General features: G+C 46.6%; 1 protein-coding gene across 1 annotated transcript; it reads right to left on the bottom strand.

Annotated features, from left to right (window-relative positions):
• Positions 1 to 22,920: 22,920 nt before the first annotated feature.
• On the bottom strand, positions 22,921 to 26,866 carry LOC119322012 (26S proteasome regulatory subunit 8 homolog A-like). Its single transcript, XM_037595523.1, has 9 exons — positions 26,504 to 26,866; positions 25,524 to 25,621; positions 24,917 to 25,141; positions 24,784 to 24,846; positions 24,540 to 24,703; positions 24,276 to 24,432; positions 24,088 to 24,186; positions 23,888 to 23,998; positions 22,921 to 23,269 (listed from the first exon to the last, which is right to left on the bottom strand). Exons 1-9 carry the CDS (start codon positions 26,700 to 26,702, stop codon positions 23,129 to 23,131), a joined length of 1,257 nt encoding a protein of 418 aa, XP_037451420.1. The 5' UTR covers positions 26,703 to 26,866; the 3' UTR covers positions 22,921 to 23,128.
• Positions 26,867 to 72,089: the final 45,223 nt, after the last annotated feature.

Here is a 72,089-nt window from a genome sequence, read left to right as displayed (position 1 = left end):
GCTCTCGATGAATAATACGATCAAGCTACTCACTTGAGAGCCCCCCCTTGATAGTACGGCTATCGATCCTATAACCCGGTCTCCCAACTACCACCATGAGACCGGTAAAATAGAATACCTATCAAGGGAAAACCTTTGCCTTGCACATGATCCACTTGAGCTAGATGATGACGATCTTGTCCTCCTTAAGATGAACCACCTTTCTTGATTGCGCTGGGTCGATGGAGACTAGATGATTGCTCCCCCATACTCCACTTTGGGTGAGCCACTCTTCGGCACATCTTCACAAGTCCATTGACACCACAATGGATGGCAAGCTTCAAGCACTTGATCTCTTCGTGATGCTCCACTTGAACTTGCACACAGCAATCTTGATGACAATCACCACTTGATGTCATCCTCTCCATGGGTTGAGTGATATCTTCCTCTTGACGCAAGCCCATGAACACGTACCTAACCCCAAATAGAACTCTCACATAGACTATGGGTTAGTACACAAAGCACAATGGAAAATGCTTACCATGCCATGGGATCACTTGATTCCTCTCGGTACATCTTCTACGCTTTGTGAGTTGATCAATTTGATTCACTCTTGACTTAGTCTTGATCAACCTTGAATCTTTCCAACTCTCTTAATTTGGATGATGTCTTGAAGGTAAACATGAATGATCACACAATCTTCTTCTTCAAGACATGCTTGCAATAAGCTCAACTCTCACATGACCAATCTTTGGATAATTCCTCAATAGCACCTTGGTCAACACAAACTATCCTTGAAACCAACACATGTACTCCAAGAAAATCCTATGGACAAAACCTTCAAATATAACTCAAGGCAACCATTAGTTCATAGATATTGTCATCAATTACCAAAACCAAACATGGGGGCACCGCATGTTCTTTCAATCTCCCCCATTTTGGTAATTGATGACAATCACTTTCATGAGAGTTTATATAAGGAATTATGCATCACCATGCAATGCAACAACCAATGATGCATGAGAATGAGATGCAAAAGCTTAGGAACCAAAACCAAAGCAAGGAGAAGACTCAGACGACTTCTCCACAAAACTCTCTGAAACTTCTCCCCCATTGGCATCTATTGCCAAAATGGGCGAAAAGCTTAGAAGGCCAATATAAATTGTGGTCCTCCAGAAATTGTGTATTTCTCAACAAGAGAGTGGAATGCAATACACATATCCAACTGTTAGTACTTGGAGGAAGACAAACTATATTGAGGCCCAAAGATTGCAACAGAAATATATGCCACAAAGACATAACAAAGAGAGACACAAGCAATCAAAAGATACCAATTGAAGCAACTAGACCAATAATCCTACGAGCCACAAGAAAAGATAAGAAAAGCGCAAAGGAGTGTTCTAAAGAAACTAGAGAAGCTCCCCATGATTTGTGCACACATAAGAATATTTGTATTTGAATACAAAGTGCACAAAATAGGATCATAGCTCCCCCAAAATCAATAGAAACTCACATCCAGTGCAAGTGAGCAAATAGGAAATAAAGCCTAGTGCTTGCAGCAAGCACATGGTTGAGCAACATGTAAGAGAGGCAACTTAAGAAAAGGCTCAACCAAAAATGATGTGTGTGAGTCATGGCCAAGCACTTGAGAAGACTAAAATTAGGATGAGCATTAATCGTCAACATAGTCTTGAAAGAATGAGGCGCACGGTGCAAGGCCTATCATTCCCACACACAATTGGCAAATGGGTTCATAAGCTTACTAATAAGCAAATAGAGAACCTATGCTTGTGACAACCCGTGGTGAAGATAGACGAAGAGAGGCTCATCAAGACGAGGGATACCAAGCCCCATAAAAATAAGCAAGAGGAAAATAATCTTCACCACACAAGAGTGCATCAAGATGCAACGATAGAGGACACGCACTCAAGGCAAAAGCTTTCACGGAGCCACCAAAGAAATAACATAAGAAAGACAAGGTGGACATGAAAGAAAGGATATCATCTAGATATGAAACTTCTCTCAAGTGTATAAGATTCTAGGTAGACGAAATCATGAAGATATATCTACAAAGAAGGATGTACACCCAGAATAGTTACAACACGAAGGAACAAGATATCCAAAAGTAAGTCATAGATATACCAATAAGATATTTGCTTGGAAGCATAGCACATGGCTAGATATGGTCTTATTGGATATAGATGAATTCCTACCACACAACCATCAAAGACATCACAACTAGCAACATGAGATCATCGTTGAGATGCTTTGAGAAAGGAAACAAGTATCACAAGAACTAGTGAAACACATGCCATGATGCAACCTACACAAGGTTGATGCAATAAATGTGTGCATGAAGTAGATAAAGGTACTTGTTACCGAGATATCATTGGAAGGATGTAGTAGATACCCATTGAAGGTAGATAGTAGTTCATTGATCATCCTAGCTTGACTCCAAAATGCACATGGTGACAACACCTTCCTTGTGAGTGAGCCGAGCATCCAATGAATCTCCAAATGTTCCTAGAAGAACAACACACACTAAACGGTACCCAAACTCATCGGGACCAAATAGTTAGAAACACCAATACATAGGACAAACTCCAAATAAATATGTGTATACAGATTTGAAAAAGAATTTCATGCACATCTCATACAAATTGAGACAAGGTGGAGTTTCCCCTATATATTGAGTCAAAGAAAGAAAGCATGCCGTAAAACATACATGAAGTAAATATGCATGCTCAAGACTTTCAAGAACTAAAACCAAACCAAAACAAAATGCCAAGAGAAAAGGATACCAAATAGATAAATCATCACTTGGAAGATATCATTAAAGATACAACAAGGAGTGATATATCCATTGATACACACAAAAATAAAAGATGTCAAACTCCCAAAGAGAGGATGGTTCCAAACAAACCAAGCTCTCAACAAAGTTTCATGATGGCACAAAGTACCAAAAAGAAATGTCTTGCCTTCCACCTACACACTTGATAAGGATCACAAGAAGAGTGTTCTAGAGAAAATAGGATAGCTCCCCCACGAGTTGTGCATTATATAGGGAATTTGTATTTGAATACAAAATGCACAAGGTGAGATCACCACTTTCACTATATCTAGAAAACCTTAGACAAGAACAAGAAATAAACAAGATCCACAAGTGGTATGGAAGACAATGGGAGTTGACACAAACCTTGGCAAGCAAAAAGGCAAATAAAAACAAAAGCCAATGTAAAGATGATCAATAAATTCTACCACACAAAAGTGACTACCAATTGTAAAAAGACAAGAAGTATTTGGAAATAATTCTCGGTGGTAGATAACAAGGATATCCGACATCATCTTCACACCAAACACAAGCAAATTGCAACTTGTAGAGCTAACATGCCACCTAGGAACAAGATAATCTACAATATCAATTCTAGGTGACAATATCTCAAATGTACACATTTTCTAGGCTTGTAATATGCACTTAGCATATTACTCCCCCATAAGGTGATACCAATAAGAACTTAACAAGAGGCAATAAGAGGATCCAACACGAGATAATCAATGGAATTTTTAGAATTTGAATTTCTCATGAGAGATATACCACCTAGCGACTAGATAATCTTGTAATATCAATACTAGATGGTATTCCTCATGTACACACATTTATAGGATTGTGAGGTGCACAAAGCACATCACTCCCCCAAAATGGGATGTTCCATTGATCTCTCACACGAGCCAACTAGGATACAAACAAGAAGCAAAAAGGCTCAACGCACAACGCACACGTACATGATGTGCAAACCAACACACACATACTTGATTGCTAAAGATAAGCAAGTTGGAAGCGCAACATATACAAACACATGCAAGGAACAAAACCAAAACATGCAAGGGGGCAAGTAACTTTCAAGGTAAACAATTTAAGTACAAGTTACCGCAAGTAGGCACATTGGATATAAAATAGAAACTTGATAATCCAATTGAGTTGGCTTGAGACAAAGAGAATGATGAAGTCCCCCTAATTCTTCATAATGTAGCCAAGTCTCCAATGCCCTCCAACAACACCTATTGATCAAGTTTGAGCTTGTTGGTCCCCAACCAAGTTGGGTCCTAAGAGGTTAGTCACAATAGGCTTGGCAACCCAAATGGTTCTTTTCTTGACACCACTTTGAGTACCAACAAACTTGGCAAACACATTGCCGACCTTATCCTTACCAAGAGAATAGATATCATCAATAGTAATTGGGTTGGATAAGTTACCACTAGTGCATGAAGAAGCGACATGGCCTTTCTCACGACATAAGTATCAATGTCTACTCTTCACTTTCTTCTCACTTGATTTCTCAACAAGAGAGGCATTAACTTGAGTCTTCTTGGGAAGAGGCCTTTCTTCAACTTGAGGTTGAGCATGAGATTGAACTTGTGCCCTCTTCCCTTGTTGCTTGACACTAATGGCCTTCTTCTTCAATGGGCAAGATTTAACATGATGCCCTTCTACTTTGCACTTGAAGCAAACAATCTTGGTCGAATTCTTGACTTGTTCTTGGCCCTTCCTTTTGTTCATCTTGGACTTCTTCTTCTTATTGGAGTTGAATCCAAGTCCACCTTTGTCATTGGGGGATTTTTGCACACACAAGATATTGTTGAGTGTGGTTTTCCCTTGATGACTCTTTTCCAAGTCTTTCTTCAAAGAACTGACTTGGGTCTTGAGCTCTTTGATTTCCTCTACATGGTTAGTCTCAACACAAGTACTAGAGGAAGTATAAGCTTCATCGTTAGAGCAACAAGGCAAGGAAAGCAATTCATCACAAGATGTACCAACATTGTGAGTAGATGAATTACAAGGACTAGCACATGGAAATATACTATTTTGACTAGAAGTAGTGCTAGTATCCACATGAGGCTCACTAGATGCTACCTTAGCAATCATGGCCTCATGAGCTATCTTTAGCACACTATGGGATACTAGAAGATCATCATGAGAGCTTGAGAGCTTTTCATGACTTTCTTCCAATTTCCCATAATTGCTAGATAGCAACTCAAATTGAGCCCGTAGCTCAACATTCTCCTTCAAAATGGATGCTTCACAAGTAATAGAGTTAGTAGCACAAGCATCATTATTTACAACAATAGGAGAGGACAACTTGGCAAGCTCTTTTAAATAAGAAGCTTCAAGTTGAGCATGAGACTCGGTGAGTTTGATGAGCTCACCCTTGATGACCCTTGAGCCATTTTCGAGGTGCTCAAAATCCTCAAGGAGTCTAGCATGAGAAACTTCAAGCTTAGCATTTTTAGTTTTGAAATCATTGGCTACCTCAAGATCTCTATCATGAGATTCCCTCACTCTAGATAGTTCTAGAGCAAAAGTCTCCTCAAGAGATTCAGAGGTGGTTTGTTCATGTTCAAGAGCTTGAGATAGCTCCACGATCTCATTTGCGTAATCACGCCCATGAGCTTCCATTTTCTCAATGGTGACCTCATGCTCCTCGAGATGAAATTCCAACTCCTCAATATATTTCTTGCCCTCAATGGCAATGGACATAATTTCCATGAAGTTAGAATGAGCAATTTTATTTTTATGAAGAGCTTTAAAAACCATTTCCCCCTAAATTTTTAAGGAGGCAACATTATCATTCTCTTCATCATTATCCTCATCATCATTAGCATCAACACCATCATCAAGAGACATATTGGGGTACAAAGTAGGAGATACCTTTGACGCCTTAGCCATAAGGCAAAAAGCAATAGATGATGATGTAGGATCCCTTGAAGCACCATTAAACACCACATCTTGTTCCATGGAGTGTTCAGTTTCCTATGCATTGTTAGCACAACAATTCAAGGAAATAGATGCATTTTTATCATGGCAACAAGACATAGCAAGCATATCATCATGAGATTTGAACAAGCAATTTCTACATAATATGCAAGGACTATCAACACAAGCATGTGAAACATTTGGAGTCCTCGAAGTGTTAAAGCCCAAAGAGGGAGCATTGCAATACGATAGTGATGAAGGATCATCCACAATAAGCATACTTCATCATTGCAATGACCAACACTACTCACCATATCATTACCTTGTGGCAAACCACATGTAGGTGAAGTAGAAGAAGTTGAGAAGACTATACGACCGGAGGTGGAGGGAGAACAATCATCCCCACAAATATTGGACACGCCATATTTATCTTGAAGCTTTGTCCATAACTCATGAGCATCCCGAAACGGCATGAGTTCAAATATAACTACATTGCTCAAAACATCATAAAGCACATTAGAAGCTTGAGCATTGAGATAAGAGTTTTTCTCATCCTCTAAAGATAACCTTTGGGGATCCTTTGGAGGAGAAAAACCCATATCTACAATTCGCTCTAAATTTGGGTCCATGACTCTAAAGAGATTAAGCATGCGAATTACCCAAACATCAAAATTTGTGCCATTGAAACTAAGAGTGTCAGAGAATCCTAATCCTCTAGTCGACATCTTTACTCTCTAGGCGGTTAAGCCCAACAAAGAGAGACGAGGCTCTGATACCAATTGAAAGATCGTGGATGTCGCCTAGAGGGGGGGTGAATAGGCGCTTTAAAATAATTACGTTTGAGGCTTGAACAAATGCGGAATAAACCTAGCGGTTAATTTGTCAAGCACAAAACCTACAACAACTAGGCTCACCTATGTGCACCAACAACTTATGCTAAGCAAGAAAAACTACTTAGGTGATAGCAAGATATATGACAAGAAACAATATGGCTATCACAAAGTAAAGTGCATAAGTAAAGGGCTCGGGTAAGAGATAACTGAGGCACGCGGAGACGATGATGTATCCCGAAGTTCACACCCTTGCGGATGCTAATCTCCGTTTGGAGCGGTGTGGAGGCACAATGCTCCCCAAGAAGCCACTAGGGCCACCGTAATCTCCTCACGCCCTCGCACAATGCAAGATGCCGTGATTCCACTAAGGGACCCTTGAGGGCGGTCACCGAACCCGTACAAATGGCAACCCTTGGGGGCGGTCACCGAACCCGTACACTTTGGCAACCCTTGGGGGCGGTCACCGGAACCCGTCAAATTGCTCGGGGCAATCTCCACAACCTAATTGGAGACCCCGACGCTTGCCCGGAGCTTTACACCATAATGATTGAGCTCCGAACACCACCAACCGTCTAGGGCGCCCATGCACCCAAGAGGAACAAGCTCAAGGGTACCAAGCACCCAAGAGTAATAAGCTTCTCAACTTGTAACTTCCATGTATCACGTGAAGAACTTAAACCGATGCACCAAATGCAATGGGAAGGGCACACAGAGTGCCCAAGTCCTTCTCTCTCAAATCCCACCGAAGCAACTAATGCTAGGGAGGAAAATGAGAGGAAGAACAAGAAGGAGAACACCAAGAACTTCAAGATCATGATCCAAGGGGTTCCCCTCACATAGAGGAGAAAGTGATTGGTGGAAATGTGGATCTAGATCTCCTCTCTCTTTTCCCTCAAAAACTAGCAAGAATCCATGGAGGGATTGAGAGTTAGCAAGCTCGAAGAAGGTCAACAATGGGGGAAGAACACGAGATCAAAGGATAAGGTTCATTGGGGAAGAAGACACCCTTTTATAGGACCTCCCGAATCCAACCGTTATGTGCTCACGTCGTGCACAAGCGGTACTACCGCTTGGAGGAGCGGTACTACCGCTTAGCACGGTCAAAACAGCCCAACGAGAGAGAAACCACGAGTTTTTGGTCCCGAGCGGAAGTAGCCACGGAAGTAGCCGCGGTAGTACTGCTCCAAGCGGTAGTACCGCTCCCAAGAGTGGTAGTAAAAACTTACTTCCGCTCCTGTCCGCGGTAGTACCGCTGCAGCCTTTTCGAAACATCAAAACTAACACAACTTCTGCAAACGGACTCCGAATTCAACGAAACCAAGTTTGTTGGAAAGCTAGCGACAAGGGATAACACAATCTTGATAGAAAAATCAATAAGAAGCAAATGAGAAAAGGCCCAAAATAAAATGGTGAGAACCCTTCCTCGGATAAGACCGGTAAATCCTCCAACACCGAAAACATCATAGAAGATGCATGCAAACTTTGTTTTCGATGAACTCAAGCTTGTCATCTAGATGACCATAAGCTCTAAGACTCACAAAGATAACCAAACAACAACCAAGAAACATGATGCAAGGATGCAATGGTTTGAGCTCTCGACGAACAATACGATCAAGCTACTCACTTGAGAGCCCCCCTTGATAGTACGACTATCGATCCTATAACCCAGTCTCCCAACTACCACCATGAGACCGGTAAAATAGAAAACCTATCAAGGGAAAACCTTTGCCTTGCACATGATCCACTTGAGCTAGATGATGACGATCTTGTCCTCCTTAAGATGAACCACCTTTCTTGATTGCGTTGGGTCGATGGAGACTAGATGATTGCTCCCCCATACTCCACTATGGGTGAGCCATTCTTCGGCACATCTTCACAAGTCCATTGACACCGCAATAGATGGCAAACTTCAAGCACTTGATCTCTTCGTGATGCTCCACTTGAACTTGCATACGGCAATCTTGATGACGATCACCACTTGATGTCATCCTCTCCATGGGTTGAGTGATATCTTCCTCTTGACGCAAGCCCATGAACATGTACCTAACCCCAAATAGAACTCTCACATAGACCATGGGTTAGTACACAAAGCACAATGGACAATGCTTACCATGCCATGGGATCACTTGATTCCTCTCGGTACATCTTCTACGCTTTGTGAGTTGATCAATTTGATTCACTCTTGACTTAGTCTTGATTAACCTTGAATCTTTCCAACTCTCTTCATTTGGATGATGTCTTGAAGGTAAACATGAATGATCACACAATCTTCTTCTTCAAGACATGCTTGCAATAAGCTCAACTCTCACATGACCAATCTTTGGATAATTCCTCAATAGCACCTTGGTCAATACAAACTCTCCTTGAAACCAACACATGTACTCCAAGAAAATCCTATGGACAAAACCTTCAAATATAACTCAAGGCAACCATTAGTCCATAGAGATTATCATCAATTAGCAAAACCAAACATGGGGGCACTGCATGTTCTTTCACAACCCTTGGGTGCGGTCACCGGTACCCGTCAAATTGCTCGGGGCGATCTCCACAACCTAATTGGAGACCCCGACGCTTTCACGGAGCTTTACACCACAATGATTGAGCTCCGAACAACACCAACCGTCTAGGGCGCCAAGGCATCCAAGAGGAGCAAGCTCTAGGGTGCCCAAACACCCAAGAGTAATAAGCTTCTCAAACTTCACTTCCACGTATCACCGTGGAGAACTCAAACCTATGCACCAAATGCAATGGCAAGGGCAAACAGAGTGCCCAAGTCCTTCTCTCTCAAATCCCACCAAAGCAACTAATGCTAGGGAGGAAAATGAGAGGAAAAACAAGAAGGAGAACATCAAGAAATCCAAGAACTAGATCCAAGGGGTTCCCCTCACATAGAGAAGAAAGTGATTGGTGGAAATGTGGATCTAGATCTCCTCTCTCTTTTCCCTCAAAAACTAGCAAGAATCCATGGAGGGATTGAGAGTTAGCAAGCTCGAAGAAGGTCAACAATGGGGTAAGAACACGAGTTCAAAGGATAAGTTTCAATGGGGAAGAAGACCCCCTTCTATAGGTGGGGAAAATCCAACCGTTATGCTCACAGCCCGCACAGAGCGGTACTACCGCTCCAAGGAGCGGTACTACCGCTAGGGCGGTAGCACCCCTTTGAAAAACAACAGCGAGGAGGCAAAAGGCCAGTAGAACCGCCGGAGCGGTACTACCGCTCGACCTCATGGTACTACCGCTAGGGATAGCGGTACTACCGCAAATGGTAGCTGTACTACTGCTTGCGAGCGGTACTAAAAAAAACTTTCGTGCCTACCTCCGCTGAGCAAAACACGAGATTTTGGTCCGGAGCGGTACTACCGCTCAGGAGCCGTGGTAGTACAGCTCTGGAGCGGTACTACCACTCAGGAGCCGCGGTAGTACCTCTCTGGAGCGGTAGTAAAAATTAACATCCGCTCTAGCCGCGGTAGTACCGCTGCAGCCTTTACCAAAACAGCCACAACTTCTGCAAATGGACTCCAAATTCAACGAAACCAAGTTTGTTGGAAAGCTAACAACATGGGCTAACACAATCTTGATAGAAATATCAATAAGAAGGAAATGAGAAAAGGTCCATTAAAAACGGTGAGAACCCTTCCTCGGATAAGACCAATAACACCTCCAACACTGAAAACATCATAGAAGACGCATGCGAACTTCATTTTCAATGAACTAAAGCTTGTCATCAAGATAACCATAAGCTATAAGACTCACAAAGAGAACCAAACAAGAACCAAGAAACATGATGCAAGGATGCAATGGTTTGAACTCTCTACTAACGATACAATCAAGCTCCCAACTTGAGAGTGTTGGGTTTCGTAGTAATTTCAAAAAATTTCCTACGCGCACACAGGATCATGTGATGCATAGCAACGAGGGGAGAGTGTTGTCTACGTACCCAACGCAGACCGACTGCGGAAGCGATGACACGACGTAGAGGAAGTAGTCGTACGTCTTCACGATCCAACCGATCAAGCACCGAAACTACGGCACCTCCGAGTTCGAGCACACGTTCAGCTCGATGACGATCCCCGGACTCCGATCCAGCAAAGTGTCGGGGAAGAGTTCCATCAGCACGACGGCGTGGTGACGATCTTGATGAACTACAGCAGCAGGGCTTTGCCTAAACTCCGCTACAGTATTATCGAGGAATATGGTGGCAGGGGGCACCGCACACGGCTAAGGAATCGATCACGTGGATCAACTTGTGTCAACTTGTGTGTTTAGAGGTGCCCCTGCCTCAGTATATAAAGGAGCCAAGGGGGGAGGGTGCGCCGGCCAGGAGGAGAGGCGCAGGAGGAGTCCTACTCCTACCGGGAGTAGGACTCCCCCCCCAATCCTATTCCAACTAGGATTCCCAAGGGGGAAAGAGGGAGAGGGGTGGCCGGCCACCTCTCCTAGTCCTAATAGGACTAGGGGAAGGGGGGAGGCGCGCAGCCCCCTTGGGCTGCCCCTTTCTCCTTTCCACTAAGGCCCATGATGGCCCATATGGCTCCCGGGGGGTTCCGGTAACCTCCCGGTAACCCGGTAAAATCCCGATTTCACCCGGAACACTTCCGATGTCCAAACATAGACTTCCAATATATCAATCTTTATGTCTCGACCATTTCGAGACTCCTCGTCATGTCCGTGATCACATCCGGGACTCCGAACAACCTTCGGTACATCAAAATGCATAAACTCATAATATAACTGTCATCGTAACCTTAAGCGTGCGGACCCTACGGGTTCGAGAACAATGTAGACATGACCGAGACACGTCTCTGGTCAATAACCAATAGCAGGACCTGGATGCCCATATTGGCTCCTACATATTCTACGAAGATCTTTATCGGTCAGACCGCATAACGACATACGTTGTTCCCTTTGTCATCGGTATGTTACTTGCCCGAGATTTGATCGTCGGTATCCAATACCTAGTTCAATCTCGTTACCGGCAAGTCTCTTTACTCGTTCCGTAATACATCATCTCACAACTAACATATTAGTTGCAGTGCTTGCAAGGCTTATGTGATGTGCATTACCGAGAGGGCCCAGAGATACCTCTCCGACAATCGGAGTGACAAATCCTAATCTCGAAATACGCCAACCCAACATCTACCTTTGGAGACACCTATAATGCTCCTTTATAATCACCCAGTTACGTTGTGACGTTTGGTAGCACCCAAAGTGTTCCTCCGGCAAACGGGAGTTGCATAATCTCATAGTCATAGGAACATGTATAAGTCATGAAGAAAGCAATAACAACATACTAAACGATCAGGTGCTAAGCTAATGGAATGGGTCATGTCAATCAGATCATTCAACTAATGATGTGACCTCGTTAATCAAATAACAACTCATTGTTCATGGTCAGGAAACATAACCATCTTTGATTAACGAGCTAGTCAAGTAGAGGCATACTAGTGACACTCTGTTTGTCTATGTATTCACACATGTATTATGTTTCCGGTTAATACAATTCTAGCATGAATAATAAACATTTTATCATGATATAAGGAAATAAATAATAACTTCATTATTGCCTCTAGGGCATATTTCCTTCAGTCTCCCACTTGCACTAGAGTCAATAATCTAGTTCACATCGCCATGTGATTTAACAGCAATAGTTCACATCACCATGTGATTAACACCCATAGTTCACATCGCTATGTGACCAACACCCAAAGGGTACTAAGGTGTGATCATGTTTTGCTTGTGAGAGAATCTTAGCCAACGGGTATGTCATATACAGATCCGTAAGTATTTTGCGAATTCTATGTCTACAATGCTCTGCACGGAGCTACTCTAGCTAATTGCTCCCACTTTCAATATGTATCTAGATCAAGACTTAGAGTCATCTAGATTAGTGTCAAACTTGCATCGGCGTAACCTTTTACGACGAACCTTTTTCCATAATCGAGAAACATATCCTTATTCCACTAAGGACAATTTTGACCGCTCTCCAGTGATCTACTCCTAGATCACTATTGTACTCCCTTGCCAAACTCAGTGGTATGGCATACAATAGATCTGGTATACAGCATGGCATACTTTATAGAACCTATGACTGAGGCATAGGGAATGACTTTCATTCTCTTTCTATTTTCTGCCGTGGTCGGGCTTTGAGTCTTACTCAACTTAACACCTTGCAACACAGGCAAGAACTCCTTCTTTGACTGTTCCATTTTGAACTATTTCAAAATCTTGCCAAGGTATGTACTCATTGAAAATCTTATCAAGCGTCTTGATCTATCTCAATAGATCTTGATGCTTAATATGTAAGTAGCTTTTACTGAGGTCTTTTCCTTTTAAAGAACTCCTTTAAAACACTCCTTTATGCTTTGCAGAAAAATTCTACATCATTTCTGATCAACAATATGTCACTCACATATACTAATCAGAAAGGCTGTAGTGCTCCCACTCACCCTTTTGTAAATACAGGCTTCTCAAAAAGTCTGTATAAAACCATATGCTTTGATCAACTCATCAAAGCATATATTCCAACTCCGAGAGGCTTGCACCAGTCCATAGATGGATCGCTGGAGCTTGCACATTTTGTTAGTACCTTTAGGATTGACAAAACCTTCTGGTTGCATCATATACAACTCTTCTTTAATAAATCCATTAAGGAATGCAGTTTTGTTTATCCATTTGCCAGATTTCATAAAATGCGGCAATTGCTAACATGATTCGGACAGACTTAAGCATAGATACGAGTGAGAAAATCTCATCGTAGCCAACACCTTGAACTTGTCGAAAACCTTTTTGCGACAATTCTAGCTTTGTAGATAGTAACACTACTATCAGCGTCCGTCTTCCTCTTGAAGATCCATTTATTCTCAATTGCTTGCTGATCATCGGGCAAGTCAACCAAAGTCCAAACTTTGTTCTCATACATGGATCATATCTCAGATTTCATGGCCTCAAACCATTTCGCGGAATCTGGGCTCATCATTGCTTCCTCATAGTTCGTAGGTTCATCATGGTCTAGTAACATGACTTCCAGAACATGATTACCGTACCACTCTGGTGCGGATCTTACTCTGGAAGACCTAAGAGGTTTGGTAGTAACTTGATCTGAAGTTTGATGATCATCATCATTAACTTCCTCACTTATTGGTGTAGGAATCACTGGAACTGATTTCTGTGATGAACTACTTTCCAATAAGGGAGAAGGTATAATTACCTCATCAAGTTCTACTCTCCTCCCACTCACTTCTTTCGAGAGAAACTCCTTCTCTGGAAAGGATCCATTTTAGCAACGAATGTCTTGCCTTCGGATCTGTGATAGAAGGTGTACCCAACAATTTCCTTTGGGTATGAAGACGCACTTCTCCGATTTGGGTTCGAGCTTATCAGGATGAAACCTTTTTCACATAAGCATCGCAGCCCCAAACTTTAAGAAACAAAGGTTAGGTTTACTGCTAAACCATAGTTCATACAGTGTCGTCTCAACGGATTTAGATGGTGCCCTATTTTAAAACGTGAATGCAGCTGTCTCTAATGCATAACCCCAAAACGATAGTGGTAAAGAGATATCATAGATCGCACCATATCAAATAAAGTGCGGTTACGACGTTCGGACACACTATAACGATGTGGTGTTCCAGGTGGCGTGAGCTGTGAAACTATTCCACATTGTTTTAATTGAAGACCAAACTCGTAACTCAAATATTTGTCTCCGCGATCAGATCGGAGAAACTTTATTTTCTTGTTACGATGATTTTTCCACTTCACTCTGAAATTCTTTGAACCTTTCAACTATTTCAGACTTATGTTTCATCAAGTAGATATACCCATATCTGCTCAAATCATCTTGTGAAGGTCAGAAAACAACGATGCTTGCCACGAGCAACAGCACTCATTGGATCGCATACATCGGTATGTATTATTTCCAACAAGTCAGTAACTCGTTCCATTGTTCCGAAGAACGGAGTTTTAGTCATCTTGCCCAAAAGGCACGGTTCGCAAGCATCAAATGATTCATAACCAAGTGATTCCGAAAATCCATCTTTATGGAGTTTCTTCATGCGCTTTACACCGATATGACCCAAACGGCAGTGCCACAAATAAGTTGCACTATCATTATTAACTTTGCATCTTTTGGCATCAATATTATGAATATGTGTATCACTACGATCGAGATCCAATGAACCATTTTCATTGGGTGTGTAACCATATAAGGTTTTATTCATGTAAATAGAACAACAGTTTATTCTCTTACTTAAATGAGTAACCGTATTGCAATATACATGATCAAATCATATTCATGCTCAACGCAAACACCAAATAACATTTATTTAGGTTCAACACTAATCCCGAAAGAATAGGGAGTGTGCGATGATGATCATATCAATCTTGAAACTACTTTCAACACACATCATCACTTCACCCTTAACTAGTTTCTGTTTATTCTGCAACTCCCGTTTCGAGTTACTACTCTTAGCAACTGAACCAGTACCAAATACCGAGGGGTTGCTATAAACACTAGTAAAGCACACATCAAACACCTGTATATCAAATATACCCTTTTTCACTTTGCCATCCTTCTTATCCACCAAATATTTAGGGTAGTTCCGCTTCCAGTGACCATTTCCTTTGCAGTGTAAGCACTCAGTTTCAGGCTTTGGTTCAGCTTTGGGCTTCTTCGTGGGAGTGACAACTTGCTTGTCAATCTACTTGAAGTTCCCCTTTCTTTCCCTTTGCCCTTTTTCTTGAAACTAGTGATCTTGTCAACCATCAACACTTGATGCTCTTTCTTGATTTCTACCTTCGTTGATTTCAACATCACGAAGAGCTCGGAATCATTTTCATCATCCCTTGCATACTATAGTTCATCACGAAGTTCTACTAACTTGGTGATGGTGACTAGAGAATTCTGTCAATCACTATCTTATCTGGAAGTTTAACTCCCACTTGATTCAAGCGATTGAAGTACCCAGACAATCTGAGCACATGCTCACTAGTTGAGCGATTCTCCTCCATTTTTTAGCTATAGAACTTGTTGGAGACTTCATATCTCTCAACTCGGGTATTTGCTTGAAATATTAACTTCAATTCCTGGAACATCTCATATGGTCCATGACGTTCAAAACGTCTTTGAAGTCCCGATTCTAAGCCTTAAGCATGGTGCACTAAACTATCAAGTAGTCATCATATTGAGCTAGCCAGACGTTCATAACTTCTGCATCTGCTCCTGCAATAGGTCTGTCACCTAGCGGTGCATTAAGGACATAATTCTTCTATGCAGCAATGAGGATTTAACCTCAGATCACGGATCAAATCCGCAACATTGCTACTAACATTTTTCAACACAATTTTCTCTAGGAACATATCAAAATAAACACAGGGAAGCAACAACGCGAGCTATTGATCTACAACATGATTTGCAAAATACTACTAGGACTAAGTTTATGATAAATTTAAGTTCAATTTAATCATATTACTTAAGAACTCCCACTTAGATAGACATCCCTCTAATCCTCTAAGTGATCACGTGATCCAAATCAACTAAACCATGTCCGATCATCACGTGAGATGGAGTAGTTTCATTGGTGAACATCATTATGTTGATCATATCTACTATATGATTCACGCTCGACCTTTCGGTCTCCGTGTTCCGAGGCCATATCTGCATATGCTAGGCTCGTCAAGTTTAACCTGAGTATTCTGCGTGCGCAACTGTTTTGCACCCGTTGTATTTGAACGTAGAGCCTATCACACCCGATCATCACGTGGTGTCTCAGCACGAAGAACTTTCGCAACGGTGCATACTCAGGGAGAACACTTCTTGATAATTTAGTGAGAGATCATCTTATAATGCTACCGTCAATTAAAGCAAGATAAGATGCATAAAAAGATAAACATCACATGCAATCAATATAAGTGATATGATATGGCCATCATCATCTTGTGCTTGTGATCTCCATCTCCGAAGCACCGTCATGATCACCATCGTCACCGGCGCGACACCTTGATCTCCATCGTAGCATCGTTGTCGTCTCGCCAATCTTATGCTTCCACGACTATCACTACCGTTTAGTAATAAAGTAAAGCATTACATCGCGATTGCATTGCATACAATAAAGCGACAACCATATGGCTCCTGCCAGTTGCCGATAACTTGGTTACAAAACATGATCATCTCATACAATAAAATTCAGCATCATGCCTTGACCATATCACATCACAACATGCCCTGCAAAAACAAGTTAGACGTCCTCTACTTTGTTGTTGCATGTTTTACGTGGCTGCTACGGGCTTAAGTAAGAACCAATCTCACCTACGCATCAAAACCACAACGATAGTTTGTCAAATAGACTCCGTTTTAACCTTCGCAAGGACCGGGCGTAGCCATACTTGGTTCAACTAAAGTTGGAGAGGCAGTCGCCCGCAAGCCATCTCTGTGCAAAGCACGTCGAGGGAACCGGTCTCGCGTAAGCGTACGCGCAAGGTTGGTCCGGGTCGTCTCGTCCAACAATACCGCTGAACCAAAATATGACATGCTGGTACGCAGTATGACTTGTATCGTCCACAACTCACTTGTGTTCTACTCGTGCATATAACATCAACAACATTAACCTAGGCTCGGATGCCACTGTTGGGTTTCGTAGTAATTTCAAAAAATTTCCTACGCGCACACAGGATCATGTGATGCATAGCAACGAGAGGAGAGTGTTGTCTACGTACCCAACGCAGACCGACTGCGGAAGCAATGACACGACGTAGAGGAAGTAGTCGTACGTCTTCACGATCCAACCGATCAAGCACCGAAACTACGGCACCTCCGAGTTCGAGCACACGTTCAGCTCGATGACGATCCCCGGACTCCGATCCAGCAAAGTGTCGGGGAAGAGTTTCGTCAGCACGACGGCGTGGTGACGATCTTGATGAACTACAGCAGCAGGGCTTCGCCTAAACTCCGCTACAGTATTATCGAGGAATATGGTGGCAGGGGGCACCGCACACGGCTAAGGAATCGATCACGTGGATCAACTTGTGTTAACTTGTGTGTTTAGAGGTGCCCCTGCCTCCGTATATAAAGGAGCCAAGGGGGGAGGAGGCGCCGGCCAGGAGGAGGTGGCGCAGGAGGAGTCCTACTCCTACCGGGAGTAGGACTCCCCCCCAATCCTATTCCAACTAGGATTCCCAAGGGGGAAAGAGGGAGAGGGGTGGCTGGCCACCTCTCCTAGTCCTACTAGGACTAGGGGAAGGGGGGAGGCGCGCAGCCCCCTTGGGCTGCCCCTTTCTCCTTTCCACTAAGGCCCATGATGGCCCATATGGCTCCCGGGGGGTTCCGGTAACCTCCCGGTAACCCGGTAAAATCCCGATTTCACCCGGAACACTTCCGATGTCCAAACATAGACTTCCAATATATCAATCTTTATGTCTCGACCATTTCGAGACTCCTCGTCATGTCCGTGATCACATCCGGGACTCCGAACAACCTTCGGTACATCAAAATGCATAAACTCATAATATAACTGTCATCGTAACCTTAAGCGTGCGGACCCTACGGGTTCGAGAACAATGTAGACATGACCGAGACACGTCTCTGGTCAATAACCAATAGCAGGACCTGGATGCCCATATTGGCTCCTACATATTCTACGAAGATCTTTATCGGTCAGACCGCATAACGACATACGTTGTTCCCTTTGTCATCGGTATGTTACTTGCCCGAGATTTGATCGTCGGTATCCAATACCTAGTTCAATCTCGTTACCGGCAAGTCTCTTTACTCGTTCCGTAATACATCATCTCACAACTAACATATTAGTTGCAGTGCTTGCAAGGCTTATGTGATGTGCATTACCGAGAGGGCCCAGAGATACCTCTCCGACAATCGGAGTGACAAATCCTAATCTCGAAATACGCCAACCCAACATCTACCTTTGGAGACACCTATAATGCTCCTTTATAATCACCCAGTTACGTTGTGACGTTTGGTAGCACCCAAAGTGTTCCTCCGGCAAACGGGAGTTGCATAATCTCATAGTCATAGGAACATGTATAAGTCATGAAGAAAGCAATAACAACATACTAAACGATCAGGTGCTAAGCTAATGGAATGGGTCATGTCAATCAGATCATTCAACTAATGATGTGACCTCGTTAATCAAATAACAACTCATTGTTCATGGTCAGGAAACATAACCATCTTTGATTAACGAGCTAGTCAAGTAGAGGCATACTAGTGACACTCTGTTTGTCTATGTATTCACACATGTATTATGTTTCCGGTTAATACAATTCTAGCATGAATAATAAACATTTTATCATGATATAAGGAAATAAATAATAACTTCATTATTGCCTCTAGGGCATATTTCCTTCAGAGAGCGCCCCTTGATAGTACGGCAAACGATCCTATAACTCGGTCTCCCAACTACCATCATGAGACCGGTAAAACAGAAAAACTATCAAGGGCAAACCTTTGCCTTGCACATGGTCCACTTGAGCTAGATGATGACGATCTTGACTCCCTCAAGTTGGACCATCTTTCTTGATTGTGTTGGCTCGATGAAGACTAGATGATTGCTCCCCCATAGTTCACTATGGGTGGGCCAATCTTTGGCTCATCTTCGCAAGTCCATTGTCACCACAATGGACGGCAAGCTTCAAGCACTTGATCTCTTCGTGATGCATCACTTGAACTTGCACACCGCATCCTAACCCCACAAAGAACTCTCACGAAGACCATGGGTTAGTACACAAAGTGTAATTGACAATGCTTACCATACCATGGGATCACTTGACCCCTCTCGGTACATCTTCTATGCTTTGTGTGTTGATCAACTTGATTCACTCTTTGACTTAGTCTTGATCAACCTCTCACAAGACCAATCTTTTAGGCAATTCCTTGAATAGCACCTTGGTCGACACAAACTCTACTTGAAACCAACAAATGTACTCCAAGAAAAGTCTATGGAAAAAACCTTCAAATATAACTCAAGGCAACCATTAGTCCATAGAGATTGTCATCAATTACCAAAACCAAACATGGGGGCACCGCATGTTCTTTCAGATATGTAGTCCTTGTCTTAAACGTCAAGGCTTTCAAAGTCATCTTCTGGCACGTCATGGGCCGCCCATGTGGCCCAGGACGGAACCGACCTAAGGGTCCTAAGCCCGACCCACCAGGCTGGGAATCGACTTGGTGAGAGACCCCTTGGCCAGGACACCGTTAATAGCCCCTGAACCAATCTGCATGCTTGGCTGCACCTCGGCCATATCTCGGCTGCACTTGTCTTCGGTCGTCGAGGTTGAAACTGGTTCAACAAAACTTTCCCAACAGTATCCACTCGTAGACGACCTCCATGTCAGACTACTTTCGAAGTGGCGCGCACTACCTCGATCTTGAGTTCCCTATGTAGATAGCCGGCCTCCGCGGAAGGATTTTCCGTGAAGTCAGCTCTTGCAGGACGATTTTTTGCAGGATACTTGAAAAAATGTTGATGAAGTAAGTCGGGTTTAGTGGAAGACCTTCCTGCTAAGCCGGCCTCCGCGGTCCGATATTCCCGTGAAGCACTTGTAAAGTTTAAAACCAATGCAATTTATTCTCTACCGAGTTATATAGCCAGTAGCTTTCAAGGTGTAGATTGGCACTAGATCTGATTTCCGCCGTATGTCCTTAGCATCATTCCACACTTTCACGTATCATAGCTCCCGAGCTGCAGGTTAGTTTGGCACAGTCTAGGCACATGTCGTCTTAATTTGGACTTTGCAGAAAAATTGTTGGTGCAGTAGCGCTTGAGACTCAGGTAAGGTACAATGGCCGACCTGTGGATCGAAATCCTCCTCTAGACTTGAACTAGTTTGAACCGGTGTGCAGTAGCCCCCGGGACTCAGGTTGGGCAGAATGGCTGACCTGAGGATCGAATCTCCTCGGTTTGCTTACTACACTTAGACTATTTTACTGAAATGTCAATGCAGTAGCCCCTGAGACTTACGTTGGGCAACATGACCGACCTGAGGATCGAATCTCCTGGGGAACTACCTCAGCCGAGTAGCGGTATTTCGACACAAGTAGCCCCCAACTCGGTTTGGGGGGATCCGTGGATCAACCTTCTAGATGCCGGTCTAGAATATAATTTAGCTGACCAACGGCGTCGGGCGAAAATCGCCCATACTCGGTTCTACAGGACCATCGATCAACCTTCGTCAGCAATATCTGAGCTGGACAATTCAACATACTATCATATTCCCAAAGATGTACAAAACCTGTTTGCGCATGACGCAAACTAGCTCATAGGCAATCTCATAGGCAATCTGATTGTTCTCTTTTACTCCCTCCATTCTAGACTATAAGGTGCATCAGTTTTCGTGCAAGTCAATCTTATGTATGTTTGACAACCCACGATGTGACCTTGGTGGTTAGATCTGATGACGGTGACGACGATGCTTGAACGCAGTTTCCCTCCTTGGAAGCATCGTTTTTGAAGAACTTTTGTCTTAGTCCTTGTGTTGTCAAGCAATGTTTGGCGCCAATGGTCACTGTTGTATATCTTCGATCAATGTTTTCCATTCATTCGGGTTTTTCTTTTCTCTTTCCGCCTAGGCATAGTTTTGGTCTTGCATGACGTTGCTCATTATCGGCGTGGTCGCGTGCGCGCGTGTGTGTTGGTTGTGTGGTTATGAAGACACTGGATGTATACTTGATTTGTATCTCTCAGTGTTGGATGTATACTTGATTTGTATCTCCAGTGCTGGATGTATACTTGATTTGTATCTCTCAATGCTACATTATGTTACGAGTCAATAAAAGCATCCTTTATCAGAAAATGTATAAAAGTACTTTTTACGATGAATCTAATGTATTGTAGATATTGATACTTTTTTCTAGAACTTGGTCATTATTTTGGAACTGGGAAGTAGCTTCTCTAGCTTCTATGGATTGCAAGGCTTTGGAATTCATGTTGTATCTGCATCTAACCTCAGCCTGAAATACAATTTGACGCCCGGAGCGCACCTCCACCTCGTTAATAAATACGGGTTTCTTTTACTCCGCCTAAAAGAAACCATGGCTAGCCAACGCTCGCCCCTCAACGGTGCTACCTCCCCTCGCCCCTGCAGATTCAATGGCGACGACGCCATGGCTCGCAGCCAACAGCGGTAGTAGCAAATTTTTGTGCTAGTTCCAGCAAAACCAAAAACAGTGGAAGCAAAAATCGCAAATTGGGCGATGTTCTAGCAAAAATCGAAACACCGGCGAAAGCAAAAAATTAAAGCTGGTTCCAGCAAACCAAAACGCCATTTGAAGCAAAAATGCAAAATTGGGCGTTCTTTCCAGCAAAGCAAAAGCGGCAGTTGTAGCAAAAATTGGGGCTGGCTCCAGCAAACCAAAACACCGGTTGTAGCAAATTGCAAAATTTGGCGTCGGTACCAGCAAAACCAAAACGCCTCATGGTAGCAAAAATTGGTGTTGTCTCCAGCAAACCAAAACACTGGTTGTAGCAAAATACAAAATTTGGCGTCGGTACCAGCAAAACCAAAACGTCGATGGTAGCAAAAATTTGTGCTGGTTCCAGCAAACCAAAAAACGGTGGTAGCAAAAATGTAAAATTTGGGCAAAACCAAAAACATTGCTGGTAGCAAAAACTAGGCGCTCGTCCCAGCATCTGGTTGCCGCACCTGAGACACTCACCGGTCGTGGTCACCCACCGTCACAGGTCGCAGCAAACACCGGTTCACAGCACTGTGTGGTTGCACATCAACACATGTGTGGGCTCAATCTTGTGTGGTTCGTGGAGGATTACAGCAGGAAGGAGAGAAAGCAACACGAAGAAGCTCGAGCTCGAGGTATCCATGGTGGTTTGCTGAAGGGAGTGGAGAACCAACTCGTTGGAATTATGGGGACGAAGAAGTGGTTTGCTGAGGGCAGTGGAGAAGCAATTGTTGGACTTGTGGGGGCGAAGAATGAAGGGGCGACGGCCGTGGAGCACGGCGAGCGAGCAGAAGGCAGGTGTCCATGGCTCTCCAGAAAAAATCAGGAAGGTGTGGCCAGGAGTTGTCCACGGGTGTGTTTGGATGAGGAGAAAAGGTCTGCATAGAGGAAAAAGGAGGGCGGTGCGTGGGACCGGCTGTAAGCATCGCGCGGTATGAAGCAAGCGCTGCATTAGAGAGGCAAGGGCGGTGCTGTTTTCAAACATTTCCCTAAAAGATTTGTCTGAAGTCCAAACTTTGCAAATGTTGATGTTTATTGTGAATGTTAATATATGTTTTGTATAAACTTTTTAGTGTTTGACTCAAGACAAACCTAATATGGAGGGAGTAAATAAATAAATAAACAGGTTCACAACACAGCCACGGCAGAAACTCGTACGCAGGTACTGCTACGTGGTAAGAAAAAAAGACCATAGGCAGGCAGATTGCGTAGCTAATTCAACGAGTTCGAGTATCAAACATTACACGTAGTTAATTATGCTACCACATGCGTATCTTAAAAACTTTGTTAACCATGGAACGACATAAGTTCAGAATACAAGTCCAGCAACGTGCAGTTACACGCTTCCACAGACTCAAGCGGAGAAAGCTCGGGTCCTCACTTCCACAGCTTCCGCAAGGACATGTTCTTCTCATTGTCCTTCTTCATCACCTTGGCCACCGCCATCTCGAAGTCCTCCTGTGTTACGTGCACCCTTCTCTCGCGGAGAGCAAACATTCCGGCTTCGGTGCAGACCGCCTGAATAACAAAGGACAGAAACCAGAGTGAACAACTTCATATGAAAGGAGCAGGGATGTTGTGCACATGATGGTGTTGTCAGCCGTGAACAAGGAAATGCAAAACATGTAAAGTGTTTTCAAGCAGAAGAGCGCGGAAAGTCTTACCATACTACTTCTGCATATATATACAAAAATGTTGCTAACCAGATAATGCGGCGAGATATTTAAACAGACCATTCTGCTTGTTTTTTCAGAAACCAAATTTGAACTCAACAAACAGCTAACAACATACAGTTAACCAACTATTCAGGCCCTCGGAACCATAATTAAAACTAATCTGGTGTTAGGTTAATAAGAGCAGAGCTACATAGAAGAACTAGGAACGGTCCTCGGAAGGGATCATTCATGAACAGGTTCCAAAAATGGATCAGCAGGAGGAGACTATAAAGTGAGCATGCTTCTCAGCAATCAAAGCTCAAGTGCATGGTGCAATATTCATTTTTTGGAAGAGATTAAAAATTGTTAGATTATATTTTTTTGGTTATATAAGCAACGGCACTAAACAGACCCAAATTGAGAAAACTGAAACATGACGTAGCATATAATGACCAGAGATTTATGTAGAGACTAAACCAACCTTTAGCTCAGCTCCTGAAGCGCCATTCATCTTTCCCGCAATCTTTTTCAGATCAATACCACGCATCAAGTTCATCCTTCTTGAATGAATCTTCAAGATATCACCTCGTGACTGAAGGGCAAAAGATTAAGCACATTGTCAGCCCAAATAAAATCATGCAGAATCATCAAGCATTATGTGTTAAAGTATGAGGCACATACATCCTCATTAGGATTTGGAAATTCAATCTTCCTGTCTATGCGGCCAGGCCTCAAAAGGGCTTGATCCAAGATGTCTATCCGGTTTGTTGCCATCAGAACCTGCACAGAACACATACAGGGCATCATGATAGTGTTGCTCCATATATATAATTAAGACACAGAAACAACAATTATTAAGTACAGCATACCTTAATTTTGTTTGATGCTTCAAAACCATCAAGTTGGTTTAGAAGCTCAAGCATGGTCCGTTGCACTTCACTATCACCATTGCCAGTTCCAGACTCCATTCTAGCAGATCCAATGGAGTCTATTTCATCCATGAATATAATAGACGGTGCATGCTCCCTGCAATAATTTAACCAAACAATTAGCCCATCAACAGAGGATGCACGTGGAACATATTTCATATCAAAGGCAAATAATTCTAGCTGTTAACCTTTTACTTAGCTTACCTAGCCATAACAAAGAGTTCACGAACCATCCGGGAGCCCTCACCAATATACTTCTGAACCAACTCAGAACCAGATACCCTGATGAAGGTACAGTCGGTGTGATGAGCAACTGCACGTGCCAGTAATGTTTTGCCTGTCCCTGGTGGTCCATAAAGGAGAACACCCTGCAAAAGAAGAGTGTAAAATATTCTGCTAGGTATATCAATGAATGAACTAATTAAGACATTATTCTAAATAATCAAACCTTTGGCTGGGCAATTCCAAGGCTCTCAAATAACTCAGGATGTTTGATAGGAAGCTCGATGACCTGAAAATGGAGTTCATGAGTCGGATGTCAAACATGATACAATGACAACGCATCGAAATTCTAAACATACCTCTTTGATCTCCTTGATTTGCTGATCAAGACCTCCAATCATATCATATGTAGAATCTGGGACCTTCTCAACTTTCATAAGATTGACCAGTGGATCAACTTTGCTTGGAAGGACCAAATGAAGCATATAGCTATCATTCCGAAGAGCAACTCTTGTTGAAGGTGTGATTTTTGTGATATCGATGCTCTTATCAATATCTACTACATATTTGCCTTCTGGATGCACCTGAACAATTACATCTGAAAAGTTAGCGACAACTTCGATGGCGAAAATATTATAACTCAGAGCAGACGGCCAGACCAATAAACCCAATAGAGCGGCAAAAAACATGAATAGAGCACAATCACCAAGACAATAAAAAAAATCTCCAGCAGACTAACAGCCAAAAGCTAATAAAGGAAGCAGCCTATCACTGTTCCTCACGGTGTATGTGTGATGTTTGAGTTCATTTGAAAAAATTTAATAAGTCATAAGCCCAACTAATAAAGAGCACTGATGAGATCTTACACCTTGTACCTTTGTCATACAGATAAAGTACAATAGTACTAGGCAATGTGTAAAGGAAGAAATATTATTTTTTTTGCGAGTAAAGGAAGAAATAATTTACCTTAACAAGAACCTTTGATTTTCCCATGACCTTCACCACCTCACCAACATAAGAGCCAGGCTCCTGGAGTAACTGTAGCTCTTCCCTAAGCATTCTAACTGCAGCATAAAAAAAATTGAGCCAATTTAGAGGAAGCACTTGATGAATAGCTCATGCAAAGAAGCGTCAGTCCTTGAACCAAGATAGGAAGAGTAACTTGAATCCTTAATAGTATTCCTATGCTGCTATACATCGTCATGGAAATAAAAAATAGGACAACAGAAAGATAGTTTAATCAATTGCACAGTCCAGTTGTTCAAGAAAAGTCATGTTTTGGATCATTGATACCAAGAGTATGTATGCTTGAGAGTAACAAAAAACACAAATTTCTCACAGAAAAAACAATATTGAACAAATTGATAAAATTGGTAGAATCTAGCTATTGAAAAATAGTCATGTTTTGGATTGTTGGTACCAAGAGTATGAATTAGAGTAACAAAAACACAAATTTCTCACCCCAAAAAAAAAGCAATATTGAATAAATGGATAGAATTGGGAGAATCTAGCTATTGAAGAGAAAGATTTAAGGCAAGAGATAAACAGTGTTCTGTTCCTCGCAATCTTTGTGGTTCATGCAAACCGAATATCATTGCAGAAATACGGGAAACCACTAGTAATCGACACGCAGTCAGCCCAGAGGGAGTACGCCAAGAATATGAGCAATTCGCTGCATGTTTTTGTATCAAAACAAAATCACAGAAACTAGAAAATAACAGGGCATAGATTATTATTAACGAAAGGTGAATTTTTTTTGAGAAGTTCTACATATCGGCACAGCCAATCACCGGTTGCCCAGTGACTAGACTAAATATTGCACATTTTGCTAAGATTATGCGTACGGAGCAAGCTAGGGTTCGACTAGCGCGATTCAATGGTTCACGAAAAAGTCTCTGTCGCTAGGGTTTGGGGGCGGCGCTAGGTGAAGAATAGAGTAAGGTCACCTCGGGAGTTGAGGTCGTTGCGCTGGGCCTCGAGGCGATTGAGGTTGTGCGTCTTCTGGCGGATCTGGAGCTGCAGGTCGTGGATGTGCTGCAGGTAGTACTGGCGCAGCCCCTCGCCTCCGCCACGCGCGCCCTTGGCCGACTCGTCGCCGGACGCGGCCGGCGGGGGCTTCGAGATGTCCATCGCCACCGTCGCCATGGAGCTGGGCTGGGGTTTGGTTTGGTTTCTTCTGCTTGCGGTCGACGAAAGCTTTATTCCTCGGCCTCTTTCTTCTTGCGGCGGAAGAAGAAAGCTTTTTTTTTCTCGGCCCGGAAGCGGAGTGGGTTGTTTGGGACTTTGGGCTGGGTCTGGTGCCGCTGGCTCGCTATGTTTCCTTTCTTTATAGTCGGTTCCTGCGAGGATGTGAGGCCGAGTCGGTGAAGTGTGTGGACTATAGACAACGGAGCCGAGTCCGTGACGGACAGTCACTGATTCAGTACACGCGGTAAAATCAAAATGAGTCAAATACGTGATAAGTCCTGAAACTATGAAACTATTGAAGGTGTGCCAATCTACCTATAGACCTATCTATCTATATCTATATCTATAGGGAAACGTTTGGAGACGGCGCACCGGCCGAACGCTTCGGCCGGTCTCGTCCACACACGCAGCGCTAGGCCCACCACGTTATCCTTCCCCCCATCCCCACGTCCTTCTCCTTCCCTTTCCTAGTACTTTTTCCCCATGTCCCCGGCTATCATGGAAGTCCAAACCTGCGATCTCCTCCAGCGAGCCCTCCTTTCTTCTCCGGCGAGCACCCCCGAAGCCGACCCCCACCCCCCCTCCTCCGCCCCCGAGCTAGTGTCCTCCTCTCTCTCAACTGCATCTCGTAAGCCATGGCCGCGCTCGTCGGGGGCCAAGCACCGGCGCTACTACGACAGGGGAGGCATCACCTGCGAGCTCACAGGCAGGGCAGCCATGGCACACGAGCTCGAGGTGGACGTCGAGCTGAGAGCACAACGGGGACACCCTTGATGTTGTGACCGGCATTCTGGAAAGCTACAACCGATGCGGCGAAAAGCTTCAGCCAGTGGCGACAGATGCTGGAACCAACCATTGCCACAACAAAAGGCTACATCCGGTATCGCATAAAGCTTCAACCGGCGTTGGAAAAAGCTTCAAACATTGAACGCCGATGCTAGGGGCTGGCTACTGCCAACAGGGAAAAGCTTCAAGGTGCCGCAAAAAGCTTCAACCGTAGATAATAAAGATTCAACCGTAGTTGATTTTTGCTACCACCAGCAAAGTTTTTTGCTACATCCATCAAGGCGGGAGCTGCGACCTCGTGACGGCGATGACGATTTTGCTGCAACCATAGTAGGATTTTGCTACTACCGCCGAAGGTTTTGCTACGTCCATCTAGGTGGAGCTGCAACCTCGCGACGACGGCGAGAAGATTTTTGCTGCAACCGTAGGTTAATTTTGCTACTACCAGTGAAGTTTTTGCTACATCCATTCAAACGGCGTTGATTGACTGGCAGCTGTCGTCGACGCAATTCCTTGCAGCGAGCATCAACGGCGAGCGGCGGTGACGGAGCTACAACCGGGAGCAACAACCGGCGCCGTCGAGAGCTGCAACCGCAGGTGTGGCTGTTGCATGGGTCTAGGGGACGACGAGGACGACCGGCGAGGATGGGGACCGGCGACGAGGGGTTGGAAAAGGGATGGGGACCGGTGATGAGGAAGACCGACGGAGGCCGGCGACGAGGACGGCCACCGGAGGGGACAAGAGGCGCGGCGCCGCGCTCCTTGAGCGAGGCATGTGGATCCAGCCCGAGTGCTCGAGGAAGAAGAAGCCGGGGCGATTCATTTTTTTTTACCTGGATCCAACGACCCGCGCGGCTCACATCCAACGGCCTGGGCTAGACCGGCCGAAACTTTCGGCCGGCGCACCGGCGCCTATCAGCGCCCATATCTATATCTATATCTATATATATACCTACTATTAAAGGAAGTAGGTATTCTTGGTTTAGTTTCGCTTTATTTCGTCCCGTTTAGGTGATTTTTTTCTTTTTGGTTTCGTCCCACCTCGAAGATTTTTATTATCCGAGGTGGTATTATTTTTTCGTCCACAGGCGCTTTTTGCAAACTAGCGCCTGCAGCGCACTTCCTCTGTCGCGAGATGGGCCGGCCCATGATAGCGTTTTGCTTTATATATCTTTATAAGTGCAAAAAGAACGGTGTGCAGGGAGGAAACGAACCGGAGACCTGTACGTTCCAAACTCAGCGCGCCCACCACTTGGCCAACAGCAAGATTATGCATGTTAAATATTTGCGTTCTTTTTATTCTTTCTCCAGTTCGCATTTACTTTTAATTTCTGTTTTCTTCTTTTATCTTTTACTTTCCTATTTTATTTCTTTTTCTTAAATGCAAGATTGTTAATCGATGAACTTTTTCTTCAAAATGAATGAATTTTTTTTCAAAAATCCATGAACTTTTTTTCAAATCGATGAACTTTTCTCAAAATTTGTGAACTTTTTTAAACATTCAATGAACTTTTTTCAAAACTCCATGAACTTATTTTTCAAATTTGACAATTTTTTTAAAATTCAATGAAATTTTTCTAAAATCGATGAACTATCGATGAACTTTTTTCAATACATGAACATTTTTCAAATTTGATGAACTGTTTTTCAAGTTGCTGAACTTTTCTTGAAAATTGACGAACTGGGTTGAACGATCGCTTGGCTGGTCCAGTGTATGCGATCGAAGGCCGTCCAAGCAAAACACAAATACGGGCATCCATCAATTTATGGGCTGCGAGTGGGCTCCTGAAAATCAAGTAAAAATGAGTGGGCTTCGTAATATCAAGTGAAATATAGTTTACATTTACAAAGTGGAGAATAGAATACAACACCTCTATTTCAAAAGAACCCGCGGTAACCAACTCAGCTGACTTCTATTTGTGATTAATCCCACTTCGAGGGTTTATATTGAATCGCCCCGATATACGTTCCCTAATTGCTTGCAAGAGACTATAAAATGAATTGACCCTGAGATTGTGTGGCTGCCATGCAAAAAAAGAGAAATATTCCGGGGCATGAATTGCCGGCGAGGAGTCCCCTTGATTAAAGGAAGGGATCATGATGAAGCTGGATTTATGTGTTCTTTAAAGGATGCGGGATTTGTGGGCTGCTAATGCATCCATAATTAACGGTTAACAGTTGCACAAATAAGGAAGGGTTGCTGCAAGCCGACCCCTGTTATTAGGAAGAAAAGGAAGGAATTAAAAAAAGAAATATGAAGTACGAATTATTTCGGGCAGTGTGAATGTCAAGTTAACAATTATTATTTGTAGCCAATGGGAACCTTCTGGGTATAGGCTTGCCACGTGGCGCCTCCTGATTGGACAACACTTGACGGCGGCATAGGCTTGCCACATGGCGCCTCCTGGTTGGGCAGCACTTGACGGCGGCGCTGACAGCCACCGTTAGGCTAGGAACATTGCCGACGGCCCGGGCCGTCGGCATAAATGTACGGACACCGTCGGGATATCATCTATGTCAACGGCCTTTCTATGCCAACGACCTTTCTATGCCAACGGCCTCCGGGGGTACGCCGATGCATATGTTGCCGACGGCCCTATGCCGACGGGGGCCGTCGGCATAGGCCTGTCCCGACGGGAATCAGGGCTATGCCGACGGCCTGGGCCGTCGGCATGGGGGTTGATTCCGGTAGTGCAACGCTTTGCATGTTTTTTAAGACTTCATAAAAAATCAAGAAAAAATTTGTGAAAGGATCGATATGGTTGACTAGAGGGGGGGTGAATAGGCAACTATCAATTTTTAAGCTTTTCTTTACCAAATTAAACTTTGCAACAAATTAGGTTGTCTAGATGTGCAACTAGGTGAGCAACCTATATGATGCAATAACAACTAGCACACAAGCAAGCAAGGATGTAGCAACAAGTAGGCTTGCAAAGGTAAAGGCACGAAATAACCAAGAGTGGAGCCGGTGGAGACGAGGATGTGTTACCGGAGTTCCTTCCTTTTAAAGGGAAGTACGTCTCTGTTAGAGCGGTGTGGAGGCACAATGCACCCCAAGAAGCCACTAGGGCCACCGTATTCTCCTCAAGCCCTCACACAATGCGAGATGCTGTGATTCCACTATTGGTGCCCTTGAAGGCGGCGACTGAACCTTTACACGCAAGGTTGGGGCAATCTGCACAACAATCGGAGGCTCCCAACAACAACAACAACAACAACACGAAGCTTCACCACAATGGAGTATGGCTTCGAGGTGACCTCAACCGTCTAGGGTGCTCAACACCCAAGAGTAATAAGATCCGCAAGGGATAAGTGGGGGGAATCAAATTTCTCTTGGTGGAAGTGTATATCTGGGCCCTCTCAACCAATCCCGAGCAAATCAACAAGTTTGATTGGCTAGGGAGAGAGATCGGGCGAAAATGGAGCTTTGAGCAACAATGGAGCTTTGGGGGAAAGAGGTGAGTCAACTAGGAGGAAGAAGACCCCTTTATATAGTGGGGGAACATATCCAACCGTTACCCCACTGAGCAGCCCCGCACAGGGCGGTACTACCGCTAGGGTAGGGCGGTACTACCGCTGAGAGCGGTACTACCGCTCCCTACCTAGCGGTACTACCGTGCTGAAGAGGAAGTCAGGCCACTGGCCCTAGAGCGGTACTACCGCGGGAGTAGAGCGGTACTACCGCTCGGAGCGGTACTACCGCTTCTAGTGCCGCAAAACCCGACACAAGAAAACACCGTCTCGAATCGAGGCGGCAGTAGGCGCAGTACTACGCGGTACTACGGCCGAAGCCCGCGAGCGGTACTACCGCTCTGCGGAGCGGTACGACCTCTTAGAGCGGTACTACCGCTTCATGGAGCGGTACTACCGCTGGGGGGGCTTCGGCGGTACTACCGTTGTAGACCGCGGTACTACCGCTGGCACAGGGCGAAGCAGGTACGGAAGAGAAGTGCAGCTCCAAAGATGCGAAAGGAAGACGACGGGTGTGATAAGGATGTGTATGTGTTGATTCCACCCTAGTCTTACCAAAGCGGATCCCCTCTTAATAGTACGGTGACTCCTACGAAACTAGTCCACCAACAACGAAACGCAGGAGCTACACCGTCTTGAATAAAAACACCGAGGGGAGGAAATCGTCTCGTGCCAATGGATGATTCTCTGAAAGAACTTAACGCACACGATTAGTCCGCAAAAGCATTGTCATCAATCACAAAAACCACTATGGGATAAATATGCCCTTACAATCTCCCCCTTTTTGGTGGATTGATGACAATACGGGATTTGCATAAACACGATATAGAGTAAGCATACAAACCCCACGGTCCTAACATGTAGATGGGCTCCCCCTAGATGTGTGCTATTTAGATAAGTGTTTTGGACTGCACAGCACACATACTAGGATCAGAGCTCCCCCTACATTTTAGAGACCAACAATCTAAGCATGGTGTATGAGAGCAGCATAGATGATATAACAGGAAAAACACGCAGCTCATAAGCTAGATAGACATAGATACTGATACTGGAAAGGTAAGGTAGCATATGTCTCACACCATATGACTCGTACTTAAGTCTCACTCGAACTTAGGTCTCACAGACAAACCAACCAAAGCAGATGCGAGGAAAAACACGAACAAGACAAGACACACAAATAAGAGATGAAAGACACAACTCGCAAATCCCTAAACTCTCTCCCCCTTTGGCATCGAGACACCAAAAAGGAGAGGGAGTGCTGCTACGGCCCCAGGTGAGAGCAAATGAGGGACACACGCATCAGAGCCCAGCGAAATCATCGTCACCACCGTCGTCAGTCTGGAAGTGCTCGGCCTCAGAATCGGTCCACGGGCAGTGCTGCTGAATCCACTCCTCCTCCTCAGTAAGCTGGTCCTCAGATCCACTCTTGACTGTAGCACCCAACTGACGCATGAGCTCCTTGTGACGACCTCGAGCCTTCTTCTCAGCCACATGAGTCATGTACTGACCGTGAGCCTCCATGCAGAACAACTTCTTCATCTTAGACTTGAGCTTCTTAGCCCAAGAAGGCTCTGCCTCAGAAGGCAAGTAGTCATCATCTTCATCCTCAGCCTCAGCCCCAAACTCCTCCTCAGTCTCCATGGCAGCAGCAGATGAAGGAACTCCAGTCCTAGGGGCCTGAGTGCCCCAGTTATCCTTCTTCCTCAGACGCTTGACATCGTGAGAAACCAAGTCTCCAATCTCCAGCACCACCTTGGGATAGACACGATCCCAGGCCTTCTCAATGAGCAGCATAATGAATGGACCATAAATCGGGCACTTGCGCTCGGAGATAGCAGAAACCAGCTCAGACCACATAACATGAGAGATATCCAAGGACTCTCCGGTGCTCTGCCCCTTCTCCCGCTGACAGAAGAGAAGCATGTCCACGAGATAAGAGTGAACCTGGTCCAGATTCCCGATGCGAGGGAAAAGAGTTTCTCTGAAGATACGGTGAAGTATGTCCAGATAGGCAGGCAGCTCATAGGTCTCCTTCTTCGTCTCATGGTTGATCCTCAGAGTGCAGTAGGGCCACAGAGCTTGCTTGTGAGTGGCATTGGCTCGACGGTGGGGGCGAAAGCCGACAGCAGACTCAAGTCCAAGATCTTCCACCCCAATCAACTGCATGAAAGCTTTCCACTTGACTGACAGCAACTTGCCATTTGTCATCCAAGTCAGAGTCCTGTCCTCATCGGTCCCAAGGTGAACCGTGGCATAAAATTGGGCCACAATATCAGCATCATAGTCCTTGTTGAATTGCATGATCCGAGAATGTTCAGCTGAGTGCACATCTGAAGAGCTTCACCAAAGTAGTCAGGATCATTCTCCATATGCTCGGTGTCGATGGAGTGCATGTTGACATAGATATTCTTCTTGGCTTTGAGGACATCAAAATAGATGGCAAACTGGAACCTGTTCCAGAATGGACGGTTGACCAAAGTGGGATCTTGATCTACCTCATACGGGTTGCGGCGGCGCCTTGCCCAGAACTCCTTGGGCGGCATTTCTGGCACGGTTTTGGTTTGCTTTGGCTTGACCCCAGGCTTCTTCTGCAGTTGAGGAGGAGGTGGAGCACTAGAAGATCCTCCGGCAGGCTCAGTGGTGCGGTAGCGCTTGGACGAAGCACGACCGGGGTTGACACGACGAGCCTGATGCTCAGGAACCTCATCACCTGGAACCACACACACAAAACACGCAAACAACCAGAAAGAACAAGCATAAGCCACAAACACGAACAAAGAGGATCACTGAGAGGTAGGAGTAGGATGGAATCTGGTAGAGGGCGGTAGTACCGTGACCCTTGAGCGGTAGTACCGCTCCAAGCGGTAGTACCGCTCTAGAGAGCGGTAGTACCGCTCCAAGCGGTAGTACCGCTCTAGAGAGCGGTAGTACCGCTCACAGCGGTAGTACCGCTCGGGGAGAGCGGTAGTACCGCTCGAGGCGGGGAAACAACAGTTTCCTACTACCGTGGTCAGATCCGGTACTTCCGTCCTACCAAATTAAAAAATACTCCAACCAAACACTAATCCAAACTACCTAGAAGCATTCTCCATCCAACTCAAGCCTAGATTTGGCCAAAAATCTAAAGATGCAACCGCTACTGCCCCTAAGATGCTAGATTGGAAACCTAGACAAAAAGAACAAGAGAACGGGGGCAATACCGGCATCCATGGCAAGAGGACAAGGTGGGGATTGTCTCCACCGAAGGGAATGGAGAGGGACGGCCCGGAGAGGGAGATCCGCCGGAGCCCTCCCGCGGCGCCGGTTGCTGGAGAGAGAGAGAGGAACAGGCGAGGGGGCGTGCGAATGGGTATGGGGGAGAAGAAACTCCCCCTGCCCCGATATAACCCCCGCCCGCGCCTCTCAGCGGTAGTACCGTGCTGGAGGGCGGTAGTACCGCTGGGAGCGGTAGTACCGCTCGCCAGCGGCGGTAGTACCGCCAGCAACCAAAAAAATGCTTCTAGACAAACAGAAAAAACAGACACACCGAGAAGAACCGGAAGGAAAAGACAAGAGAAAGACCAACAAGACACCACACATGAAACAACGAACCGGAACCCACTCCTTCAAAGCAAACAACAAAAATAAGAGCGAGCTCAGGCCTCTCTCAAGAGAGGGCGGTGGCCGAAGCCACCTATGTTTGAGTCAATTGGTATGGCACCGCGAAGAATTATCCTTGGGCCCATGACCAAAACTCGTCTTTGAAGCACAACTACCATAAAAATGGCTAATGTGAAAGAGTTGATCGTTTTATGCATAATGGGGGGAGGGAGAGTTCATTGAGAGAACAACACTCCCCCTATGTCCATGCCTACACCTAAACTAGACAACAAATTGAGTGTGGTGGGGGGTGCACGGGTTCAAGTCACATTGCTCAAATCAATGATATTTAGCTCATGCCTTAACTCGCGAAATCTTGCTTCATCCAAGGGCTTCGTGAAAATATCTGCAAGGTTATCATGAGTGTTGACATACTTGAGCTCGATCTCCCCTCGCCTAATGTGATCCCGGATGAAGTGATACCGAATCTCAATGTGCTTCGTCTTGAAGTGTTGCACCGGGTTGAGAGAAATCTTGATGGCACTTTCATTATCACACCAAAGAGGCACTTTGTCACAAATGACACCATACTCCTTTAAAGTTTGCCTCATCCATAGGAGTTGAGCACAACAACTACCGGCCGCCACATACTCCGCTTCGGTGGACGAGAGAGACACACAACTTTGCTTCTTGGAAGACCAACTTACCAAAGAGCAACCAAGAAATTGGCATCCTCTGGAAGTGGACTTCCTATCCACTTTGTCTCCCACCCATTCAGAATCCGTGAAGCCTTCAAGCTTGAAGTTTGCTCCTCTTGGGTACCATAAGCCAAAGTTTGAGGTATGAGCCAAATATCGAAAGATTTGCTTGACCGCCACAAAGTGACTTTCCTTTGGTGCGGCTTGAAAGCGTGCACACATCCCCACACTCAACATGATATCCGGTCTAGATGCACAAAGGTAAAGCAAGGAGCCAATCATGGAACGATATACCTTTTGATCCACCGCTTTACCATTGGGATCGATGTCAAGTTGGCACTTGGTAGGCATTGGTGTAGTAGCCGGTTTGACGTCACTTAGCTTGAATCTTTTAAGCATGTCTTGAGTGTATTTGGCTTGGTTGATGAAGGTTCCTTCTCTTCTTTGTTTGATGTCAAAACCAAGGAAGAACTTCAACTCTCCCATCGAAGACATCTTGAACTTGGAGGTCATGAGAGCGGCAATTCCTCATTGAAAGCTTTGTTAGGAGAACCAAAGATAATGTCATCAACATATAGTTGGCATACAAACAACTCCCCTTTGACCTTCTTAGTAAAAAGAGTGGGATCGATTTGTCCTACTTCAAATCCACGATCTTGTAGCAACTCGGTAAGGTGGTCATACCACACACGTGGGGCTTGTTTAAGGCCATAGAGTGCCTTATCGAGTTGATACACATGATCCGAGAAGTAGGGGTCCTCGAACCCGGGGGGTTGCTTGACATAGACCAACTCATTAATGGGACCATTAAGAAAAGCACTTTTCACATCCATTTGTTGCAACTTAAAGTTGTGATGGGAAGCATATGCAATCAACAAACGAATGGATTCAAGACGAGCAATGGGAGCAAAGGTTTCACCGTAGTCGATACCCTCGACTTGGGAGTAGCCTTGTGCTACCAATCTTGCCTTGTTGCGAATGATGTTCCCATGAGCATCTTGCTTGTTCTTGAAGATCCACTTTGTTCCAATGACGTTGTGGTTCCCCGATGGCCTTGGCACCAATCTCCAAACTTTGTTGTACTCGAAGTTGTTGAGTTCTTCATGCATGGCATTGAGCCAATCCGAGTCCTCGAGCGCCTCATAGACCTTTTGGGGTTCAACACAAGAGACAAACGCGTGATGTTCACAATAGTTTGCTAATTGTCTACGAGTGCTTACCCCCTTTCTTAGGCTTCCAAATACATTTTCCATGAGATGGCCTTGAGTGGTGAGCTTGGAAGCAATCTTCGCGGCACGTCGCTCTAATTCCTCCTCGGATGTGGAGGGAGGGTTGACTTGATCATCTTGAGCGCCGTCTTGAGCTTGTTCTTGATCTTGAGCTTGTCCTTGAGCTTGAGTTTGCTCTTGATCTTGAACTTGCTCGAGGGGGAGAACTTGACCTTGGGCATCATTTAGAGGTTCACCACCATCTTGAGGTTGATCTTGCCCTTGGTCTTGTTCACAAGGTTGAGGGCCTTCACTTTGTTCTTCGGAAGCGTGTGGGTCTTGATGAGGTGATGGCTCTACTTGAGTAGAGCATTGTCCTTCTCCTTCGGCCACAAGGGGTTCCTCAATGGGTAGGATTTGACCAATACCCATTCTTCTTATGGCTTGGGGAGGAATTTCATCACCTACATCACAAGTACCACTTTTCTCCACTTGGGAGCCGTTATTTTCGTCAAACTCCACGTTACACGTCTCCTCAATGAGTCCGTTGGACTTGTTGAGAACACGGCAAGCATGAGAGTTTGTAGCATAACCAACAAATATGCCCTCATGAGCTCTAGCTTCAAATTTAGACAAACGACCACCTTTCTTGAGAATGAAACACTTACACCCGAACATCCGAAAGTACTTGAGATTGGGCTTGTTCCTGGTGAGTATCTCATACGGAGTCTTGTTCAAGCCTTTGCGGAGATAGAGCCGATTGGATGCATGACAAGCTGTGTTGATGGCTTCGGCCCAGAAGTTGTATGGAGACTTGAACTCCGCCATCATGGTCCTTGCCGCATCCATCAACGTCCGGTTCTTCCTCTACACAACACCATTTTGTTGAGGGGTATATGGTGCGGAATATTGGTGTTTGATCCCTTCATCACTAAGAAACTCGTCCAAGGTGTAGTTCTTGAACTCGGTGCCGTTGTCACTTCTTATTGTCAAGATCTTTGCATTGTGTTGACATTGCGCTTCATTTGCAAAGTCGATGACGGTTTGTTGAGTCTCACTCTTCCTCTTGAAGAAGTATACCCAAGTGTATCTTGAATAATCATCCATAATCACCAAGCAATACTTTCTCCCTCCAAGACTATCAAAAGATGGAGGCCCGAAGAGATCCATGTGAAGGATCTCCAAGGGTCTCTTCGAGTAGATGATGGTTGAAGGAGGGTGAGCCTTTTCATGAAGCTTTCCTTCGATACAAGCACTGCAAGCACGATCTTTGGCAAAACTAACATTTGTTAGTCCACGAACATGGCCCCCCTTGAGAAGACTTTGCAAAGATCTCATATTGACGTGGGCTAATTGGCGATGCCAAAGCCATCCCACATCAACTTTAGCCATTAGGCATGTCGCGGTCTTAGTGGGTTGCTCCGAGAAGTTAACCACATAGAGACCATTCTCGACATGCCCAACAAAGGCTACTTTAAGAGTCTTGCTCCACAAGAGGGCCACGGTATCAATATCAAAGAAGGTGGCAAAACCCATGAGTGCGAGTTGACGAACGGAAAGTAAATTGAACGCAAGGGACTCAACAAGCATGACTTTCTCGATCATTAAATCATGAGAAATGACAACCTTGCCAAGACCCAATACCTTAGAATGTGAGGCATCACCCCATTCGACATTGGTGGGCATAGATGGGATATTGTGCACGTCCACCACCAAGTCCTTGCTCCCGGTCATATGATTTGTTGCTCCACTGTCGAGCAACCATGATCCCCCACCGGAAGCAAACACCTACAAGAGATCAATGCTTGGTTTTAGGTACCCATTGAGTAATGGGTCCTTTGATGTTAGTAACAAGGGTCTTAGGAACCCAAATAGACCATTCAATGTACTCATAAGGAGAACCAACAAATTTAGCATAAACATGCCCATCACTAGCACGGCACAACACATAAGAGGGGTTAAAGTCGCCGGCTTTGTTGGGAGAGATGGCGTTGCGCTCTTTGGCTTCACCGCTCTTCCCATTGTTCTTCTTCTCCTTAGGAGCACCTTCTCCCTCCTTCACAAAGGTTTGCGTGAGCGGAGGAGGTCGATTGGTCTTGTTCTTCTTCTCCTTGTTCTTCTTCTTGTTCTTGGACTTGGGTGCAAACCCAACTCCCTCCTTTCCCACAACTTCCTTTTGATTGCTCAAAAGGTCATTTAGGTTATTCTCGCCTTGTATGCATGACACAAGACCTTTCTCGAGTTGTTCCTTCAACTTGGCATTTTCCTCCACAAGATGCACATGCTCACAACATGGGTTAGTAGCATTTGCATTATCAATTAAGACCATGTGAGGAAATGTGGCATTTTCCTTAGTTAGCTTAACTTGGAGTTGAGCATGAGACTCCTTGAGGGTGGCATGAGCACTTTTCAAGACCTTGTGGGCCTTGTCAGGTACATCAAACTCCTCCGTGAGTCTAACATGATCAACCCCAAGTTTAGCCTTCTCGGAAGCTAGAACACGAGACACAACAAGAGCATGATCAAGATCTTTCTTTAGTTTAGCGTGACCATCGTTGTGTGACTCATCAAGAGCCAAACGATGCTCACGCTCTTCCTCAAGAGCATTAGAGAGATCCGATATCTCATCGGCATAGTCACGACTATGACTTTCCATCTTAGTGATGGTTTCTTCATGAGCCTCGATCATGTCATTGGCTTCACCAAGTTGTTCCAAGAGAGCAACGAAATGCTTCTTGGATTTGCCCTTGAGCTTACTCATGAAGGACTCAAATTCATTGATCTCCTCATTAGACCCCTTACCATTATCAAAGTCATCCGTTGAAGGAGGGTTAGGAATAATGGTGGTTTTGATGTTGGGGGTTACCTTGTTGGTGGCCTTAGCCATGAGGCACTTGGCGGTGATGTTCTTGTTAGGTGCATCGAATAGAGACACCCGAGGAGTTGAGACAATGGCAATGGATGCCATGGCCATTGTTTCACCATCTTCATCATCATCGTCATCCTCACGGTATTCTTCTTGAACCACCAACCCGCGAGATGGAGTCTTCTTGGTGAAGTTGTTCTTGTTGGGGAAGGACTTGGCTTTGTCTTTCCGAATGAACTTGCCACCATTGTCTTCCCGCTTCTCGTATGGACAATCCGCAACGAAATGACTGACATTGCCACAGTTGAAACAAGTTCTAACTCGTTGCTTCCCTTTGAGGCCACTTGAGTTGTTCTTGTTGAAGTTGGGTCTTGTAGTCTTCTTACTCCAAAACTGTCTTGAGGCAAGAGCCATGTGCTCATGATAATCATACTTTGTGTCCTCGGGGTTGCTCTCCTCATCTTCCTCTTCTTCTTCTTCTTCCACACTAACCTTGGCCTTCAAGGCAAGATTGGGCTTCTTTGCCCTTTGGGAACGGAGCACCGCATTGTCGACGGTCTTATCCAAGATGTTCATTGCAATGAACTCATCCAACACTTCACCAGAGGTCATGGAGTGGAAGTCCGGTCTTTGGCGGATGAAAGAGGACATGGCCTTGTTGTAGGGCATCATGGCCTTGAGGAACTTGCGCTTGATCCAATTGTCATCCGTGTCTTTACTCCCATGATCTCGGAGTGCGACCGCAAGTTTGGTCACTCTTCGAAAGAGCTCACGAGGTTCTTCATCCTCTTTCATTGCAAACTCATCGGCTTCATATTGCACCACTTCATAGTTGGAGCGTTGAATGCTAGCACTTCCTCTATACATACGCTTGACACACTTCCATGCTTCTTTAGCCATGACATGAGGTCGAAGATGAGGGAGATCTTCGGGAAGGATAGCATCTTGGATGATGAAGAGAGCACTCTCATTGAATTGGTTGTCCACTTCTTCTCGAGGGGTGAAGTTGCTTGGATCATGAGGATAGAAACCTTCTTCAATAATTCTCCAAAGGTTAGTATTCACATGTTTTAAATGACGCTTGAAGCGATAGACCCAAGAATCAAAATCTTCATTTTTCACATATTTAGGAGGAGGACCGGCATGATTCAAATGCGTAGAGGGGATCGGTCCTTTATACACCGGGGGTTCCACATGGGCATAGATGCCGGTGCCATTTCTACCACTAGTAGACGGACTCTTTCCACTATTAGCTTCCCCCTTGTCGGGGTTAGCATCTGTCACCTTGTTAGTGGGATCACCCACTTTCATCGGCAAGGTAGATAGTTTGAGTCCCTCTAGGAATTCAGTAAACATGCTTTTAACCTCGGCCGTCATGGAGGTTTTCAATGTGTCTAAAGCCACATTGAATTCCTCACGAGAGACCGAGGTTCCCCCTTCGGCCGAAGACGAGATGGGATTCACACCGGAGTGTTCCTCCGGACCGTCGTTGACGTCAACCATACTCTTCGGATGGCAAAGTCCTTAATAAAGAGATGAGGCTCTGATACCAATTGAAAGGATCGATATGGTTGACTAGAGGGGGGGTGAATAGGCAACTATCAATTTTTAAGCTTTTCTTTACCAAATTAAACTTTGCAACAAATTAGGTTGTCTAGATGTGCAACTAGGTGAGCAACCTATATGATGCAATAACAACTAGCACACAAGCAAGCAAGGATGTAACAACAAGTAGGCTTGCAAAGGTAAAGGCACGAAATAACCAAGAGTGGAGCCGGTGGAGACGAGGATGTGTTACTGGAGTTCCTTACATCTCCGTTAGAGCGGTGTGGAGGCACAATGCACCCCAAGAAGCCACTAGGGCCACCGTATTCTCCTCACGCCCTCACACAATGCGAGATGTCGTGATTCCACTATTGGTGCCCTTGAAGGCGGCGACCGAACCTTTACACGCAAGGTTGGGGCAATCTCCACAACAATCGGAGGCTCCCAACAACAACAACAACAACAACACGAAGCTTCACCACAATGGAGTATGGCTTCGAGGTGACCTCAACCGTGTAGGGTGCTCAACACCCAAGAGCAACAAGATCCGCAAGGGATAAGTGGGGGGAATCAAATTTCTCTTGGTGGAAGTGTAGATCTGGGCCCTCTCAACCAATCCCGAGCAAATCAACAAGTTTGATTGGCTAGGGAGAGAGATCGGGCGAAAATGGAGCTTTGAGCAACAATGGAGCTTTGGGGGAAAGAGGTGAGTCAACTAGGAGGAAGAAGACCCCTTTATATAGTGGGGGAACACATCCAACCGTTACCCCACTGAGCAGCCCCGCACAGGGCGGTACTACCGCTAGGGTAGGGCGGTACTAACGCTGAGAGCGGTACTACCGCTCCCTACCTAGCGGTACTACCGCGCTGAAGAGGAAGTCAGGCCACTGGCCCTAGAGCGGTACTACCGCAGGAGTAGAGCGGTACTACCGCTCGGAGCGGTACTACCGCTCGGAGCGGTACTACCACTTCTACTGCCGCTTCTAGTGCCGCAAAACCCGACATGAGAAAACACCGTCTCGAATCGAGGCGGCAGTAGGCGCGGTACTACGCGGTACTACGGCCGAAGCCCGCGAGCGGTACTAACGCTTAGAGCGGTACTACCGCTTCGTGGAGCGGTACTACCGCTGGGGGGGCTTCGGCGGTACTACCGCTGTAGACCGCGGTACTACCGCTGGCACAGGGCGAAGCAGGTACGGAAGAGAAGTGCAGCTCCAAAGATGCGAAAGGAAGACGACGGGTGTGATAAGGATGTGTACGTGTTGATTCCACCCTAGTCTTACCAAAGCGGATCCCCTCTTAATAGTACGGTGACTCCTATGAAACTAGTCCACCAACAACGAAACGCAGGAGCTACACCGTCTTGAATAAAAACACCGAGGGGAGGAAATCGTCTCGTGCCAATGGATGATTCTCTGAAAGAACTTAACGCACACGATTAGTCCGCAAAAGCATTGTCATCAATCACCAAAACAACTATGGGATAAATATGCCCTTACAATTTGTAAATTGGTTCGTCAAATTGTGATGAAACCGTTGTCCTTGAGCCCATGGACTCTAAAGGACCAATAACCAACTAGGCCATAAACATTTTGTGATTTTCGATGGATTACATCCAATATTATGTGTACTCATTTGATCTAAGGTTAATTTTGAATAACTTAAATATTCTCTTTTTTGTCACGAATGAACCGATGAGACGGCGGTACAACCGGTGAGTCGCTCGTTCGTTTTTTAAACTATGATTAGATGGCCATGGCGGGAGAGCACGCCATAGTTCGCTGCCGGAAACATACCTAAGTTCATGCTAGAGATGAAGAAGGAGGACGGCGTCGACAGTGAAGTGTATGTAGTTTGTGTTGACTCAAATAATTGATGTCCTCCTGACTTAACTTAATTTGCATTAAAATTTATTATGTGTGCGCTGAGAAGGAAATGCATCGGCTGATTTGTTAAGACATTTGTGTTGAAGCACATGAAGATGTATGTGACGCGCAAGAAACTACAAGCCGGTGTGGGGAGGTTTGTGAAATCGGCATAGTAGAGTGTGATGGCCAAGCTCGCCGCCTTGGGATTGATGTCATTTGTTGTAATAGGTGGGCAATTGACCACCATCATGATGCCATGGGAGAAATTGCAACGAAGATGACTCGTTAGGTCTGTGCATGAGTTTCCCGTTGCAATGCACGGGCATTTGTGCTAGTAACTTTTAAAATGTAGTTTTAGGTCTCAAAACTATGTAAGTTATTCATCTCAGGTCCTAAGCTCGCATGACCACCGTTGATCTGCAGACGTGTCGTTGCCACATTGACCCAAGGGACCCACCAGGTTAACCGATGACCAGCTTGATGAGGTTGTGCTCATGCCCGAACAACAACATTCACAAACATATCTAAGACAAGAGAGGGGGAGGGGGTTGACGAGGAAGGTAGCATCGATGGCGTCCTCTGTGTCGGACCTCTCGGGCAGGCCATCTTGCAGCTCACGGCCACATTGGGGGTGGGCGTGTCGGTCACAACACATGTTGTGCCAGGAAAGCGAATGGAGCATTGTTGGGAAGGAAACACATATAAATGACTCATTTGCAAAATTTCACACCATGGTGCCCCCCCCCCCCGATCGATGTGGCAATGGTCCAAGTGAGTGGGCAGGTCAGCTGCTTGGGCGGGGGTTAGTACCTAAGATGAACAAGACGAGGAGCTATCCATAATACATGAGGAAGGGACATTCTTCCTGGAGGGCCTTGACGGCTCCAAAGTTGCCATCACTCCGGACCTGCGGGGGATACGACCATCTTCCTCGATAAAACCTTTCCCTGTTTTATCCAAGAAGGGAATTTCTATGCCGAGCACCCTGACCCCTCTTCCAAAGGGCCGACGCTCTAAGCGCCCTCATAGCGATACGACTCGAGGAGGCCCTTCGATTGCTACGTCGGGTGTTCCTCAACAGGAGGCCCCACCAAGAACAGAGCACAACGCTCCTCCCCGAATAGGTATTTTTATTAACATTGCATCTCACTATAAAAAAGGCACATCCGTGAAATTATGGATCGAATGAAAATTATGTCATGGTTATGACACTTCTATTATGATAATTATGACAAAAACATGTATCATCATAGATGTGGTGGGCTCCTACTTCTATGATAGAAATCATGACAGAAAATGGGAATTTCATCCTGGGCGGGCCGGGGACGCACCTGCATGACATTCTTTGGGACGTCCATGACATAAAAGGTTGTGGTAGAAGTGAGGGCCAGAAAATTTTCGTGGAGTTCGCGGTTACAGTGGGTGGTCGTGGCCGAGCGATGTAGTGTGGTTTGCGCATTTCTCTCTCGTACGCGCGCATGGTGCAAGCCGTGTCGCTATAACTAGACCCAAGCAAGAGGCGTTCGCTTACTGAACCCGAGCGAGTGCACTGCTACGTACTGAAACCGATCAATCGATCCCTTTGTTGCTAACTGAACCTGACCTACTCCTTCGCTGCTAACTGAACCCGGTCGATCGCTGATGCTGCTTACTAAAGCCGATCGAACCACCATATGAGACGTAGCTAGCCGGTTGGGTTGCCTCTGGATGAACAGTGCCTGTTGTTGCCGCACGCATGATGCATAAAATGAGTCAAGATGTGGTGAATACAGACGGTTGGTTGGTTGTGGATGAACAGTTCCCGGTGGGGTTGGATGAACAGGACCCCCGCCGTGTGTAGGCGGTTGCCACTGGATGAACATGACCCCGTGGCAGTAGGCGGTTGCCACTGTATGAACAGGACCCCGAGGAGGTCGCCACACACCCAGCCGGTTGGGGTGGATAAATAGGACCTCGTGGAGGCTGGTTGAACAGTAGCTGGTGGAGGCTGGATGAACAGCAGCCCGTGGATGAACAGTGACCGGTGGAGGCTGTTGGGAAACGTAGCATGCAATTTCCAAAAAATTCATACGATCACGCAAGATCTATCTAGGAGATGCATAGCAATGAGAGGGGGAGTGTATCTTCATACCCTTGAAGATCGCAAAGCGGAAGCGTTTATCGACGCGGTTGATGTAGTCGTACACCTTCACGATCCGTCCCGATCAAGTACCGAATGTATGACACCTCCGCGTTCAGCACACGTTCAGCTCAATGACGTCCTCGCCTTCTTGATCCAGCAAGACGGGTGTCGGTTCATTATCCGACGTATCTTGTAGTAGGGGTCCTAAGCTAGGCGTCTTGGAGCGATGGTAACATGGACACGGTATTTTACCCTGGTTCGGGCCCTCTTGATGGAGGTGAAACCCTACGTCCTGCTTTTGATTGTATTCATATGGGGTGTAGTACAGAGTACATGTATCTACCACGAGATGATAGTAATGAATATGAGAGATTGTCTATTGACTAGCCTGACCTCGGTTTATATAAGACACCGGAGGCTTAGGGTTTAGGAGAGTCCTTGTCTTGGGCACCAAGTCTTGTGGAGTCTTCCTTGTATGCGGCAGGGGTAGTCCGAACTGGCCCATGAGTATACGGCCATGGGGGTCCTCGTCCCAATCCAACTGATTGGGAGACGATGTGGTGAGTACCCCCTAGTCCAGGACACCGTCAGTAGCCCCCTGAACCGGTCTTCAAGTTGGGGACGCTCCTCGATTCTTCCGAACTGTTCTTCATCTTCGTTCGTCGGTCTTGAAAACTGGTTCAATAAATCTTCTCATCTTCGATCTTGAGGATTTCTGAAGTGGATCCGAAGAGTTTATACGTCGGGTATCTGAGGAGCCCCTTTAAGTTATCGGCCTTTATCAATGCCTTGTTATTTTTCACGCCACACCTTGGGTTTGAAGTTGTTCCCGTGGGGCGGTATCTTCTTGCCTCCGAGCTCCAACGTTGGACTGCATTCGAGATATCTTTTGCAGCCGAGCAGCAATGTCGGACCGCTTCCGAGCTCCAACACCAGACTGTATCCTAGCTCAAACGCCGGACTATGTCAAGCTCCAACGTCGGACTATGTACGAGCTCCAACGCTGAACTGTATCCGAGGTGTCATAGATCACCTTGGTTCAAAAAGGTCGCAGGAGTTTAGCCGAGCTTAATGCCAGAAATGCCCTCTATGGAGCCAGCCACTGGCACCCGAGCTTTATGCCGGGCTACTTCCGAGGTGGTGCACCACCTTGGCCATGGGCTGATTTTTATGAATTTAATTCCGAATTGTGTAATGTAATCTCTGATGAGATTTATAGCCAGTAGCCCTCAAGGTGCGTGTTAGCCTAATATCCGGGATGCACCTGAAAGAAAAAAATCAAACCGCTGACCCTAGTAGCCCCTGAGACTCAGGTCGATTCATAAAATCAGCCTGAGGATCAATTCCCAGCTCGGCAGCATACTCAGGAATAGAAATGCGGTGTGCAAAGTCCTCGAGACTCAGGTTGGGTGCGGCCGACCAACCTGAGGATAATAATCTCCTCGAAAACTATATTGCACTTCAAATTTTCTGCATTGGATTGTCAATGCAGTAGCCCCCAAGACACTGGTCGGGTAGCAACACCAGATCGGGGGATCGATGTACCCCTTTAATATTTGCAAATAATAAGCCCGAAGCCCAGTAGCCCCCGAGCCTTAATGCGGGCACAGGAGGCCGGATTAAGGATCGATATCCATAGTAAAATCACAAATTATATGTAATGACTCTATATATCCAAGTACTTTACGTCATTAATGCTCGGATCCGCATTGTACAAAACTTTGTTGACCGACCATCGGCTTCAACCTCCTCGGCCAGCAGTCGAGGAGTGTTTGTCCTACTTTATAAAGCCTTTATGAGGACAAAGATTTACGGCAAACAAGGCAATCCGGCCATACGGTTTTATAAACAAAGATACGCAGAGAGACATGTTATATTTATTGTTTAACATAAGAAACATCATCCAAAGAAAATAGTCCCGCTATTGGTTCCTTTCTTTGGGCTGTCATGCTAAGCATGATCAGGAAACCTCAGCCCCGATCAACGTGGGGGGAAAATACTGAGGATTTAGTTCGGGGAAAGCTTCCAAACTCTATGGTCTAAATGAACCCAAATTTTTTTACTTTCGTTGCGACCGTTTATAATCTGAAAGTGGCCTATCGTCGGCTTCTACCCCCTTGTAGATGCTACTCAGGGTGTTTCCGAAATAACAAAACAACCCTTAGCCGACGTCTCGGTGCCCGAAGGCGGTTGTGTTGGCAGAAATGAGGCAATCAGATATGCGGGCTTTATAACTTTCACTTAGTCATAGGAGCTTAAAGTTGGGAGGCCAGCAAGTAGCCCCCCGGTTAGTGTTCGGCGACAGCCGAGGTCAAGCCGTAAACACTTCGTCCAATGTTATGAACGGCCCGTCATTTAATACAGTCATCGGACCGCTGACCAGTTTACGCTTATTGTGACAGTCAGTTTTCAGTTTTCTCCACTGAGGTGCTGAACCATGCGAGCTGGAAGCACAATCGCAGTGGTTCTCCCTTTGCACACCTAGACAAACAAAGTGGCATGTAGGAGGCAAGCACAGGAGCCGGGAAACCCAACTATTGACCGAAGACACAATTCGAAACTGATGCATATATAGCAATATCCGAGAATTTTTGCCGAATCTCTAAAGGTGTCCGGCGTTGCACTGCGAGACTTATGGGGAAAACACACAAATAGTTGAAAAGTGCCACAGGATTGGAAAACCAAAAAACGTCAGTAAAAACTCGACGTTCGAACTAGATCAATTGTTCGGTGCCAATTAGAAAAGTGGTCTTAGAAAAAAATTGTGCTTCTGTCGTGCTTTAACATGACACACCCTATCTCAAGACTTCAAGCGGGTCAGTCTACGGCTTCAACCTCCTATCCCGAAGGTGGAGTACTTCTCATTAGGCCAGTTTAGCAAACTTTAGCGGCTTTGAAAGAGAAATTAGGCTCCCTGGCTATTGACCACACACTCGCGTCGAAAAAAGGAGTGATAGAAAAAAGACTTTGCAATGACTAAGAAGAAGAACACTTATTATAAAACAACTCACATAAATTTAAGAGCCCCCGAGTGACTTGGGTAAAAGAATTTTATGTATAATGATTGTATGTATCGAAGTACTTATATCATATATGTGTTCACCCAAACTTTAAACGCGTCTTAACCGACCGTCGGCTTCTCCCTCTTCGGCCAAGGGCCAAAGAGTGTTATGTACTCCACCTGTCGAGAATATCGATGGTGTTTCTGATAACCAGACAATCAGGCCATAAGGCTGTAACACACAAAGCACGCTCAGGGAACTTATGCTATATGACTGACAGTGTAAGAAGCATCTTCGAAGAAAATAGTACCCCCACCGATACCTTTCTTCGGTTGCTCATTGTTACTTATGAGACTTGTGCAATAGATTTTTTATACTCATGAGTTCCGTTGTGTGCCGACCATAATTGAAAACAATAAGAGCGCGAGCTTTCGGCTTCACCTAGTCTGAGGTCAGAGCTCGGAGGACCCGGTCGTGACAATCGCAGAGGTGCTCCCTTTACTCCCTAGCCGAACAATCGGGAACGTAGGGGTAAACACAGGAGCAAGGCAACCCAGCTTGCAGAACACTTAAGTCAATATGGTGCATATTGTGGCATAATACATGAACAAGGAACAAAGCCCTACAAATATAATCATTTTCAAGCGGAAAGACTTCAGAAAGGAAGCCCCCAAGTAAACGGGGTATTTGAATTTGTGTGTCACAAACAAAGTTTGGACAAGGAGTTTTTCACAAACAACTTTTTGCCAAAAAAGTATAATGCTTGGTCGGACTGAACAAAATTTAAAACTGAAAGTTTTGGAGCATGGAAGCGACTTAGCTGGTTAGTGTGTTCGGAATTGATGACGCGGTCCGAGCTTGATGCGGGACAAAGTCCCAGCCCCCAAGCCGGTCCCGAGGTGGTGGAGCGAAGAGCTCGGCCCTCCAAAGTGGTGACATAGCATGGCCAATGCAGGCCGGCAGAGTGACGCCGAAGCCCCCGGCGTGGGTGAATGAAGTGTTGGTGAAGCCCCCCGTCCAGCCGAGGTGATGTGGTATGTTACACCGAGGTGACAATGCTGCCTGACCCGGATCATTTACCTATGCACAGAAAATAGTGCAAGCTGAAGATAATAGTAATAATAATAAATTAAAAAAATGTTGCATAATAAATAATTTATGCAAAGTGAGTAATAAAAGAAATATGGCCCGTGTGCCGAACACTCAACGAGGTAGAGCTCTCTGAGTGATGTCGAAGTCCCCGGGGCAACCGAACATGTTGGTATGGCAGTTCGACCAACAAGGTGATCACGTGAGTTGATTTATGCCGAAGTGATTGCGTGATGCAGTCGAAGTCGATTACCTGCTTAATTAAATAATATAGAGGGAGAAAGGAAAACAGGAAGTCAAATCTCCCTGTGCTGGCGCCGAGCCAAACTCTCTTCGGCCTCAATGGGCATCGTTGCACCAGGTCATGCGCGGTGTAAGTTAATTGCTTAGCTGACAAGCTCGGCTCGATGATGTCATTGTTGCGAGGTGTGGAGAGGTGTCTGCCCGACAACGGGCGAAGAGGACGGCTTGAACTTGCAGCATAGTTGGGGCTAGATAGACTGCAGATGCCATACACTCGTGTGACCGCTTGAAATTTTCCAGCAAAAAGTGACACAGTGAAAGCCCCAGAAAAATATTTTAGAGCAATCTAGCAAAGCACTTCCGTCAAGGAAAAATATGGCATGGACGTTCTCGTGAAGCAATAGTAATGTGTACGAAGAATAATAATGCTAGTTTTGGAAAACTAGATTTCGCTGGCGGGCGTGATTGATCTTCTCCTGTGAGTTCAGAAGAAACGAAAACCAGTCTAGTTTACTACTAGGCCGGACTAATCTAATGGCACCCGGCGTTTGGTAGAACAGGAGCGGCAGCAACCTTGGGACTTGTAGCTGTACACTAAGCAAAACCGATCTTGGACGAGCCTGTGGAATAAAGCTCCAATCCTACAACAATAATTTTTGAGAAAAAAATACTATGCATCAAAAGTAATTTGAAGAGATAGCACTGGGCAGTGGAGTAATATATTTTATAGGTCAGATTCAACTGTAGATGCGACATTCGTCAGCACACATGAAAATCCGGAGACGCGAACAAACATCAAACGTTAGTGCAAAGGTAGTCTGCACTATTCCTCAATCGGACCTAAAAAGCAAGGCTGCAAGACTGACACTGACACGTAGCCGCATTAGTAGTACTCCCTTTGGTCTGTGCATGCCTTGAGGATAATATAATATAGGAGTAGGAATAGGAGGCAAGAAGTAATCATGTGCTGAATTTAAAAGAGAGGAAAACGAATCTCCGGCGGCCGCTGTTCGTCCATGATCAATCCCGGCTCCGCGTGGCTCTAGTTGTGCCTATGCGGCGATTCTGCCCTAACACACGGAGTAGTTCCTTCTCCGGCTGCTGCCTCTAAGTGCAAGCTTCTCACGATTTCCCGCGGTACATGAGGGCAGCGGGGTTTGGATCTGTATCACCCGACGACGGACAATTCCATGGCCGATTAAAAACTTCGTGATCTTAATATAGTACTGTAAACAAAATAATCTGACGCAACGACAATAATTTGTAGAACAAAGCACATTACTTGAAACAGATCTAACTGAAAAAATATCACCTGATCATCACATCGATCCGCGGCGATCGCCCAGCAGGCTCTCAATGAAAGCACCAATGTCGGTTCAATATCCGGCGTATCTCGTAGTAGGGGTCCTAAGCTAGGCGTCTTGGAGCGATGGTAACATGGACATGGGATTTTACCCAGGTTCGGGCCCTCTTGATGGAGGTGAAACCCTACGTCCTGCTTTTGATTGTATTCATATGGGGTGTAGTACAGAGTACATGTATCTACCACGAGATGATAGTAATGAATATGAGAGATTGTCTATTGACTAGCCTGGCCTCTGTTTATATAAGACACCGAAGGCCTAGGGTTTAGGAGAGTCCTTGTCTTGGGCGCCAAGTCTTGTGGAGTCTTCCTTGTATGCGGCAGGGGTAGTCCGAACTGGCCCATGAGTATACGGCCATGGGGGGTCCTTGGCCCAATCCAACTGATCGGGAGACGACGTGGTGAGTACCCCCTAGTCCAGGACACCGTCAACGGGCGAAGTAGTAGATGAGTTCCGGCAGCACGACAGCATGGTGACGGTGTTGGTGAAGAATAATCTCCGCAGGGCTTCACCTAAGCACTACGGAAACTATGATGGAGGATAAACAAGAGGGGACGGGATTGCCGGCACACGGCTTGGTGTTTGTTGATCTGTCTTGGGTGCTAGCCCTGCCCCTCTATTTATATGTTGAGCCTTGGGGTCAAAACTCTGAGTAAAAGCCTCCACAAAGTCAGTTTCACCCGAAAGGCAAGAGTCCTTCTCGGACTCCAGGGCCAGACGCCAGGGTCCTTGGCGTCTGGCCCCTGGACTCCACAAAACTTCCTTTTGCGCTTTCCAAAAACCTTGTGGGCTTTCCCTTTTGGCCCAAATAAAGTGTTCTCGTACCCAAACATTTCAGGAACATCCGGAACCCCTTCCAGTGAATTCCAGAACCCTTCCGGAGATCAAACACTATTATCCCATATATCAATCTTTATCTTCGGACCATTTCGGAGTTCCTCGTCATGTCTGTGCTCACATTCGGGACTACGAACAACATACGGTTACCAACATACATAACTCATATAATACTATATCGTCAACGAACGTTAAGCGTGCGAACCCTACGGGTTCGAGAACTATGTAGACATGATCGAGACACCTCTCTGGTCAATAACCAATAGTGGAACCTGGATGCCCATATTGGCTCCTACATATTATACGAAGATCTTTATTGGTCGAACCGTTATGACAACATACAGTATTCCCTTTGTCATCGGTATGTTACTTGCCCAAGATTTGATCGTCGGTATCTTCATACCTAGTTCAATCTCGTTACCGGCAAGTCTCTTTACTCGTTCCGTAATACATCGTCCCGTAACTAACTCATTAGTCACATTGCTTGCAAGGCTTATTATGATGTGCATTACCGAGAGGTTCTAGAGATACCTCTCCGATACTCGGAGTGACAAATCCTAATCTCGATCTATGCCAACCCAACAAACACCTCCGAAGACACCTATAGAGCATCTTTATAATCACACATTTACATTGTGACGTTTGATAGTGTCGGATTTAGGGATCCGGCAACCCTTGAGAGGTTCGAACTCTGGGGTGCGTGCGGAGATCTCAACCTGCCCAGACTGCCTACTCGCGATCCTCCCTAGCCTAGCACGTAGAGCTCACAGAGACACAAAGACACAGAGATTTATACTGGTTTGGGCCACCGTTGTGGTATAATACCCTAATCTAGTGTGGTGTGGTGGATTGCATCGTGGGGCTATGGATGAACTAGTACAAAGGATGAACAAGCCTCAGGAGGTGAGGTGTTCTTGAGCTGGTGCAGTGCTTGGGTCAGAATGGATCCCCCCTATGGTGGTAACTAAGTCCTATATATAGTGGCCTTGGTCCTCTTCCCAAATACGAGCGGGAAGGGATTCCACAACAACGGGATTTGAAAGGGGACAAGTAGTATAGTCTATCCTGATAAAAGTAGTCTTCGTCTGCGAAAATCCTCTGGTCGTGACAGTGCGGTGGGCTCGGTGATGACCTCCGTCCTGCCGTCCTGGCGGTCTTGGTCTTGTTGCAGCAGAATGGAAACCTTTGGCTGATTCCTCGGGACTCCGCGCCTATGGCTTGCCTCCCTTGCATGAAAGAGGAAACCTGCGCTCTACGCCCGCCTGACGCCTGCCTGGCCTTGGTCGTCATGGCTCACGTCAGCTGAGCCTCATGAGGTAGTTGCATAGAACTCTCCGCCCCTCAGGAACTCTCTTGAGGAGGCTAACTCCTTCGAGGGTCTTGGCGTCGTCCGCCTCGCGAAGCTTGGCCCCTCGTGAGTGTCTTGCTGTGTTGGTGTTGAAGCTGGGCCGTACTGGGCCGTCAATGAAGCCACGTGATGGGTCGTAGGCTGGCAGGACTGGATACCCCCAAGTCCAGGACGCCGACAGTAGCCCCTGGGCCCAAGGTGCGCTCGGACTTGGCTTCTAGGCGAAGCCAAAGGGCAAGTGCGGAGCACCGTGGGCCCTAACCGCCTGCGGCCTTGATGACGCGTGGAGATTGATTAGACGTGGGCGACTCCGCTTCCCCATGCTGCCTCGGCAACTGCTCGACTTGACTGGTCGATGCGGCATGCAGAAGGTCATGATGGCGCGAGGTCGTGGAGGCCGGCGGTTGGCCTCCCTTCGCTATAAATGTGAGGGAGAGGCAGAGCCTCCCGTTCATCTTTCCTTCGTCTTGCTCCCGCCCGCTTCTTTCCTCTCCGCCTTGCTCCCATGGCATCGCCGAAGAGGATTTCAGCGGCCGAGAAAGGGAAGGCCTCCAAGGAGGGGCCAGCCTCTCCTCCTCCCAAGAGGGGCCGTGGCTGTCCCCACAAGCACCCTGCGGTCCCTCCGGCAGCATCCAGGGGGCGCGGGCGCGCACCCCCCAAAGGCAGCGTTGCTCCGGGCGCCCGCGATGGCACCTCTTCCCGTGGCGGGGGCTACCGGCCCTGGAGCAGCCCCCATGACGAAGGGAGGCACGCCGTGATCGTGCGCCCGCCTCGGCCATGCTTTTCTTCGCTGGAGGTGCTTACCGAGTTCGTGGTGTGGTCGGAGAGCCCGGCTGGCACCTCGCTCCGGCTCCCTTGCTTCTTCTCCGGCGAGCTTCCTTCTTCGGGGCTTGCTGGCCTCTGGCTGCAGGCTGATGGGTGCTGCAGCAGAGCCTGGTGGGTCAGCACCGAAGTTTCTGCCTCTAGCAACATGGTGCTGGCCCGTGGCTGGCAGACTTTCGCCCGCACGCGTGGCCTGGGCGGAAGGTGCACCCTCCACTTCAAGTACGATGGCCTGCGCCCCTCTACGTGAGGGTGTTCAGGGGGGACGACCACCACGTGGGGTGCTGCCCGGAGAACATCAACAATGACGATGGTGGCGATGGCGAACTTGGCCTTGACGACGCACGCTCCTCCTCCCGTGGCGGCAGCTCTTCCTCGGACGAGAGCTCGAGCAGCGGTGGCTATGATCGGCCCCCGCATTGTCGTGCTCGTGTCGAGGACGCCGGTGGCTCGTCCCGTCGCAGCGCTCCAGTGAAGCCGAAGAGGAGCCCGACCCGAAGCTGGGGGCCGGCGAACTTGGACTCAAGGCCGATGACCCCAGATCTCCTGTGGGAGAACTGGTGGGGCGCCGAGCTACCTTGAGGCGCTGCTTGAGGATGCAGCGCTGGTGCCAAGCTTGCACGCCTTTGGGCCCTCTTTGTTTAGCTTTTCCTTTCTCCTGCAAATCAAAAAAAGAAGAATGTACCCTGCGAGGGCATGTAATGAACTGTTGCTGTTATGCCCTTTTATGTTATGATTGTCGTCCTTGATGCTGTGTTGTAGTGTTTGTAATTTGAGCGGGTTAAGGTAGGAAGGCTTAGCTTGATACGTGCAGTCGTCCTCCGCCTCATGAGAACCTATCCTTAGGTACTTGACAGCCCCCCAGGGCATACACCCTGTGCCCTCAGGAGCCGCGGCAGGGCAGAGCTGTCCCTTGGAGGAAAAGAAAATTTGTTGAGCGACTTGTTCCCCCTTACACAAGCCCCCTGCCATAGGGTGGTTTGGACCTGATGCACCGCGTCGCGTTGCCCGGGGAGGCACGGACATGAGGAGTGTTGGTGCCAGCAGACTCGATCGAGGGCTCCTCATGAGGATGAAGCCGAAATAACAGGGTTCGGCGCGGTGCGTGCGCGCAAAGGTAGGCCCTGGGCGCACACACCTACCTAGCCCCACGCGCGAGGAGCGCGAGGAGAAGTGGCAGGTGACTGCCACATCCCTCGCGTCCTTAGGCCAAAACAACTTAGGAGAAAACACAACTTGAGGAACCAGCATTCGAGAATACCAAATCTATTGAAAGACTACTAAGAAAACTACAAGCAACTTCAGAAAGCAAATGAACAGTCGCGTTCGGCACCTAATCTAGTCTTCTCACTAGCGCGGAGCTAAGTGCTGCCACTAGGACGTGGGAGGGAGCCCCCATGAGGCCCCAGGGCGACTCTCAGGAGACTCCGGAGCATGTACAACCCCACTCATTATTATGTGAGAGTGTCACGAGCGGAGACCTTCACAGTCTGGAGCCTTGCTTCACATGCCGGAGCCTTTCTTCAGGGGTAGAACTTCTGAAGATGCTGGATGTTCCAGGCGTTCTGGATGGGGACCCCGTCTGTGTCTCCAGGCACGCGGTGCCAGGCCTAGAGACACTAGCAACCCTAAACAGGCCCTCCCACATGGGAGAGAGCTTATGCAGCCCCTCCCTGGAGAGCACCCGCCTCAGGACGAGATCGCCCACCTCTAACGTCCTGGAGCAGACGCTGCAGAAGTGGTACCGATGTAGCGCCTGCTGGTACCTCGCTGCCCGGAGCGAGGCTTGACGGCAGCGATCCTCCCCCAGCACGAGATCCATCCTCCGCATGGTGTCCTGCTGCGTTTCGTCGAATGCCAGGACCCGCATGGAGCGATGCTTGACCTCATGAGGGAGAACCGCTTCTGCTCCGTAGACGAGGAAGAAGGGTGTTTCTCTTGTTGGCTTGGTCGCGATGATGCGGATGGACCACAACACGGACTGCAGCTCGTCGAGCCAGCCCCTGTCACAGGCCTCGAGCTTCTTCTTGAAAGTGCGGGTCTTGAGGCCCCTCAGGACCTCCGCATTGGCCCTCTCAGCCTGTCCATTGCTCCGTGGGTGTGCTACCGAGGTGTAGCAGATCTGCGTTCCAAGGTTAGCACAATATGTTTTGAAAAGATTGCTGGTGAACTGCGAGCCATTGTCGATGATGATGCAATTGGGGACCCCGAATCGACTCATGATTCCCTTGATGAACTTGACGGCTGATCCTGCTGGGATGGTGCACACGACTTCTACCTCCGCCCACTTGGTGAACTTGTTGATGGCGACGTAGAGGTATCGGTAGCCCGCTGGCGCCCGAGGGAATGGCCCCAAGATGTCCAGCCCCATACCGCAAATGGCCACGTGAGCGGGATCATCTGGAGGCCCTGCACGGGCTGATGGATCTGCTTGGTGTGGAACTGACATGCTTCACAAGAGCGCACCAGCTCAGTAGCGTCGTTGAGCGCAGTGGGCCAGTAGAAGTCACTGCGGAACACCTTGCCCACCAGGGTGCGGGACAAGGAGTGATGCCCGCAGTCCCCACCATGGATGTCCGCCAGCAGCTCAAGCCCCTATTCCCTGGAGATGCACCGCAATGAAATGTCATTTGGCCTCCTGCAATATAACTCACCATCATGGATACAGTACGCGGTGGCCTGATGGGCCACGCGCTCAGAGTTCTCTTCCTTCTCTGGCAGGGTCCCTTGAAGCAAGTACGCCTTGAACTCTTCTGTCCAGCTCCCCTCCTGAGGCTCGAGCGCAAGCAGCAAGCGGGCTCCTGAGGGGTGACCGTAGGCTGGAGCACCCGTCTCAGACGCTTTTGGCAAGTCCTTCTAAGGTGGTGCTGGAGTCGTGACGTGCGGGACCGCAGATGCCTTGAAGAGCCGCTCCTCAAACACCCCTGGCTCCTGAGGGAGCCTGCGAGAGGCTCTTTTGGCAATGTCGTCTGCTTCCTTGTTCATCTCGCGCGACACATGCTGCAGGTCCATGCCCATGAACTGCTTCTCCATTTTGCGCACCTCTTCTAGGTACGCCTCCATGTGCTCGTCCTTAGGCGTGTACTCCTTGTTGAAGAAATTGACGAGAAGCTGAGAGTCGCCCTTGATGGTGAGGCGCTTTACCCCTAGCGCAGCCGCGGCCCTAAGCCCGGTGAGCAAGCCTTCGAATTCTGTGATGTTGTTGGAGACCTTATCGCCCCGCTGAAAGCAGAGTTGTACTGCATAGCAAAGCTTGTCCTTCGTGGGCGAGATGAGGATGTCCCCTGCTCCTGCGCCTTGTCGAGCAAACGCCCCGTCGAAGTACATGATCCGTCCGCCCGGCTCTTCATCTCCTGGCAAGAGGGAGCAGTCCTCGCTTACTCTGTGGTCTGGGGTGTCGGTCCACTCGACCATGAAGTCAGCGAGGGCCGCGCCCTTGATGACCCTGGAGGTACTGAACTCGAGATCAAATGCTTTAAGCTCAATGTTCCATTCAGCAACTCGCCCGGCTGCGTCCGGGCTCCGGAGCACCCTCTCTAGCGGGCACGCTGAGACAACTTTGATGGGGTGGTCTTGAAAGTAGTGGCGTAGCTTCCTGGAGGCGACTAGAAGTGCGAGCAAGAGCTTCTGTGGCATGGGGTAGCGTGCCCGGGCCTCCCTCAGTATTGTGTCGACGAAGTAGACGGGGTGCTCGATGAGGGGGGAGGCATCAGCAGAATCTTGTTCTTCGCAAGGGAACAGGTCCCTTTTGGCCTCATGAGGCCCCTGCTCTGGAGCCTCGATAGCCACGGGGTCAATCGCGGCCTTAGGAGGAATGCCGACTGCTGCGCCGTCCGAGACTTCAAATGCCTCCCCCGGGGTGTGCTGCACTTCGCTTGCTGGTTGTGCATCCTGCTGCGGCTTCTTGACTGGGCGCTCCTTCCTTAGCGCCACCAGGGCGGCGCTTGATGAGTGTGAGGTTGCTGCCAGATAGAGCACCAAGGGCTCGAGAGGGCGTGGTGCCACCATCATGGGTGGACTGGTCAGATATCTCTTGAGGTCCTGGAAGGCTGCGTCTGCCTCGGGGGTCCACTCAAATGGCTCCTTCCTTTTCATCAGCTTGAAGAACGGGAGGGCGCGCTCCCCTAGCTTGGAAATGAAGCGCCCAAGTGAGGTTACGCAGCCAGCCAGCTTCTGCATCTCCTTCAGGGTCTGTGGGGGGTTCATATATTCTATCGCCTTGACCTTCTCCGGGTTAGCCTCGATCCCTCTGTGTGATACCAAGAAGCCTAACAGCTTGCCGGAGGGGACCCCGAACACACACTTCTAGGGGTTAAGCCGAAGCTCCACCGTGCGAAGGTTGGCGAACGTCTCTCCTAGATCTTCTATCAGAGTCCTGGCCTCCCAAGACTTCACCACTATATCATTGACGTAGGCCTCTGCATTTCTCCTGAGCTGCGAATCTACGGCGATGTGCATCAACCACTGGAAGGTTGCCTCGGTGTTGTGCAGCCCAAAGGGCATGCAGGTATAGCAGTACACCCCGCATGCGGTGAGGAATGCCATCTTCTCCACATCCTCCATGGCCATCTTGATCTGGTGGTAGCCGGAGAAGGCGTACAGGAAGCACAACAGGTCGCACTCGGTGGTGGAGTCGACGATCTAGTCGATGCGAGGGAGCGGGAAGGGATCTTGCGGGCAGGCCTTGTTGAGGTTGGTGAAGTCGACACACATGCGCTCCTTCCCTCCTTTCTTGGGGACGATTACGAGGTTCGCCAGCCACTCTGGGTACGGCACCTCTCTGATGACCCCCGCGGCCTGTAGCTTACGGGTTTCTTGGACGATGAAGGCCTGCTTCTCGGTGGACTGCCGACGAGCCTTTTGCTTCATTGGCCGCACATTTGCGCATACTCTCAGATGGTGCTGGATTATCCCCCTTTGGACCCCGACCAGGTGTTTGGGTTCCCAGGCGAATACATCCTTGTTGGCTCGCAAAAAGTTGATCAGTGCCTCCTCTTGGTCCTGAGGGAGGCCAGCCCCTATGGTGAAGGTGGTGTTGGCCGTCCCATCCTCGCAGACCGGCATTTGTTTCGTCTCTGCTTGGTCCTGGGAGAACAACTGCTTCTTCTTGGCTGGCGCTGCTTCTGGGGCCTCCTGATCCTCCTTCTTGCCGGGTACCGTGGTCGCGGCTGTCTTGAAGGTGAGCTTGAGGGCCTGCAGCACGCCTTTGGTGTCCCCCGCCACCGTCAGGACACCGTTGCTTCCCAGCATCTTCATGAGGTTGTACGAGGGGTGGGTCGCAGCCATAAATTGCGCCAAGGCTGGGTATCCCAAAATAGCATTATACGGTAGGTCGATCTTGGCGATGTCGAAGTCGACGAACTCAGTGCGGTAGTTGTCGCGGGTACCAAAGGTGACAGGGAGGTGGATCTGCCCCAGGGGCCTGGTGGAGCCGTCAACGACCCCGGAGAAAGGCTTGGAGGGGCGGAGTCGGCTGGGCGGCACATGGAGCAGGCCGAACGCCTTTGGGGAAAGCACGTTGAGGCCGACTCCGCCGTTGATGAGGGTCTTTGTGATCGCCACGTGGCAGATGGTGGGGGTGCAGAGCATCAGGAGCGCGCCTCCTCCCGTCATGGTGACAGGGTGATCCTCGGGGCCAAAGGCGAGGTCATCTTGGGGCGTCGCCCAGCCCGAGGGCCCTCGAGCCCGCCTGTGTGTTGCCTGCCCATCGGTAGAACTGCTTGATGTGGCGGTCGAAGGGTGGCACCTGCGAGCCGCCCAGGAGAGCTGCGACGACCGGGGGCACCGGCACCACATAGTGGGCGAGGAAGAGGTCGCACAGCTCCTCCTAGGAGGCCACGAAACAAGCCGGCAGGTTGAGCAACCAGGCGCATGGCGCGCCTACGAGGGCCATGCGGAACCAGTTGGCCTTCACCTTGTCGTCTCCGCCAGCCACCCGAACTGCCTCCTCGTATGACTGAAGGAAGGGGGCTGGATCTGTCGCGCCGTCATAGCGTGGCGGCATCTCCGGTTGGAACTTGGGCAGCCACTGCACCTGCCGCAGGGTGGGGGGGAAGCAGCACAGCCCCAGTGCTTCTCTGGGAACGCGCGTCGACGAGGCCGGCGGAGGAGTGCCCGCCATATGGGTCAGTGGCACGATCTGGAGGTCCAGGAAGAGGATTCTGATGCACCCCTACCTGGCACGCCAAATGTCGGATTTAGGGATCCGACAACCCTTGAGAGGTTTGAACTTTGGGGTGCGTGTGGAGATCTCAACCTGTCCAGCCTGCCTACTCGCGATCCTTCCTAGCCTAGCGCATAGAGCTCACAGAGACACAAAGACACAGAGATTTATACTGGTTCAGGCCACCATTGTGGTGTAATACCCTAATCCAGTGTGGTGTGGTGGATTGCCTTGTGGGGCTATGGATGAACTAGTACAAAGGATGAACAAGCCTCAGGAGGTGAGGTGTTCTTGAGCTGGTGCAGTGCTTGGGTCGGAATGGATCCCCCCCTATGGTGGTAGCTAAGTCCTACATATAGTGGCCTTGGTCCTCTTCCCAAATACAAGCGGGAAGGGATTCCACAACGGCAGGATTTGAAATGGGACAAGTAGTACAGTCTATCCTGACAAAAGTAGTCTTCGCCTGCGAAAAGCCTCTGGTCATGACGGTGCAGTGGGCTCGGTGATGACCTCCGTCCTAGCGGTCTTGGTCTTGTTGCACCAGAATGGAAACCTTTGGCTGATTCCTCGGGACTCCGCGCCTGTGTAACATCCCAAATTTTCAATTTGGAATGTTATACATTAGATCATCATTGCATATCGTATTTTATTGCATTTTGGCTTGATCCTAGAAATTTCACTCAACTCAAGGACCCACAGAGAGAGTTGGAGATTTCGTTATTTTCATATTTGAGTTTTCTCAAATTTTGAAAATAGGATCATTCAATTTTAATTATTTTATCTTCGAATATTTCTTATACAAAAAATAAAAGAGAGGGAATAAAATGACTTTCCCAAAATAAAGAAATATTAAGGATTTAATAATAAAATCAAATAAGATTTTATTTTGGAGTTTATCGCTATTTTATTTGAATTTAGGAAAAATGCCCGTTTTCAAATATTGCATTTAGCCCCCAAATAAATGTTCATCTTGTCCGACTTATTATTAGAGGACGGGGAAAATTTATTTTGGTATTTTTGGAGTCTATTTAGTATTTCTTTTCTTTCTTTTTCTGCACGTCTGAATGGTTAAAAAAACGAACCGACTCCGGGCCGTACCCGAGCGGGACTCTGCCCGGGGGGCCTTTATAAGACGCGCCGCCCCCCCTCCCCCCCGCCAAAGCCCATCGCCAGCCCAGCCTGCCACCGCCGCCCGAAACCCTAGCCGCCGCTCCGCCGCCGCCGCGCACCGCGCCGCCGGTTGCCGCCACCCACCGCCTCTGCCCGCCTTCGCCGCCGCCGGTTGCCGCCGCCCACCGCCTCTGCCCGCCTTCGCCGCCGCCGATGGTGCCACCGCCGACACCGCCGCCCCGTGCCGCCTCCGTCGGAGCCGTCAGACCCCGCCGCTATCTCGCCGCCTCGCCGGACCCGAGGTAGCCACCGCCGGTTTTTTTTAATAAAAACGATCAGTTTTTTTAGAACCATAGATCCGTTTTTTAGATCGGTTCGTCGGTTTTCCCAGTTTATTTATTTAACGGACGTTCGTCCGTACGTTCATTTTAACGAACGGTTTTTGTCGTTTAGCCGCAGACAGCGAACGTTCGTTCGTTAGTCTGTTCGTCCGTTTTCTTTTTCTCGGATTTTCCACGATTATTTCCGATCGCGATTTCTGATCTGATTTTCGTTCTAGTATAACTTTTCGCTCATTTATCAGAATCAGGCGATTCAAGCGCTTGGAATTTCGTCTCGAAACCCTCTTTTCGTTTGACCAACTCAAACAAGTTTTTGCTATTGTAAAATTTGACTTAGGTCTAGATTATTAAATGAAGCTTGTTTCTTTCGCTGTCTGACTTTCATTACTTCGTTTGATTTGATTCTTTTTGCAAACTTGAGTTCTTAAGTTGAACTTTCTGGTTAGATCTCTTATTTGAGTTTTACCTGTGCATTAGATGAGTGCTTATTGTATGCTTGTTTGTTTGCGATAGAGTACCCGGAGTGCGCCGCTTGCTACTACGAGTCTCTAGGTTTTTCACGGATCATCAGCAAGGCAAGTAACACTTTGATCATACCTCTTTACTACCCAGTTTTATTGCATTAGATCAATCCTCAAACAATTGCATGATTAGGATCTGATTAATATGTGGGTTTTGGGAAGTAGATGAGGTAGTACCTATTACTTGTTTATTATCAAACCTTTGGGAGTTACTTCTACATTTGCTTATATTGCTATGCTATGCTAGTAGACGTGGATTGGGTGAGTGTATCCATGACAGATGTGAGTTGTTAATTAATGGTTTACTTAAGGTGGCAACTTTAATTCACATCTGGGTGGACTGAGGCACCTGGGGAACCCAGTGTTGCCTGTATTTTTGGAAATCCCGGGGTACCGTGTGATTCTCCTATGGACCGCCACCCAGTCTCAAAGGGATCATGAGATTATTCATGCTATAAACTTCCGTGTGCAGCCGCAAGCTACTATGGGCTCTAGCATAGTTGATTAAGTCGTGTGAACTCTTACAGTGGTAGACTAGCAGATGTAGGGGAAAGTAGGTGTAACTGTCTACCCATCGCGAGGTGCAATCGCTTTTGAAAGACTATGTCTCGGTCATCCATTTCTCAAACACCATGTAGTGCGAGAATCCTAACGGAGGAGATCGAGTCTTGCGGGGAAAAGTGCGCAAACCTATGTAGAGTGCACAAACTAATCATGGTTAGCCGTGTCCCCGGTTATGGATGTTTTGAGTATCTAGTACCTGGTTTATCATGTGAATCTCATCATGTTCTTTAATTTAATTTGTTGGGTTTTAATGATGATGCTTAATTGGGATTGAGTTGGGTGAACCTTCTTAATGTTTAACAACCACCATGATAGTTAAATAAAATTTATTCCTTTGCTGTAGGGAAAAATTGGCCTTATGCAAAAACTGTAACCGTAGAGCTTTACACCAGCCATATATGCATGTAGTATAGCATTATTATGTTCATGACTCTCTATGTGTTACATTGCCAGCATATTCCATGTGCTGACCCATTTTCGGGCTGCAACATTCATGTTGCAGACTTTTCAGACGACGAGTAAGGTGCCTTAGGTCGTGGTCTTATACTTAGTGATGCCGTTGGAGTTGATGGACTCGCTTATCTTCCAAGCCTTCTGCTATTATCGTTATTAGATGGCCTTAAGCCATATTATTTGTAATAAGTTCTCTTTTGAGACATTCGATGTAGTAAGTGTGTGATTGCTATTCTGTTATAAATCCTTCAAGTACTGTGCGTGTCAGCATTACCGATCCAGGGATGACACTGATGCACAGAGATCAGACTGTTTGAGGTCTGGTCGCTACAAGATGGTATCAGAGCACACGCTGACTGTAGGACACGACCACTAAGCTAAAGCCCTAGATCACTACTCTCTTCTCATTTCTGACTCCTCTCCTTTTTCTACTCTTTTAGGATGGCGGATGCAAGGAACAAGTTCATGCAACCGGATGAAGATACACCCTTCGGACGCCACTTGAAGGAAGTCACTAGATACCTGAACATCGGAGTACCAAGCTTCACCGGGACCTACATCGCCACTTTACCAGAAGAGGAGCGTTGAATGATTCAAGTTCAAATTCCAGGAAGGACATTCATGCCCGTCACTGAGCCCATAGAGTTTTCCTTTGATGTACCAACCTAGAGTCTAGGAAGGAGCATGGCAGCCCACATTACCATGGGACGTATTGGAGAAGTTTACCACAAGGATCTCAAGGATACTATTTACCAGATTTGTGGGTGCCGAGATGAGCAATGGGAGATGATTAGTACCTGGAAGGATAAATCAATTGCAGCTTTCATCCAGGAGCTAAACCAGCACATTCGTCGCCAGGAGAACCAGATGTGCACAGGCGTGATAGATCTGAAGAAGGCATTGACCAAGATCACGGAGCTGGAAGAAGAACTCAAGTCTACACGTGATGGATATGAGGAGGAAATGACGATACTCATGGAGAAGAATGATGATCTGAAGAAGAAGCTAAAAGTATTCATGGGATTCCCCACGACTGGAGGAGAAGACGATGATTGCACTTGCCCGGAGAACTACATCATCATCGACGACACCAACTCGGACCCAGACGATAGCAATGATGACTTTGTTGATGAAGCTGGAGCAGATATCATGGAGTCTTCGACCGATCAATTTCTAGTCGACCACCATAACAGTAGTAGTATTCCCCCCATGTATATTGTATAGCCCGAGCACTTCTGTAACGATAGTTAGACCTTGTATGCCCTTGTTTGAATTGATTGAAGTGATATTGTTTGCATTTGTGTCATGTGCATATGGGTAGTGTTATTCTCTCTAGACCTCATTTTATTCTGTTTTCTCATCTTTTCTAAACCCTCAGATGCCTCCGAGATGTGACAATGGATTTGCTTTCCCACCGGAGCTCACTCAGTTGATCTAGCAACAGAATGCATTGATGCAGATGCTAGTCCAGAATCAGAATCAGGGGAACAACAACAACAACCCACCACCACCACCACCTGTTGATCACTTAGCCCGTTTCTTGAGGTTAAATCCGTCGGTGTTCTCTAGTAGCACCGAGCCGATAGTTGCAGATGATTGGCTCCATAAGATGGGAAGAGAGTTGACCACTGCAGGATGCACAAATGCGGAGAAGGTGCATTTTTCCGCACATCAGCTTGATGGACCCGCAGCATCATGGTGGGAGAATTTCACAACCACTTACCCCATCGACACTGTCACATGGGACCAGTTTCAGCAGGCTTTTCATACTACTCATGTTTCAGCAGGAGCTATGGCCATGAAGAAGCGTGAGTTTCACAACTTGCGCCAAGGAGGACGTACAGTTGGCCAGTATGTGGATGACTTTAGTAAGCTAGCACGTTATGCCCCAGATGACGTTGCTACGGATGCAGCGAAGCAGGAGAAGTTTCTGGAAAGACTGAATGATGAGCTGAGCATGCAGTTGATGGTAGCAACCTTCAACAATTACCAGGAGTTGGTAGACCGAGCTCTCATGATTGAAGGGAAGCAGCAGCAGATTGACAACCGCAAGAGGAAGTATGGACAAGGGAAGTACAATTCTGGAGCTCAACAGAAGCCTCGTTTTACCCTGAACACGGGAGGACCTTTTCAGCATACCCATGGAGGAGGGAGCTCACATAACCATAGTGGCCCCGAAAATGGTAATGGGAATGGAGGAAGCAACGGCCATAACCGTACCAACCCATCGACCCCAGCCAAGAAGGATCTGAGCCACGTCACTTGCCACAAGTGTCAGAAGACTGGACATTATGCCAATGAATGTCCTGAAGCTAAGAATGGAAATGGCAATGGAAGCTCTGGGAAGAAACCGAACCCTTTCAACAGGGGACAAGTGAACCACATTAACATGGAGGAGGGTGAAGCCCAGCCAGATGCAGTAATAGGTAAGTTTTTGGTTAAGTCATTTACTGCAATCGTTCTTTTTGACACTAGTGCATCGCATTCATATATATCAAGGGGATTTGTGGATAAGTATAAATTGCCCACCAAGGTTCTTAGAACACCTATGTTAGTAAGCTCACCAGGAGCGGAGTATATGGCCAGTCAACGATGTTTTCAAGTGCCATTGACCATAAGTAGGCATGTTTTCCCTCGGATCTAATCATTTTGGAGTCGCAAGGTTTGGATGTGATTCTCGGTATGGATTGGCTATCGATGTATGGAGGAAACATCGATTGCGCCAGTAAGTCAATTTTGCTTACCACCCCAGAAGGAAGAAGGATCAAGTATGTATCCCGGCACAAGCCGAAGAGGACTCAAGTGAATTCCTTATCAGGAGTTGTACATGAGGAAGTACCAGTAGTGAAGGATTTCCCTGACGTATTTCCGGAAGAGTTGCCAGGCATGCCACCAGATAGAGACATTAAGTTTTTGATTGAGCTTTTGCCAGGCACAGGGCCGATATCTAAGAGACCGTATAGGATGCCCGCAAAATATTTGGAGGAAATTAAGAAGCAGATTAAGGAGCTACTAGATAAAGGCTATATTCTCCCAAGTTCTTCACCTTGGGGATCGCCAGTGCTTCTAGTGGAGAAGAAGGATGGATCATTGAGGATGGTTGTTCATTATCAAGGATTGAATAAAGTGACAATCAAGAACAAGTACCCACTACCGATGATCAATGATCTGTTTGACCAGTTGCAAGGAGCTAAGGTATTTTCCAAGATCGACCTACGATCAGGATACCACCAGCTAAAGATTCGAGAGCGGGATATACCAAAGACAACTTTTACCACCAGGTACGGGCTGTATGAGTATATCGTTATGTCATTTGGTCTGACTAACGCACCTGCCTATTTCATGAACATGATGAACAAGTTGTTTATGGAGTTTCTGGATAAGTTCGTTGTGGTGTTCATTGATGATATTTTGGTCTACTCGAAGAATGAAGAGGAGCATAAGGATCATTTGCATTTGGTACTTGGGAAGCTCAGAGAACATCAGTTGTATGCCAAGTTCAGCAAGTGTGAATTCTGGTTGAAGGAAGTTGGATTTCTCGGACATGTTATATTCGTAGAAGGAATAGTAGTAGACCCCACCAAAGTTGTCACTGTGATAAATTGGGAAGCCCCAATGACAGTTGGAGATCCGAAGTTTTCTTGGACTCACGGGATACTACCCAAGGTTCATTGAGAATTTCTCGAAGATTGTGAAGCCCATGACGGAGTTGTTGAAGAAGGACACCAAGTTCTACTGGACTTAGGAATGTGAGGCTAGTTTCCAGGAGTTGAAGAAACGTTTGGTTACATCACCAGTGTTAATTCTGCCAGATCAGCGCAAGGATTATGAGGTGTACTGCACGCTTCACGTCGAGGACTTGGAGTAGTGCTTATGCAGGAGGGAAGAGTTGTTTCGTACGCCTCACGAAAACTTAAGCCCCATGAGTTGAATTATGCTACCCATGATTTGGAGTTAGCGGCCGTAGTGCACGCATTGAAGACATGGAGACATTTTCTCATCGGAAACCATTGTGAGGTGTACACGGATCACAAGAGTTTGAAGTACATCTTCACAGAGAAGGAGTTGAATCTCAGGCAAAGGATATGGTTAGAACTCATTAAGGAATATGATATGAGATTGCATTATCATCCCCGAAAGGCTAACGTAGTAGCCGATGCATTGAGCCGCAAGAGCCATGTCAACACACTCATGACCGGAGAGTTACCTAAGGAATTAGCCGAGGATCTTCGCGAGCTATGTTTGGAGATAGTCCCGAGAGGCTATGTAGCAGCATTGGAGATTCAATCCACTTTGATGGATAAGATCAGAGAAGCTCAGAAGACTGACAAGGAGATTGCCAAGATAAAGGAGAAGATGAGCAAAGGAAAAGCTAAGGGATTTCATGAGGACAATCACGATACCTTATGGTTTGAGGACCACGTTTATGTGCCTAATGATCCGGAGAACAGGAAGTTGATTCTACAAGATGCCCATGATTCGCCGTATTCGATTCACCCAGGAAATACCAAGATGTATCTGGATTTGAAGGACACTTTCTGGTGGACCGGAATGAAGAAGGATATTGCGGAGTATATAGTAGTTTGTGATGTATGTCAGAGAGTGAAGGCGGAGCATCAGAAGCCAGCAGGATTGCTATAGCCATTGTCGATACCCGAATGGAAGTGGGATAAGCTAGGCATGGATTTTATCACAGGATTGCCCAGGACTCGTTCAGGCTATGACTCAATATGGGTTGTAGTCGATCGTGTGACGAAGGTAGCTCATTTCATCCTAGTGAAGACCACTTACACCAGTGCTAAGTTGGCGAAGATATACATGACCAGGATCGTATATTTGCATGGAGTTCCGAGGACCATTATATCAGATAGAGGAACCCAATTTACCTCAAAGTTCTGGAATCAGTTGCACGAAACTTTGGGTACGAGGCTAGAGTTCAGTACAACCTTTCATCCGCAGACAGATGGATAGACCGAGAGAGTCAATCAGATTCTGGAGGACATGTTGAGAGCTTGTGCGCTAGATTATGGATCTAGTTGGGACGGCAATTTTCCATATGCAGAGTTCTCTTACAACAACAGTTATCAGTCCAGTTTGAAGATGGCCCCTTTCGAAGCCTTGTACGGAAGGAGGTGCAGGACACCATTGTTGTGGGATGAAGTTGGAGACCGTCAGTTGTTTGGGCCAGATTTGATTAAAGAGTCTGAACAGAAGGTGAAGTTGATTCGCGATAGGCTCAAGGTAGCCCAATCCAGGCAGAAGAGCTATGCAGATTCTAAACGCAAGGAGACAGTTTACGAAGTCGGAGACAAAGTTTATCTTCGTGTATCTCCACTTCGAGGAGTTAAGCATTTTGGAGTTAAGGGAAAGTTAGCGCCACGTTTTGTGGGACCGTACAAAGTTTTGGAACGTATGGGAGAAGTTGCTTACAAGTTGGAGTTGCCCGAAGGATTGTCAGGAGTTCATGATGTGTTCCACGTTTCCCAGTTGAAGAAGTGCCACACGAAGACGGCCGATATACCGTTAAGAGATACAGTGCCTTTGGAAGCGATTCAGCTGGATAGTGATTTGACCTATGAGGAGAAACCAGTTAAGATTCTCGATTTTGCCAGCCGAGTCACACGCAACAAGGTTATCAAGTTATGCAAAGTTCAGTGGAGCCACCATACTGAAGATGAAGCCACCTGGGAGCGAGAGGAAGATCTATGGAAGGACCACCCTCACCTATTTTCTAGCCAACCCGAATCTCGAGGGCGAGATTCATCTTAAGGGGGTAGGTTTGTAACATCCCAAATTTTCAATTTGGGATGTTATACATTAGATCATCATTGCATATCATATTTTATTGCATTTTGGCTTGATCCTAGAAATTTCACGCAACTCAAGGACCCACGGAGAGAGTTGGAGATTTCGTTATTTTCATATTTGAGTTTTCTCAAATTTTGAAAATAGGATCATTCGATTTTAATTATTTTATCTTCGAATATTTCTTATACAAAAAATAAAAGAGAGGGAATAAAATGACTTTCCCAAAATAAAGAAATATTGATGATTTAATAATAACATAAAATAAGATTTTATTTAGGAGTTTATCGCTATTTTATTTGAATTTATGAAAAATGCGCGTTTTTCAAAATTGCATTTAGGCCCCAAATAAATGTTCATCTTGTCCGGCTTATTTTTAGAGGACGAGGAAATTTTATTTCGGGATTTTTGGAGTCCGTTTAGTATTTCGGGATTCATCAATTTGGACCCCGCCGCCACCTTGCCGCCTCGCCGGAGCCGCCGCCGGTTTTTTTTATAAAAAATGATCGTTTTTTTAGAACCCTAGATCCGTTTTTTAGATCGGTTCGTCGGTTTTCCCGGTTTATTTATTTAACGGACGTTCGTCCGTACGTTCGTATTAACGAACGGTTTTCGTCGTTTAGCCGCACACAACGAACTTTTGTTCGTTAGTCTGTTCGTCCGTTTTCTTTTTCTTGGATTTTCCGTGATTATTTCCGATCGTGATTTCTCGTCCGATTTTCGTTCTAGTATAACTTTTAGCTTGTTTATCGGAATCAGGCGATTCAAGCGCCTGGAGTTTTGTCTCGAAACCCTCTTTCCGTTTAACCAACTCAGACAAGTTTTTGCTACTGTAAAATTTGACTTAGGTCCAAATTAGTAAATGAAGCTTGTTTCTTTCGTCGTTTGACTTTTGTTGCTTCATTTGATTTGATTCTTTTTGCAAACCGGAGTTCTTAAGTTGAACTTTCTGGTTAGATCTCTTATTTGAGTTTTACATGTGCATTAGATGAGTGCTTATTGTATGCTTATTTTTTTGTGATAGAGTACCCGGAGTGCGCCGCTTGCTACTACGACTCTCTAGGTTTCACGGATCATCAGCAAGGCAAGTAACACTTTGACCATACCTCTTTACTACCCAATTTTATTGCATTAGATCAATCCTCAAACAATTGCATGATTAGGGTCTGATTAATATGCGGGTTTGGGGAAGTAGATGAGGTAGTACCTATTACTTGTTTATTATCAAACCTTTGGGAGTTACTTCTACGTTTGCTTATATTGCTATGCCATGCTAGTAGAAGTTGATTGGGTGAGTGTATCCATGACAGATGTGAGTTTTTAATTAATGGTTTACTTAAGGTGGCAACTTTAATTCACAACTGGGTGGATTGATTCACCTGGGGAACCCAGTGTTGCCTGTACTTTTGGAAATCCCGGGGTATTGTGTGATTCTCCTATGGACCGCCACCCAGGCTCAAAGGGATCATGAGATTATTCATGCTAGAAACTTTCGTGTGCAGCCGCAAGCTACTATGGGCTCTAGCATAGTTGATTAAGTCATGTGAACTCTTACAGTGGTAGACTAGCAGATGTAGGGGAAAGTAGGTGTAACTGTCTACCCATCATAAGGTGCAAACACTTCTGAAAGACTATGTCTCGGTCATCCGTTTCTCAAACACCATGTAGTGCGAGAATCCTAACGGAGGAGATCGAGTCTTGCGGGGAAAAGTGCGCAAACCTCTGCAGAGTGTACAAACTAATCATGGTTAGCCGTGTCCCCGGTTATGGACGTTTTGAGTATCTAGTACCTGGATTATCATATGAATCTCATCATGTTCTTTAATTTAATTTGTTGGGATTTAATGATGATGCTTAATTGGGATTGAGTTGGGTGAACCTTATCAATGTTTAACAACCACCATGATAGTTAAATAAAATTTATTCCTTTGCTGTAGGGAAAAATTGGCTTGATGCAAAAACTGTAACCGTAGAGCTTTACACCGGCTATATATGCATGTAGTATAGCATTATTCTGTTCATTACTCTCTTTGTGTTACATTGCAAGCATATTCCATGTGCTGACCCGTTTTCGGGCCTCCACATTCATGTTGCAGACTTTTCAGACGACGTTTAAGGTGCCTTAGGTCGTGCTCTTATACGCAGTGATGCCGTTGGAGTTGATGGACTCGCTTATCTTCCAAGCCTTCCGTTGTTATCGTTATTAGATGGCCTTAAGCCATATTATTTGTAATAAGTTCTCTTTTGAGACAATCGAAGTAATAAGTGTGTGATTGCGACTCTGTTATAAATCCTTCAAGTACTGTGCGTGTCAGCATTACCGATCCAGGGATGCCAATGATGCACAGAGATCAGACTATCTGAGGTCTGGTCGCTACAGCCTGTGGCTTGCCTCCCTTGCACCAAAGAGGAAACATGCGCTCTACGCCCGCCTGGCGCCCGCCTGGCCTTGGTTGTCATGTCTCACGTCAGCTGAGCCTCATGAGGTAGCTGCATAGAACTCTCCGCCCCTCAATAGCCCTCCTGAGGAGGCCAACTCCTTCGGGGGTCTTGGCATTGTCCGCCTCGCGAGGCTTGGCCCCTCGCGAGGGTCTTGCTGTTTTGGTGTTGAAGCTGGGCCGTACCGGGCCACCGATGAAGCCACGTGGTGGGACGCAGGCAGGCAGGACTAGATACCCCCAAGTCCAGGACACCGACAGATAGTACACAAGGTGTTCCTCGGTATTCGGGGGTTGCATAATCTCATAGTCTGAGGAACATGTATAAGTCACGAAGTAAGCACTAGCAATGAAACTGTAATGATCATAATGCTAAGCTAACGGATGGGTCATGTCCATCACATCATTCTCCTAATGATGTGATCAGGTTCATCAAATGATAACACATGTCTATGGTTAGGAAACTTAACCATCTTCGATTAACGAGCTAGTCAAGTAGAGGCATACTAGGGACACTATGTTTTGTCTATGTATTCACACATGTATTAAGTTTCTGATTAATACAATTCTAGCATGAATAATAAACATTTATCATGATATAAGGAAATATAGATAACAATGTTATTATTGCCTTTAGGGCATATTTCCTTCAGTCTCCCACTTGCACTAGAATTAATAATCTAGTTCACATCGCCATGTGATTTAACACCAATAGATCACATTGTTATGTGATTACACCCATAGTTCACATCGCCATGTGACCAACACTCAAAAGGGTTTACTAGAGTCAATAATCTAGTTCACATCGCGATGTGATTAACACCCAAACATTACTAAGGTGTGATCATGTTTTGCTTGTGAGAGAAGTTTAGTCAACGGGTCTGTCACATTCAGATCTGTATGTATTTTGCAAATTTCTATGTCTACAATGCTCTGCATGAGCTACTCTAGTTAATTGCTCCCACTTTCAATATGTATCCAGATTGAGACTTAGAGTCATCTGGATTGATGTAAAAGCTTGCATCAACGTAACTTTTTATGACGAAATCTTTTTATCATCTCCATAACTGAGAAATATTTCCTAAGTCTTCTTAGGTAACTA

The sequence above is a fragment of the Triticum dicoccoides genome, chromosome 6B (assembly GCF_002162155.2).
Source record: "Triticum dicoccoides isolate Atlit2015 ecotype Zavitan chromosome 6B, WEW_v2.0, whole genome shotgun sequence".
NCBI classification, from domain to species: domain Eukaryota; kingdom Viridiplantae; phylum Streptophyta; class Magnoliopsida; order Poales; family Poaceae; genus Triticum; species Triticum dicoccoides.
Note: the sequence above shows the minus strand (reverse complement) of the source record. Positions and strands in the feature narration are given on the sequence as shown.

Bases quoted from the DNA above. Each gene is read 5' to 3' on its own strand.
- LOC119322012 (XM_037595523.1), bottom strand. From the start codon at position 26,702: ATGGCGACGGTGGCGATGGACATCTCGAAGCCCCCGCCGGCCGCGTCC. The intron at 24,847-24,916 runs GTATGTTTAGAA...CTCCATTTTCAG, and splicing joins AAATCAAGGAGATCAAAGAG to GTCATCGAGCTTCCTATCAA. The intron at 23,270-23,887 runs GTTGGTTTAGTC...TTTGTTATTCAG, and splicing joins CTTCAGGAGCTGAGCTAAAG to GCGGTCTGCACCGAAGCCGG.